This window comes from Colletotrichum godetiae, assembly GCF_030913485.1.
Source record: "Colletotrichum godetiae strain CBS 193.32 chromosome Unknown BDP55scaffold_16, whole genome shotgun sequence".
In the NCBI taxonomy this organism is placed as follows: domain Eukaryota; kingdom Fungi; phylum Ascomycota; class Sordariomycetes; order Glomerellales; family Glomerellaceae; genus Colletotrichum; species Colletotrichum godetiae.
Genome location: NW_026851264.1, coordinates 107814 through 162558, shown reverse-complemented (window position 1 = coordinate 162558; position 54745 = coordinate 107814). Strand labels below are relative to the sequence as shown.

General features: G+C 54.8%; 18 protein-coding genes across 18 annotated transcripts; 10 read left to right on the top strand and 8 right to left on the bottom strand.

Moving 5' to 3' along the window:
- Nucleotides 1–4036: 4036 nt before the first annotated feature.
- On the top strand, nt 4037–4546 carry BDP55DRAFT_660579 (uncharacterized protein). The gene has a single exon (XM_060574643.1). It carries the CDS (start codon nt 4148–4150, stop codon nt 4469–4471), a length of 324 nt encoding a protein of 107 aa, XP_060430732.1. The 5' UTR covers nt 4037–4147; the 3' UTR covers nt 4472–4546.
- Nucleotides 4547–6868: 2322 nt separating this feature from the next.
- Nucleotides 6869–8770, top strand: BDP55DRAFT_630823 (uncharacterized protein; the record flags this gene model as incomplete). Its single annotated transcript, XM_060572204.1, has 1 exon — nt 6869–8770. The coding sequence occupies one exon, from the start codon at nt 6869–6871 to the stop codon at nt 8768–8770; it is 1902 nt and encodes a 633-aa protein (XP_060430731.1).
- A 1183-nt stretch (nt 8771–9953) lies between these two features.
- Nucleotides 9954–12652, bottom strand: BDP55DRAFT_549903 (uncharacterized protein; the record flags this gene model as incomplete). Its single annotated transcript, XM_060568972.1, has 5 exons — nt 9954–10136; nt 10395–10674; nt 10804–11912; nt 11965–12292; nt 12354–12652. 5 exons carry the CDS (start codon nt 12650–12652, stop codon nt 9954–9956), a joined length of 2199 nt encoding a protein of 732 aa, XP_060430730.1.
- A 2757-nt stretch (nt 12653–15409) lies between these two features.
- BDP55DRAFT_98916 (uncharacterized protein) lies at nt 15410–17323 on the bottom strand. The gene is made up of 4 exons (XM_060581351.1): nt 17152–17323; nt 16553–17080; nt 15951–16494; nt 15410–15589 (listed from the first exon to the last, which is right to left on the bottom strand). The coding sequence occupies exons 1-4, from the start codon at nt 17229–17231 to the stop codon at nt 15557–15559; spliced, it is 1185 nt and encodes a 394-aa protein (XP_060430729.1). The 5' UTR covers nt 17232–17323; the 3' UTR covers nt 15410–15556.
- A 184-nt stretch (nt 17324–17507) lies between these two features.
- On the bottom strand, nt 17508–18936 carry BDP55DRAFT_98945 (uncharacterized protein). The gene has a single exon (XM_060581352.1). The coding sequence runs from the start codon at nt 18618–18620 to the stop codon at nt 17859–17861; it is 762 nt and encodes a 253-aa protein (XP_060430728.1). The 5' UTR covers nt 18621–18936; the 3' UTR covers nt 17508–17858.
- A 2987-nt stretch (nt 18937–21923) lies between these two features.
- On the top strand, nt 21924–22976 carry BDP55DRAFT_550174 (uncharacterized protein; the record flags this gene model as incomplete). The annotated part of the gene is made up of 1 exon (XM_060568994.1): nt 21924–22976. The coding sequence occupies one exon, from the start codon at nt 21924–21926 to the stop codon at nt 22974–22976; it is 1053 nt and encodes a 350-aa protein (XP_060430727.1).
- Nucleotides 22977–24180: 1204 nt separating this feature from the next.
- On the bottom strand, nt 24181–28045 carry BDP55DRAFT_630819 (filamentation protein; the record flags this gene model as incomplete). The annotated part of the gene is made up of 4 exons (XM_060572203.1): nt 24181–24819; nt 24874–27728; nt 27797–27917; nt 28040–28045. 4 exons carry the CDS (start codon nt 28043–28045, stop codon nt 24181–24183), a joined length of 3621 nt encoding a protein of 1206 aa, XP_060430726.1.
- A 748-nt stretch (nt 28046–28793) lies between these two features.
- BDP55DRAFT_549942 (rRNA processing/ribosome biogenesis-domain-containing protein) lies at nt 28794–31159 on the top strand (the record flags this gene model as incomplete). Its single annotated transcript, XM_060568974.1, has 2 exons — nt 28794–29126; nt 29180–31159. The coding sequence occupies 2 exons, from the start codon at nt 28794–28796 to the stop codon at nt 31157–31159; spliced, it is 2313 nt and encodes a 770-aa protein (XP_060430725.1).
- Nucleotides 31160–31557: 398 nt separating this feature from the next.
- BDP55DRAFT_660552 (uncharacterized protein) lies at nt 31558–32806 on the bottom strand. Its single transcript, XM_060574642.1, has one exon. The coding sequence runs from the start codon at nt 32547–32549 to the stop codon at nt 31644–31646; it is 906 nt and encodes a 301-aa protein (XP_060430724.1). The 5' UTR covers nt 32550–32806; the 3' UTR covers nt 31558–31643.
- A 1340-nt stretch (nt 32807–34146) lies between these two features.
- BDP55DRAFT_693040 (uncharacterized protein) lies at nt 34147–36629 on the top strand (the record flags this gene model as incomplete). Its single annotated transcript, XM_060577184.1, has 5 exons — nt 34147–34308; nt 34385–35170; nt 35232–35548; nt 35608–36009; nt 36068–36629. 5 exons carry the CDS (start codon nt 34147–34149, stop codon nt 36627–36629), a joined length of 2229 nt encoding a protein of 742 aa, XP_060430723.1.
- Nucleotides 36630–38340: 1711 nt separating this feature from the next.
- BDP55DRAFT_727534 (concanavalin A-like lectin/glucanase domain-containing protein) lies at nt 38341–39531 on the top strand (the record flags this gene model as incomplete). Its single annotated transcript, XM_060579320.1, has 1 exon — nt 38341–39531. The coding sequence occupies one exon, from the start codon at nt 38341–38343 to the stop codon at nt 39529–39531; it is 1191 nt and encodes a 396-aa protein (XP_060430722.1).
- A 406-nt stretch (nt 39532–39937) lies between these two features.
- BDP55DRAFT_98648 (tyrosine phosphatase-like protein) lies at nt 39938–41128 on the top strand. The gene is made up of 3 exons (XM_060581348.1): nt 39938–40289; nt 40424–40774; nt 40859–41128. Exons 1-3 carry the CDS (start codon nt 40058–40060, stop codon nt 40951–40953), a joined length of 678 nt encoding a protein of 225 aa, XP_060430721.1. The 5' UTR covers nt 39938–40057; the 3' UTR covers nt 40954–41128.
- Nucleotides 41129–41140: 12 nt separating this feature from the next.
- Nucleotides 41141–42752, bottom strand: BDP55DRAFT_608252 (uncharacterized protein; the record flags this gene model as incomplete). The annotated part of the gene is made up of 4 exons (XM_060571133.1): nt 42497–42752; nt 42286–42443; nt 41386–42224; nt 41141–41292 (listed from the first exon to the last, which is right to left on the bottom strand). Exons 1-4 carry the CDS (start codon nt 42536–42538, stop codon nt 41141–41143), a joined length of 1191 nt encoding a protein of 396 aa, XP_060430720.1. The 5' UTR covers nt 42539–42752.
- Nucleotides 42753–43188: 436 nt separating this feature from the next.
- BDP55DRAFT_509440 (heterokaryon incompatibility protein-domain-containing protein) lies at nt 43189–44106 on the top strand (the record flags this gene model as incomplete). Its single annotated transcript, XM_060567698.1, has 1 exon — nt 43189–44106. A coding segment is annotated over one exon (918 nt), but the record flags the coding sequence as incomplete, so codon positions are not given.
- Nucleotides 44107–45762: 1656 nt separating this feature from the next.
- On the bottom strand, nt 45763–47171 carry BDP55DRAFT_98658 (2OG-Fe(II) oxygenase). The gene is made up of 3 exons (XM_060581349.1): nt 46955–47171; nt 46043–46887; nt 45763–45984 (listed from the first exon to the last, which is right to left on the bottom strand). Exons 1-3 carry the CDS (start codon nt 46994–46996, stop codon nt 45852–45854), a joined length of 1020 nt encoding a protein of 339 aa, XP_060430718.1. The 5' UTR covers nt 46997–47171; the 3' UTR covers nt 45763–45851.
- Nucleotides 47172–47735: 564 nt separating this feature from the next.
- Nucleotides 47736–49389, top strand: BDP55DRAFT_660542 (amidohydrolase). The gene is made up of 2 exons (XM_060574641.1): nt 47736–47921; nt 47986–49389. The coding sequence occupies exon 2, from the start codon at nt 48082–48084 to the stop codon at nt 49216–49218; it is 1137 nt and encodes a 378-aa protein (XP_060430717.1). The 5' UTR covers nt 47736–47921; nt 47986–48081; the 3' UTR covers nt 49219–49389.
- Nucleotides 49390–49574: 185 nt separating this feature from the next.
- BDP55DRAFT_550195 (pseudouridine synthase) lies at nt 49575–52007 on the top strand (the record flags this gene model as incomplete). Its single annotated transcript, XM_060568997.1, has 2 exons — nt 49575–49684; nt 49736–52007. The coding sequence occupies 2 exons, from the start codon at nt 49575–49577 to the stop codon at nt 52005–52007; spliced, it is 2382 nt and encodes a 793-aa protein (XP_060430716.1).
- A 693-nt stretch (nt 52008–52700) lies between these two features.
- BDP55DRAFT_550116 (kinase-like domain-containing protein) lies at nt 52701–54445 on the bottom strand (the record flags this gene model as incomplete). The annotated part of the gene is made up of 4 exons (XM_060568989.1): nt 52701–52836; nt 52889–53550; nt 53603–54325; nt 54395–54445. 4 exons carry the CDS (start codon nt 54443–54445, stop codon nt 52701–52703), a joined length of 1572 nt encoding a protein of 523 aa, XP_060430715.1.
- Nucleotides 54446–54745: the final 300 nt, after the last annotated feature.

Sequence of the window (54745 nt, the reverse complement as noted above, 5' to 3'; positions counted from 1 at the left end):
CGGCAAGTTTTACGGTGTGAAGGGGGGCGAATTGGGACTGTGGACTTGTTGTCAAGATGATTTCAAAGCGGACGTGTTTGATAGAGCATCCAGCTACTCACTATTGCAGCCGACTCTGTTTTGCTTTTTTTTTCCTTGTTGCTCATGTGTGTTACTCATAGACGCCGGGCCCGGTGATAGGCGTCGTGTGTCTGAGCCCGGGCTTGTATATGATTATGAGATCTGTTTACGCCGGACTTTTTTTTGGTGTCTATAGATTTTCAAAACAATAGACGATCGAATCGTGTGTTTCATCTGCTTGGCAAGATTCAAAACAACCCCCACTATGAATCTGATAAACATATTCGGTTTTTAGTAAGAACCTGATGACGAGAAGAAAGTCACGGGCGTGGGGGATAGGGAAGGGGGGTGGGTGGGGGTGGAGGAAGTTGAAGTTCAACAAACACACAGCCCAAAAGTCCAAAGTCGGTCTTGACTGAACCAGACTTTGACCCAAAGAAAAAGCATTTGTTCTATTGTAATATTCTGCTCAAATACACCTATCACCAGAAAACCTCGTCGGCTAGCGCGATAAATCCCACGAGAAGGAGGGGGGGGGGGGGGGGGCTTCTGCGTTGGCGCGGACCGAGAAATGTCTACACTCTTTTCGCTGCTGCTCCGGGGGAAAAAGGGGGTTGCGTGACGTGGCGAGACGACTCTGCCAACGGAACTTGCTTCTTTCTGCTCTCGCTCTCTCTCAAGTTTCTTCCTCTACGTGTCTGTCTACCCTACTTGGGTATCTACATGTATCCACCAAGGTGCGCGCGTGAGACACTTTTCGTCCTGTCAACACGATTAGCACATAGGAAAAAGTGACGACGACGGCCGATGGCGTGGATTCGTGGCTATGGGCGCGGCGCCCTTACCCACACCTCCCAACGAACAAAATCGCGCGCGCCGTTCGTGTGGGACGGATGATTAGCATGAAAGGATGATGGGATCTGACCAAAACCGGGTCGATCATAAGCAAGGAGAGTGGCAGAGAAGTCCATGTACGAAATGGATTGGGATGACTCGCATTATTGGCATAAGGTAAGCTGACTTTCTTCTCTGCCCGGGCACCCGGGGCTGCCAACCATCCCCCTGTCCTCTTGATCGTCTTGTGGCTTTTTTTTCGCAAATCATCCAGTAAACTCTTGGGATCCTTTCTTCTTTCCCCTGACGGTCAAGCTATCTTGGTTGTGCTGGTTGGTAGCTAGCCAGCTACCAACCTACACGCACCTTTTCCCTTTCGCCTCACTTCAAGTTTCCCTCGGGACCACCCCCCACCCCCCACCCCCTCCTTCTTAGTCTTACTTTTTTCCCTCCTTTCAGAGATTTCGAATGGGAAGACAAACGATGTGTGCAACCTGTGGCTTTCAACATCGACGCTGGGGCCGTTTGGTGAACTTGAAAAAATGGACGCTACTGCAACAAACTCTGCAATCAATGGAAGCATTTGCGTTCTTCTCGTTGGTGCGCTTGAAGAAAGGAAAAGGAAAAAATAAGAGACGGCGTGGACGGTGGACGGGTAGACAAAAGGTAAAGAAGGTTGTTGCCCAATCAGGCAATGAGCTCACCGAGGCCAAGGTACGTACCGAACCAAGGTGAGCCGACTCTCGGGCTGGCGGCGGTGGTGGTGGTTGGTAGTAGCTCGGACACGGTTCAGGGTCTGAGGGGGAGGGAGGGGGGAAACAGGTGGTTGCGAAGACGGGAGACGGGAAACGGGAAACGGGAAATGGGGAACGGGTTACGGGTTACGGGGAAACGGCGGGCGGACGCGGACGCGGGCAGCGGCACAGCAAAAGGCAAGCACGACTTCTCCTTTAGGGGTCCCCTTTCCACTTTCCCATTGGCACTTTCCCAAGTTCCTTCCCAGCTTGGCCAGCTTGGGGGTTTTGGCCCCCACTTCCCGTGGGTCATGTCCCACGTCCCACGTCCCACGTCCCCGTTCTTTCCGTCCTTGGGCCTTCACGGCTTCCACGTTTGACAACGACACCTGCCTTGCGTCCCCGTCATGTACGTACGGTACTTTAGGTAATGCAGGCGGGCAGTACTTACTTACTTTTGTGTGTGTGTCGATGATGCTGATGTTTTGCTGATGCCGATGCTGACGCTGACTTGCATCTTTCACATACCCACATAGGGCATCACGACACCTCAACACCTACACCGGGCGGTTCCCCAGCCGCAGAAGCTGCGTATGTGGGTGATGATTGATGCGTGAGATGCATGCTTCTCTCGGGTTTTCTTGCACCTTGCAGCCCGCTAACCACAGCCCACGGCATCGGTTTCCCAAGATGGTTTGGTCTGCCGCATCGAGTCCCCCCTCGATGCACAAGTGTCTCGCTGAATCGGGAGGCCATATATCTCAGGGCTTCTCAGCTGCAGCTTGGTGCCTTTCCCTTTTTCTGGGCAAAAATGCCATGTACGGATACAGGCAAACATCAAAGTACTGGTGGCCCCCCCTCCTCCGAGCGCACAATGGAACCTAAATTGGCATCACAGCTTGAGCTGAGAAAGATAGAGCAGACGAGCAGACATCTTCTCCGACGACGGGCTTACAATGGTGTACACCCCCGAGCATCTCCCCTGCATCTTCTTGCGTCCCCGGCGACGTTGACATTTTCATCTATTTTTTTCTTAAACATGTTTCCCATGTCACGCATGTGTTCGTTTCCTGCCAACTCTGTTTTGTGCCCACGATCCCCTTCCCCCCTCTCTCCGTCCCTCTGTCTCTCTCAGGTCAAACTTTATGTGGCTGTCCTCCCTACCCATTCCCTCCCACACGGTACCGTCTTCCATCATCACTTGGACGGCAGTTCTGGAAGCTTTTTTCTGCCCATCATCGAGGCGGTCCTAGCTTTGCGGGCCTGACTTGCTTCCTTGGCTCGTCCAAGTGTTGCACCGTGCCGTGCTGCACACACGCCTCGTTCGTATCGTACCTTGCGCTCGCAAGCTCGAAGCCAGACGAACGGACGGACTTCAGGGAAAGCTGAGCCCGCCGTCAGCCGCCGACATCACAACTCTATTCAAAGACTGATTTGCAATTAATTGAGTTTTTTGTACCTCAGTATCTACCTCCTGCGGCCTGCGGCTTGCCTGCGCTTCTATTCCTGGGTATTTGCTTTTATTTGCTTTCCTTGGCCTTGTCGCCTTCTCTCTTCGTTGTCGGACGGACGAAATAGCATTAACCGGCAGTTCACTCCTTTAACCCATCCAGGAACCAGCTGGCCGCTCTGGCAAGATGCGATTGGGAGAGGCTGTTCACGATGGCGCCTGGGCAAGGTGAGGAATCTGCGAGACCGAGGTGGCCCTGCGAGAAATCAGTGACGAAAGCGATGAACGCGAGACTGAACCCGGGTTGGACCTAGAACACGATGTGTCCAACATAACCCCCTGTACAACGGCAGAACATCGCAGCTGCATAGACCGACCCGGCGCGATGCGGGATTCAACGTTGCAGCCCTCGTCGGGCCGTCAACGCAAAGTGATTGCGTCAAGTTTTAGCCTACCTCTGGGTGGGGAGGGCCGTGTTGGACCACCGGTAGACCATTGCCCTAGCCATGATGATGTTGCTCTCTGCAATCTCCTCTCAGGCCTGGGACGGTTGCGAGCCAGCTATCAAGGCTACCTTAGGTGCAGAGACAAGAGGGGAGTGAAGGAAGAGAGGGGAGGGTGTGATGAGGAATTTGCGCTGATGCTTTCCTTGCTATTTCTCGTCTTCTTTTTGCTTCTTCTCTCTCTCTTTCCCCCCATTCCTCCCACAATCCCCCCTTTGCTCGGACGAGAACCACGGACCCGGTCGTCTTAGTCGACTGACTTTTGGTTTTCTCCCAGCTTCTTCCTTTTCCCTCTAGAGGGGTCCGATGTAGAGGTACATCTTCCTGACTGAGGCACGTCCCTCGCCATGTACTGGTTCAAAATTGCCTGGTTCTGGCCCGTCCCTTGTTCCTTTACGCCAATTTTTGTACATGATTTTTTTTTTTTTGCTTTTTTTGGATAATGGAGGGGGAGTGTGAAGGTAAGGGGAGGGAAGGGGGAAGAAGGATGATAGGTGGGCACACCTTTGACACCCAACCCGCACCTCCAAAGCTCCCTACTACCAATACCTTGCCTTACTGTGTACATGCGGGCTTCGTTCTCCCTCTTCCTCCAACCCCCGATAAGCTACGGGGCTGCCTTAGCTTACGCCTGCATTTTCTCCGAAAATCGCAGCGTCTCGGCACCCGGGATCCACCAACTGGACGACCTGCAAGGCGACCCAATGCCGGCAAGGCCCGGGACTGCGGCGGGGGAACCGAGACAGCCTACAGGTATGGAAGAGAAGGGGAAAGAAAGAAACCCCACCCTTGAACCCTTCAACCAGGTACGATCGGGCAAGAACTGGAGTCTTCCTGGTAGCCCGATTTACCCCGCACCGCACCCGTGTCACGTCACCCAACATCAATAACCGGCGCTGTTATTACCGGCACGCAGGCTTGAAGGCTAGATGACCCTCACCACCAAACAGCCCGCCCACCCCCCCGTCCATCGTCTCCCAATTCTCCCCCTCTCGTTCTCGGGAAGGATGGCCCCTATGGTTTCCACTTTCTCTACGGTACCTGCCGAAGTCTCCACTGCTTCCCGGCTTGGTCCGCCGACCGAGACCCCCCGTTCCTTGGAATGCGTGTGGCCGGGGTGTCCCGGCTTGGGGTTCCCGGATGGAGGCTTTTACTTCGTTAGGTATTGCGACTGACTGTCCATGGCTCTGGAGCGAAATTTGGCCATAGGTCTATAATTGAGATCTTTTGAAGACTGTTGAGCTTGATGCGAATTGGATAAGATGGGCTATATGGAAGATGGATGAAATTCTTCCCCACGTTCCTGGCATTGTTGCTGCTGTCCGTTTAGCTTTTGTCGCTTTTGCAATATAGGTTGTGTAGCTCTCGCCGGAAGAAACTGTCCTCTTTGCCGTTTTTTTTTCTCTTTTAGTTTTCTTACCTTAAAGCCACTCTCATATCATACTTCCTTACCTTAGTACTAATCTTACTCTATTTTATAGTAAGTCCTTCCCATCTTACCTTCAGCCACATTCGTATCTAGAGGCGACTCTGTAAAGTTATCAATCTAATGACTTTGAATTGGTTCAACAACTTCTTCCTCTGTCCATCTGTTCAGCAGCGAGCTTTTTTCGACGGGTCACTCATTTCTCGTAATGCCGTATCTAACGCCGCTGGGTAAAACGGCATCAGATCCGCGTTGTGTCTTCTTACAAGTGACTTCTCATCTCTAGCGAGTTGGATAACTTTGGTGATCCGGCGCTGAATTTACGGCCTCCGAATAACGGGATACTGCGATGTTCCTTTCACAATACGTTACAGATTGAAGAAGATGCCTCAAGTAAGTTACGTAGAAGGCTCGGTTGCCTGTTTTCCTCTCTTTCTCTTGATATCGGTATTCAGATTTTAGTAATCTTGTGATCACAACTACAAAATGTGCCATCTGACCATACTATGGAATGAAACGAAAGGAGCAATACCTCGGGAGACTTCACCGGCATAGACACACACTCTAGCATTCGATTCATAGTATGGCAGATGGCAGATGAAGCAAGTTTGGGCCTTACAACCCCGCCGACTAAATTAGGCTTGACTATGACATGTCTGTGCAATCAGAATCGGGTAGCAAATATGGAGATCCAATTCATCAATGCTGTACTCTGAATGATGAAAAGTAAGCTCGGCCTCCGATCAGATGTTGCAACTCGCCGAAGCCTCAGCTTCATTGACACAGTGGTATCATCGCTCGGTAGGACACCAAGTATCGCTCTATTTGAGCGAGCCACACTGCCTCTGCGCGGCTAGGAGAGCTGCTCGTCTATCTAGAACCCACGTCTCACTTACTAATTACCTCGGACCATCTGGAGACCAAGAGAACGATCAGGAAAGGCGAGATGAACTATCTTGCTTAGAAAGTACATTCGATGCTCCAGAAATGACTACAGGAAAGAATAAAAAGGGGGGAACTCTCATCTTTGGGGTAATACCCAGTAAACTTAGGCATAAGCAACAGCAGACTTCATTTCAAGGCATATAATATCTACCGTATACATCTAGAAATATTTCAAGACCACAAAACACGGGGGGAAAAGGGGCAGATCAGAAAACAGGTCAAAGAAGGAGAAGGAAGATATTCGTCGGCCTTTTCTTCAAGCAACTTGTGAGGTGGAAGAAAGTCTCTAGAACCACCGCCTTTCACCTTGCCCCATCCTCACTTCACCTCACATCTCGCGCCTGCCTATTCATATCCATCAACAACCTCACTTCCCACCCCAGCACGTGACGTGGGCCCCTATCAACACTACTCGTGTGTATTCTGACTTCACTCCCCGCCCCGAAGATATCGGTCATTGTTGAATGCTTTCCTGGAAATCCAACCTCTCACCGCGTTTATTAGCCCTACTCTGCTCATCGCCCCTTCCCTTCGAAAGCTTGACGGATTCACGGCAGGTTCGGCTCCCCACCCACCTTATTGTCTTTTTGTCTCCCAAGCAACCTCTTTCTTCACCTCGACATCATTTTCTCAAAGCGGTCGACGAGCATTTCTTCACAATCACCCATCGTTCACCTCATTGCACAGCTAGCAATATCGTCAAAACAGGCCACTAGCTTTACTTCTTGGCTTCTCATTCAGGTATGTCTTCCCTCATGACCCAAAAAGTTCGGAAGACGCGCATCTTATTCACGTCAGGCTTACAAAAGCATCACCTAGCTCAGGCGGTCGTCCTTCACAACCTTGCTCATTTCAACAGAGCAGGCTCACCCGCTTCTTCACAAGTTCAATACCAGCAGCAGAAAAATCAGTCACAATGAATCGCTTTTCTGAAGAGAACAAGTACAGCGACATCGTCGCCTTCAAGAGGAAGATGATCAAACGTATCCCACTGACCGTCTCGGATACTTACCGCGCCACGCTCATCAAGACAATCAATCTCTTGATTGACACGCCCGACCCTGTCAACTGCACTCTCTATTGGAAGGTCAACGCCGAATATGTCTCCAATGTTGAGCCTCCCTCCCACTTCGTCATCGCACTCTGTCTCGCCACGGATTCGCTCGCCCTTGAGGGTCAAGCCCTTGAATTCCAGAAGGAGTTCTATGCCAAGAACGCCGATGTGGCTCACCACTTGAATGACTGGACTATACAGGGCCTCATCAATCATCACAACAAGAAAATCCTCTCGGGAGACCTCGCTGGCAATTATGTCCCCAACGTTGACGGCACTCCTTGGAACCCAGAGGCCATCGTTGTCAGTCACCCCGACCACAAGCGCTCCGCCTCTGCCATTAAGGATATGGAGGCTGGCCCATCGTCCAAGAGAGGTCACTTGGCCCAGGAGGCGTCCACGCCGATCCCCTTCTTCGAGAACAAGGACACTCCCCGTCTCAACTTCCTCGCCAAGGCAGAAGAGGTCCCCAAGGACTTGCGCCCCATCATCCCTCTCATGCCTGAAGCCCCTAGAAGCCCGTCCATTGAAGGACCTTTGTGCCTTCCCCTTCTTCGCGAACGCCAATCCTCGCCCGACATCTTCGCCAACATCATCCCGGGTATGAAAGTGGACGAGGAGCACCGCCTCGACAATGGCTCTCTCTTCAACAACCCAGCCAGAGGACCCGTGGCGCCCATGGCGGGTATGAAAGAGGGTGACGAGCATCTTGGCAACGGCTCTTTCTCCAATAACCTATTCCCTCTTGCGGACTATCACAACCCATTCAGCCCTGCTCGCGAGCCATCCACCTTCCTCGCCAATGACGACTACGGCAACGACAGCCTTGGCAACAACTATGGCATTGCCTCGGCTGGCTATAACCCTGGCGGCTCTTCTGGCTTCTCCGACAGTCTGGGGGACTCCCTGCCTGTCGACCCGTCTGGCGACTCCTCCTACAACGACAACAACCCCATCGCCTGGTCTGACGCCGCCCTTGAGGCTCCCATGACCGTCTACAGTATCCCCCCCGCTGCCATTGCCGGCTCCATTCCCGCGCCCCCGGTTGTCGCCCACGACTTCGATGTCAATGAGAGCGCTTCTCAGAACTCTGCTCTTGAAGCCTCTGTTGCTCAAGCCTCCGCTGATGCTCCTATCTCTCCCGCTGACATCCCCAGCAATGAGGTCGCTAACTCCTGGATCGCAGCCGAGCAAGCCTCCGCCACGAGAATCGCCCGCCTTGTCGCCCGCATCGCCCAAAAGCACACCGAGGCCAAAGACAAGATCAAGCGCGCCAACGCCCTCCGCAGCGAACACGCCGCGATGGTCAAGCCCTTGCCCCTCATAACCAACGGGCCCCGCGGCGCCTACGTCACCGCCACCGACGGCGACGCTCTTTGCGACTTCGTCATGAAGGCCCACGACTACGAGGCCCGCGCGCAGAGGCATAACGGCGAGGCGATGCAGGACATGTTCGAGGCTTCCCTTCTCGAGAAGGAGCGCTACGACGAGTGCGTTGATGCTGGTAACAAGCGCGTTGAGCGTATTCAGGCGCTGGTCTCCAAGATTGCCGGGGTTGCTAGGGACGCGCAGGGCGTTATGCTTGGTGCCCGCCCTGGCCAGGGACCTGAAATGCCGGGTGCGGTGAAGGATATTGGAGATGTCATGGACAGAGTGGCGCAGCTTCAGCAGGCTGCGGACTTTCAGGTCCAGCAGGTGCAGATGCTGAAGGGGGAGTTTCAGCAGTATCGGGAGTATCGGGAGTTTATGCGGCAGTTGGAGTAGTCGTACTACTTTCCAAAGGTACTGCATGAGCTACAGAGAGGAATCGGGTTGAGGGGTTTGCTATACCCTTGAACCGAGACGTTGGTTGCTACTTCTTTGCTGACCTACCGCATTTCTCATACTAATTGCATCCACGAGGAACTATAATGAGATACGGGGAAGGAAGAGCTTGATTTCAGGAGTTAGGTTTTGGGTTACGGAACCCTTCGATATACCCCCTTATGCTTTGGCTTCTTTTTGCTTTGGCACCTTTTGCCTTGGCTTGTTTGTAACCTAGATACCCATTAGGAAATGCCCAAGGATCTCGGAGGAAACGAGCAAGGATCAAGACTCAAGATGAGAGTATTGAGTTTGGGCTCAAGAGAACAAGGGCAACGAAGATACGCATTGAGAATAATGAAAAACCATGAATCAAACCTGAATAACCCCAAAGTGAAGTATAATATCGGAGACAAAGAGAATCAAACATCAAAACAAGTTAAACCAAGGGCTTGAGGACCAAGAGTAAAAAACTTCTTGTACCAAAGTAATCGGAAGCTCAAGTGATGGTCAACATGCCATTCTATTAGAATTGTTATAATAAGTGATGGTAGGTAGTAAGTACCTCAAGGTGAGTAGTATCGATCGCTCTATCAATAATCAATGGAGTTAAGTCCCCAGTAATCCTCAACGCCGCTTTGATGGAAAATATAATCCAAAATAAAATAAGAGACTTTGCTTCAAAAAAAGACAAAAGTCAAAAACCAAAAGAAAACAAGTAATGGCAACTTTTGTATCTCCCCCACCATCTTTTGAACAACCCGCTGTCTCCCCATTGTATTATGCTTTACAAAATGTCGTTTAAGAACAACTACTACTCCAACTCGTCTGGCAACCCAACGAGGTAGAACAAGCCGGGTTGTTGACGAGCAGAATCTTACTGCTGGCGCAGACGTTGAGCGCCGTACAGCAGAAGCCATTGCCGCACTTCGCGTTGGCGGACGAGCCGCAGGCCGCGCCAATAGTGCTGACCGTCTTGACGGTGGATGCCGCGGCTGACGTGGCTGCTGATGATGCGGCAGTGGTACCGGACCCGGAAGAAGTATCTGTAAATTAACCTAATTAGCCAACAAATTCGTATTAGCAAGGTCATATAAGTCATTACTGAGGCCAGTTGTATGACTGGAAAAAACCTCAATGTGATTTACTCACCACAGGTACCGAAGCCGGACTGGCAGCCCGTGCCGCAGAAAGCAGACGTGCTGCCGCAGTATCCGTACGCGGAACAGCAGTTTCCAAACGTCGAACCGGTGCACGTCGCCCCGCCATTCGTGGAGCCGCAGTTCCCGTTGAGCGAGACGGCGACGTTGACGCCCGTACCGGAACACTTGCCGAAGCCGGACTGGCAGCCCGTGTCGCAGTGGGCGGTGGTGTTGCCGCAGTAGTTGTAGGGGGAGCAGCAGTCGCCAAAGGTCGAGCCGAGGCAGTTGAAGCCGTTTGTGCCGGCGCACTCGCCGTTTGTCGAGATCTTTGTGTTTGTCGCGGCGGCGGCGTTGGCGGTCGTGCTGCCGCTTGCAATGGCGGAGGAGGCGCGGGTTGCTGCCGAGGAGGAACCTGCGGAGGCGGCGCCCGAGGAGGAGGCGACGGTCGTGCCGTTGCAGGAGCCGTAACCTGGTTGGCAGCCTGTGCCGCAGTGGCCGTCGGTGGTACCGCAGTAGTTGTAGACGGAGCAGCAGGTGCCGAAAGTGCTTCCTGTGCAGGACTTGCCGGCGGCGGCGCCGCAGGAGCCGTCGGTGGAGATGAGGGAGGTGCTGGGGAGGACGGCGGAGGCGGAGGACGTGGCGCTGCCGCTGGCGGAGGCTGAGCCGGAGCTGCTTGCGGCATCGGAGGCGGAAGAAGATGAGCCGCTTCCACTTGCGGAGGAGCTGCCGGAGGCGGACGACGTGCTGTTGCAGGTGCCGAAGGCGGACTGGCAGCCTGTTCCGCAGTGGGCGGCGGTGCTGCCGCAGTAGTTGTAGACGGAGCAGCAATTACCAAAGGTCGAGCCGAAGCACTGCTTCCCGCTGGAGGCACCGCAGTCACCGCCTGTGGAGACGGGGAGCGTCGAGGTGGATGAGGCGGCGGAGCTGGAGGCAGATGCCGTGCCGGTGCCTGAGGAGGAGCGAGTGTTAGACGATGAGGACGAGGAAGAGCCGGTGCGGGTTGTGGAGCCGGAGCTGGAGGTGCCGGAGCGGGTTGAGCTGCCGCTGCTACTGGTACCGGTGCGGGAGCTGGAGCTCGACGTGCCGGTGCGAGAAGAGCTGCTGCTGCTGGTGCCGCTGCGGGTGGACGAAGAGGAGGAAGAGGTCCTACCTGAGGAGGTGCCACTGCTGCTACCACTGCTGCTGGAAGTAGTGTTGGACGAGGAGCTTCCGCAAGTGCCGTACTTGGACTGGCAGCTCGTGCCGCAGTAGCTGGAGGTGGATCCACACCATCCGGCGCCGGAGCAGCAGTTTCCGTAAGACGAGCCCTGGCAGGTGAAGCCGACGGTGGAACCGCACTGGCCGTTGGTGGAGACGGCGGTGGAGGTGGAGGTCGCGGACGAGGTGCGGGTAGACGAGGACGTCTTTGTCGAGCTGGACGAGGAGCTGGAGGTGCTGGAGCAGACCTTTGAGCTGACGGGGGTGATCTTGAAGTTGTAGGCCGGGACGGCGCCGCGGTACCAGTTCTCTGGGGGGTCGCCGAGGCAGGTACCGACGGTAACGGCGTTCCAGCCGTTGGCAACGACGGAGTCGAGGATGTGGTTCGTCAGGGTCGTGGCGATGTACTGGTGGATGTCGTGCTCGATGTGCAGGTAGCTGCCGTTGCAAGGGGTGCGAGCCAGCATAGCTTGGTCCCAGAGGTTCACGCTGAAGCCGATCTGGTCGGCGGGGGTGTGCAGGTAGCCCTGGGTGTCGAGATCGAAGTAGGTGATGTGGTAGCCCAGGTCGGCCATCTGTCCCTGGCACTCGGCTCCGCAGATGGAGTAAGGCGGACGCATGTAGGTGGGGAAGAAACCGAGAATGTCCATGAAGGCGATCTCGTTATAGACCATCTGGTTCTTGCGCTGGGCGAGCGTCATCTGATCCAAGTTCTCGTGTGACCATGTGTGGCTGGCAACCTGGTGGCCATCGGCAATCATTCGCTGGGGAAGATCAGAATGGGCAGTCTCAAAAGTGTATGACCGGAAAGCTTACTGTGATGACATCGCGGTAATTGACGTTGATCATACCCTTGCCGATGTTGTTGCCAGTAATGAACCAAGTAGCGACGGCACCGTGAGACTTGAAGGCATCCAGCATGGCAGCGGTGTAGATGTAAGGACCGTCATCGTACGTGATGGCAACATCACCCTGGTTGACGCAGGCATAGATGCCAACGCCACCATAGGGAACGTCACCGTTCTTTGGTCTCGCGTAGTTTGAGGTATCCGGGCCATTGGGCTTCTCATTGCCGTCACAGGCAGGACCGTAATTGATCTGGCAATCAGGAGACGCGCAGTATTGCTCACTCTGACCACACCATCTGTTTACATTGTTAGTCGACAACTGTTGACAGGTCGAGCATCTTAGTACATCCAACATACCCTGAAGCTGAGCAGCAGTACCCATCGGCACATCTGCCGTATGTTCCACCACACTGCGAGTTATCTCCCAACGGGATTGATGACGTCTGGCGAGGGCTGAGTTTCACGCGGTCCGCGCGTGGCTTGTTGGCTACCGTCGGCGGATTCCAGGGCTCGAAGGCATTCCGTCTCTGCCTCAGCTCGTCTACATCGCGAAGACGAGGCAAGACCATATTCGGGTGAGGAACTTCATCCTCGTCGTGAGCATGAGCTGCTTGTAGCCCTGCAAGGGTGGCTAGTACAACAGGTGTCCAACGCATGATGAACTACTCTGTTGAGACTGAGGAAAATAGGAAACAATTACTAATAACCCGGTGATTAGGTTGATGTAAGTCGTAGAAAACTACTCAAAAAGATTGTCTACAAGGAAACAAAAACTCGAGAAGAAAACAACCTAAGAGATGAAAGAGTGCTCTTAGGCTTTCTTTGTTAGGATACTGAAGCACCTTGATAGAGGGATACCGAGAAGGAATAATATCTTGAAGAACCCGTGCGGTCCCCAGTGTTATATACAGGGAAGATCGAAGATCGGGGGGCGGAGGCGTTCATGTCGATGTCGCAGTAGAAAACGGCATACAGTGACATTCTCCATGAGAGACTTCTCCCATAGCCAGATTTGGCGATGGCCGCAAAAAGACACACGCACTTACACGCCCCCCCCCACACACCACCCCTCCCCCATCCGACTGGAAGGACCGAGCAATACCACAATGGAAATTGGAGGATCGCGAGGACTAGCTTGGGAGCAGGTCTGCCGGGTACGGGAAAGTTAGTGTGGCGTCGAAAGGGACCCCAAAGCTCGCGCCGTCCGGGACGGATAGAAAGAGCACCACATCATGGATTCAATGGAATGGGACAGAGAGAGAGAGAACGACAATGACGCGCTTGTTCCTCGATTCACTCCGCAAATCGTCCCACACATTTTTTTTTACCTCTGCCTATCCAGAAGGGGTCCATCTGGCGCCAAGATGGATTGTGTACCACCCCAGTTCGCGGCCGATAAAAAAGATTCGATGGGCAAGCTTATTAGGGTGAGACCATGCCGAAGACAGCGAAAAACCCGACAAGAGGGACGACGGATAGAGGTCATGATCGTAACCGACGTAGGTACGGATAGACGAGAAGAGAGGCGAGAGGAGCGGAAAGGCGAAGGCGAGACCTTCCACCACCACACCACACACCACGAGAGCAACGCGGTCATGGCGGGGCTAGTAGGCGGAACAAGCCACCGGTTGCGACTTTGACGGACCGTCGAGCAGATGTGGGACGCCGTAGCAACGCCAAGTGGCTTGACGGAGACGCACCGACGGGAATACCTACACCTGCTCATCCATGGGGGGGCTTTCGAGTGTGTATGTGATGGATCACGGAAAGAATGCCACGCTGCGGGCAAACATCGTTGGACCACGGGTCCGAGGGGGGGGGGGGGGGGAGGGGGAAAGAGACCAACGACCTAACCCAGATCTCGCCGGGCAAAAAGAAAGAAAGTCAGCCAGGACCGGTACGGATAGGAACAGAGACACAAGCCCTGCCGCTCCTGGGAAAGCCGGGGTGGCGCTTTTTTTTTTCTTCCTTTCGCGCCCAGAGAATCGATCCCATGTGTGCTTGTTGGTGCGTGATGTGGTGTTTGTATGTACGGATAAAGATTGTAAGACAGTATCCGTTCCAATGCCCCCATTCCATACCCATGAGTTCAGGGTCGAGAACGTCCATACCTACGCTGTGTGGGAGGGGCATGCTAGATTGGCTCTAGTCGAAGACGGGCTCGGTGCCTGGCAGTAGCGGCTTCGGACGAACTGGCCAAGAATTGGGTTTCGCTCGTACAAGATCGGAGAGAAAAATAGAAATTGGACGGATGCGGACGGGCAAGACAGGTTCCCGGCCGATCCCATCTTTCATTGCTCCATGCTGAGCCTCTCTCTCTCTCTCTCTCTCTGTCACTCACCCTCCCACTCTTCTTTCTCCTCCTAGCGTACGGAGTAGTTAATCTTCTTTCGGTCTCTGCGAATAGCTTAGGTAAAACCTACGCTCGTAAACTCCTTGGCTTTCTCCGAGGAGTAAGGTAGAGAGTGAGATGCACTGCAACGTTGGGAAACCTAGACCCTTGGCATTGCTGCACCACCGCAGGTGAGCCCGTCCGCCCTGACACACGGCCATCTTGGTAAACTTCTTGGCCAGGTTTTGGTGGAATTTTCTCCTGAAGTCTAGCCCATCTATTCAAATCCCATTGTGTGTGGTTACCCATCGCTCCTTTCACTGACAGTCTGACCTCGAGACCATGTGGTCTTGGCATTGACAGCTCCCCCCTAATACATTAGCAGCAAAAGGATGTGGCTGTTAGTCATACAGGGCACGGAAGCATGGAAGCGTGGAATACGTGAAGTGCTTAGCCACATAGTTCAGGTCAGAACAGACGCAGACGATCCGGCAGCTTGGTATCACAAGCAAGCATGCGAGCTTTGACATTCATGGACAATCGCAGTCTGTAGATGAGGAAACTTTGAACGTCAACTGAACTCTGCGCCGCACGCAAGCGAACAAAGCCTTTGCAGATGCAACATGCAGGAAGATCAAGTCAATCGTGCACATCCCAGCGCAGGACTTGTCGTCGCTTGGCTAGATCGATCTGAGCCCAAAAGTTTGCTTACAAGTTAATCCCCAGAATCGGGAACCAGCCGTGCCAGCCGTATTAGCCGAGCCTAGTTGACCCATGGGCGTGGGAATGGGTTAAGGTAGTAGTCATCGACACTGGTGCGTTGTGTAACATATCGCGGAGGCACTACTACTCGGATCGTGTGATGGTCCACTTGCAAGCAGATTTGTGTTGCGAAGAAAATATCATTCGATTGCTGTCTTTTGCCCAACATCATTCCACATCAGCTGCCTGATCTGCGCTGACTGACGTGCCGACATTCCGGCTGCGACTTTATTGGATAAGGTTGGGCTGTTCATAACTCCAGTACGCCCCGACGCCACATCCCTCCCTCTCCGGAACTGGTATATCAAATCCATTATCGGGCCATTCGTTGTTCTTACAAGTGACGTCGCTTAAAAGGCGAGTAGGTCCTCTCCGCATGGCTGTTTGCGGTATCCTCGGTCATCGCCAAACGCCACAACCCTACGATACGGGCTGCCATCCGTCAGTCTGGCCATGGTCCTTGCCTTCAACTCGCTCTTCGCCACAACAGCTTGAACGCCTTCTTCTCAGCGTTGTTTGTTATCGTACTGAACTAGATGCTCAACGTCCTCAAACTACGAGGCTCGGCACGCCGAGAACCGAGTGTTGATTGTCAGTTCGGGTTGCCGAGACCCGTTGTGGGACCCGGACACGCTTTGGGGGTGCACACCAGTCTTCTCATCGGTCGACCATCAGACTTAGGCGTTCTGAGCCTTCTCGGCAGCCTTTGCCTGCGCCGCAGCAGCCATGGCCTTCGCCTTTGCGTCGGCGTCATCGGCATCTGTTGAGCTGGACCCTGAAGCGCCACTGCCGCCAGCACCGTAGTCGAGCTTGAGCATGTCGTCCTCGCTGAGAAGCTCATCGATATCTGCCTTGGTGACTTCCGAACCCTGCTCGGCCTTTCTGCGCTCTTCTTCTGCTTGTTTTTGCTTCTCCTCTTCGCCTTCCTTTTTCCGGCGTTCTTCCTCTTCTTGCTGCTTCTTGGCAGCTTCTTCGGCTTGCTTCTTGGCCTCTTCAGCAGCCTTTTCTTTCTCATCGTCCGTTGGGCCAATGCTGCCTTCTTTGTTGTCGCCATCGCAACGCTCGCGCTCCAACTTCATATCCATGATCAAGCTGAGCTCTGGACAGTAGTCGAAAATCTTCTTCCGTTGTGTGGGATTCTTCCACACCTTGTCAGAAATGCCCTGGCCGCCATCCTTAACGTGGTAACCCATGGGCTTCTCCATGTAGACGTCTTCCACTGCCAAAACACCCTTTCTGCCGTGGGCTACTTTTTCGCCCTGCATGACCCAGAGTCGCTTCCCGTACCATTCGTCTTCGGCTTCAGTGTCGTTGTATCTTTCCTGGAATTGCAAAACTCTCTTGATGGACGAGACTCGGCGGAGAGAAAGGCCGCCATTGCCGGAGAAGCGATCATCAGGGGTCCTGTGGATGAGATTAGTAAGGGAGAGCTCAAAGGGATATCTCCGACAGAGAGACATACCTGGGCGCGCCAGCCCAGCTCCATTCGAGCCACTCGTTGAGGCTGGTCGGTGAGTTGGAACAGAGGATGCTGTCGGACTCGAACTTGAGGATCCATTCGACGCCAGGGAGGAACTCTTCGTAAAAGCGAATATCAGTCAACAGTCGAAAGACGTGCTCCTTAGTGTCGATTTGCCAGGGCTCAGGGAGGACCATCAAGTCGAGCTTTCCAATGACTTGCTGGTGCTTGATGCCGTAGCTCCGGGCGACGCTGACAACGCTCTTGTTGGAGCCGATGAATAGGAATCTCCAATCGGGAGGCACGACCGAGGTCATGTGCAATAGCTGGGGTACGAGATGCGGGATAGGGCGCGGCTCGATAATCAATGCTATCTTGGATGCATTGTAGTTGGATCTCGGGTCCTTGGTCAGGTCGGGTTTCCAGTCAACCTTGATCTTGGGCATCTTCTGACGAGCCTCGTCCAATCTTGACTTGAACTCGGCCTTGATCATAGGCTTGTAGCTCGGCAGGAGATGAGCAAACCACCATCTGCAAATGTAGTCAGCATGTCATTCGGTGGCGACGATGCTTTGAGCAAGTTTGCGACGGGAAATACGAACGTGATGGCCAGCGACGCAACTAGCAAAAGTCGGGTCTTGGTGATGGCGAAGACGCCGGAAGAGCCATTCGTGGCGCCCATGTCGCTGAAATATGAACGTCCAGGAACGGCGCAGCAAGAGCACGGCGCAAACGAGAGAATGGGACGGCGTCAGGGACTGTATCGCAGTGATGAAGTAGAATCGATTGTAAAAGGTCGAAGCAATCGGAGGCTGGAAAATCGGAAATTCTCTGGCTTGACTGAAAGTTGCTGGTTAGAGTCGCGTCATGTCGACCACGTGTTGAAACCGCCGAGACTGAATGCCAATATGGACTTGGTTTCGTGTTGTGGACGTGTTGTGGACAGACGGAACTCTTGGTAGTGATTCAGCTTTCCAAGGGCGTTGGCAAGGAATTCTCAGGGACTCGAGACTCGGCCGGTGCGGTCAGATTGGTCTTGGAGTTGAGGTGCAGTGCAGTAAGAAGCGGCAGCAGCAAGAGACAAGTGTCTTCGGTAGTCCCAAGGGAGAGAGATGCTCCGAGGGAAAGAAGAAAAACGAAAAACGAAATACAAGGGGTTCCGCGGGCCGCTCAATAGTCCAGAGATAGAGAGGACGGCGAAGTTTGTTAGATGACGAATCGCGTCTGCAGGCTGCGGAACGGCGCTTCACTGGTGGCAGTGGGTAAGTGCTGGTTCTGGACGAAAAGGTATGCACGGTAGGGTCGAATGTCACCGAGATCCCACTCGTTCTACTATGTGCAGGGTCCTGGAATGGAAGCCGGGAAAGAGGGGGAAAACCTGGCTTCGATCAACCGATCCCAATATCGATAGGCGGTCAACCGCCCGCTTGAAGGCTGGACTGGAAGCTTGCAGGCAAAAGTGAGAGCAGTGTAAGAGAGAGAGACGCTTGGCGGAAGATGTGGGAGGAAGTGGGGCCTGACTACTGCTGCGTATGGAATTGGAAGTCGAGGTCGAAGTTACCTTGCCGCCCTGCAGTCTGTACGGAGTATGTAGCCCCATCGTAGAGCTGGAACGGCACTCCCAAGTACTCTGTAGTGTGGAGGTCCCACCCTGTAACGCCCAGCACATGGGCGCAGGGAGACGATGGAAGGTGCGAGTGACGGGCAGGTACTCGGATGTACCTTTCTCTATCCGTACTTCGTACCTACTCCGTACGCAGCACACAGCAAGAGGTGTCCACTTTCCCATTTCCTTCCCTTCTTCTTTTGGTGCCGTCGGGGACGTGGTGGCATGCAGCCCGCAGGGAAGGGTTCCTCCCGCTAGCCCCACATTGCCCGGGTGCCTCCCTTCCATTTGCACTGGAAGCCACATCACCACCATCTGCCACACAATCTGGGAGACACACTGGACAGTTCCTTTCCTTTCCTTTCCTTTCCTCACTGCGGCGGCAGTCTGCCATTCGGTCTCGTCTTCCGGCCGAGATGCGATGCCGTCTCGAACAAAACAAGGTTCCAAGTGCATTACCGCCATCAACCCAACATCTTGTATCAAAAACTCGACTGCATCCCAGCAATGGCTTTCTTACCATCGAGGAGAGCTTCATCTCGTGTTGCACCCGTTCGCCAATCCTACCACCTATCGCCCAAACTCGTGCAGTGCTGGGAACCATCATTACTCGATCACATAACCTCCATCTTCAACGGAGTAGCGCACGGCTCTCGAACAACTCCAGACGATGTACAAACGCCTGCCCGTCAGTGACAAGATCATTTCCGAGCGCGCTGTCAGTCTTTGATTCCTTGCAAAGAACGGACGTGCCGTCGGCCAGCCCTGCAGTTGCCGACCAGATTGCGCACCATTATTTCCACGCTAATCCTAGGAAAAGGAACGCCATGGTCAGCACTGAGAAGTGAAGGCGACATTTCTCCTCCTCAAGAGAAGTGAATCTCTGCTTTTAATGAGTCGCCTCTACTCTGTACCAAGACTCATCTGCGCCCGCCCCGCCTGTCGCGCTCCTCGCGTGAGACAACGAGAATGCGACCGCACAAGACAACTGTGTCAGGTGGAATTTGAAAGCTGAACCTTGAAAAGACGAAGCCTATTTGATTCTCTTTGCTCCTTGCTTGGACGAGGCAAGCCGCAAAATCCAAGTAAGCCCTGAGTATGCTCAGCAGGGACCATGCACCGAGCCTTGCATTGGGCTGTGCCGCTACAGACTTGGGATGTTCGGGAAAGCCTCTTCCATGTTTGTGGGCAATACAATACTGCGTCCAGGCTGACGGGGCGTCCTTCTTCGTACATGCATGCGTGCGGCGAAGCAGCGGAAGGCAGCACAGTCGCTCGCTTATCCACGACCTCTCGTCCCTAGTCTCTCACAGACTGTCACTGGTCTCTGTCCGACTGTCGCGGATGTGAGCTCTGGTGAGGAACATGTTAATGGTGGCGCGTTAAGCTGACAGCCACCAGTATCATTGTGTCACGGCGCATCCGTACGAATACTGTACGCCGTTCCAACCTTCAACATGCTTTCGTCGCAGCAAAGTTTAAGTGGAAGTCAGTCGTCGTATCGATGCCTATCGAAAACTTGAGACATGGAGCTTGCGCGGTCTCCCTTGTGCGCCCTTGCATAATATCTCCGTGGCGAAGAAGACTTGAGATTAAATCGACGTGGCGCGGTTGAAGTCGAAAAAAGGCCATCACCACTTGCTGTGCGAGGCTCTTCCCTTGCGAGAGCTTACTTGGAAGAGGTGGTGAATTGGTAGTTATTGTTCAATGATCACCGATCCAAAGCCTGCCTGCGTGGTACGGTCTACGACGTGCCGACTACCGTCCCACTGGGCGCCTTGGGTCCAAACCCTGGTCTTTAATGCAGCCGGATTATGGGTGTCACGGCCGGCGATACCGAGAGACTGGCTCGGGGTGGTGATTGTTGGTTGCGCTGCACGAAATAGCTGGGCATGGTACCCCTCGGTTGGGGGTCGCTTTGTTTGGGGATGGGGAACTCTTGGCTGGGATGAGGCTGTAGATACCCTCGAGCTCGGTTCTTGAATCAGGGTATCCGTATCGTCATGGGACGAAAGTGCCCGGCTGTCTTGATTTCCTCTTGGATACGCAGTACAGTTTAGCCGCTCACTGTCGCTTCATTCTTGTGAGGGAAAGCTGACGCTGACCCACGACTCTCTGTGGCGCTTCGTATCCAAGTATCGTCCTCACTACACAGCATGCAGGTTAAAAGGGAGGGAGGCACGATGGTGGCGTGACGTTCCTCGTCCGTCCCTCCAGACTGCTTCTAAGTTCTTGGGATGGAGAAAAGAGGGATGTATCCGTACAGAGGGGGCCGTGGAAGACGGGGCGCCTGATGGTGTGGCCTGGAGACAGACAGACTGGACGATCAGGCTCGCTGATTACCTGCAAGGATTACCAGTCGCCATCGCCATCGCTATCGCACCCGACCATCGAATCGAACGTGCCCGTGGATGGTGGAGGTGAGAGAAGGAAAGGGTACTTGCAGGTACAGGTGCAGTACTTGACCCAAATTAGACACTGCAACAGTGGCTGGCTGCATTGCGCGGTTTGACAAGGGCTGGGCTACAGACGGCGACGTGGGCAGCAAGGGAAGACGGCAAGATTCATCGACGCGGCCACGGGGGGCATCATCCATGGGCCCATGGCTCCAATGTTGCTTTTGGAGACGCTTCGCCAATGGGAGCCCACTAGAACATCTCATTGGCTTCCCTTTGCTTGAAACTTCCACGACCAAGGGCCTGGCCTGTTGATTGGAATCCGCTGCCACATCTCTCTCGCTCGCGCTGGTCTCTTTTTTTCCCCGTCCGGCCCCGGGCTGGCGTGGACACCTGCCAAGGAAAGGGGGGAAAGGGTCCGGAGGAGTGGAGGGACGTGAATGAGCATGGAAGCAGCAGGCTAAGGAACTGCAAAGAGGAGCAGCCCTCGCCCTGGGAATTGAAGGCAAAGGCAAGGGACGTCCTGTCTTTTCATCAGATAATTCCATCTGTCTCTCATTGCGTCTTAGTCGCTGTCGAGGGAGGAGCTGCCAGTCTGCCACCACACCGTACCTTCCTCAGGATACCTAGTGGTGCATGTGCACATCGTACCTGCCCAAAGTTCCCCATCACTCCTTTCCTTCACCCTATCGTCTCTTCTTGTTTCCTCTCTCTCTCTCTCTCTTTCTCCACCAGTTCACTTTCTCAATTTCAACTCTTCTGTTGAACACATCCACCGAATTCATCATTCGGGCTACGACCAGTCGACCGATCGAGTAGCTCGTCTATTCGACAAGAGTCAGCTGTTGTCGTCGTCGTCACCAGCCGCAGGACCGGACATGCCTTAATTCCCCTGCAACGCTACCGACGCATCCACGCCATCAACACTTGCGTAATCTCTGTGGACCGGACGGATCTGCGACTCGCGAGTACGCCCGCTCTCGAAGCCGCTCCAGGCTCGAGTGGCCACTGCGACTGAAATCTCTCAGAGATCACCTTTCATTACTATTACTACGACTGTCTCCATCTTCACGCTCACCCAGGCCTTTTCTGCCATTTTTTGGCCTTCTCGTCCTAACAATGGCCTCGCTACCGCGGCCTGCTGTCAGCGGCGAGAAGACCATGTCAGACGTCTGGCAGCACACCAAGGCCCTGCTCCTCTCGGTTTGGGCCCTGACGAGCCGCCGCATGAGAGTCTTTGGGGCTTTCGTGCTCTTCCTGTTAGTCAATGACCCAGAAAATTCCAGCTTGATTTCCTCGTAATGTTGGCGAGTACTGACCGCATCGTGGCAGTGGTTTCTCGATATGGCTATCGTTGCCCACTCTCAAGACGATGACCGTACCGCAAATCTCCCTTGAATACGCACATTCACCCTACAACCATTCCAAAGTCGCCCTTCTCGTCGAGAACCGCGCCAACCCCATTCTTGCGCCATTGATGCTGCACTTCATCTCCGTCGTGCCTCCCGACTGGCGTTTCCGCTTCATGGGCTCTATTGAGTCCGTCAAGGCTATCAACTCGTCCGTTGCGATTCGTGAGCAAGTCGCTGCCGGCAAGCTCGACCTAACGTACATCCCTTCCAACATGAGCACGGCCGGTCAGGAGATGATCAGTCGATTCTTGACCAACCTTTGGCTGTACGAGACCGTCCTGCAGCCTGCTGAGTGGCTCCTCGTATTCCAGACCGACAGCATCCTCTGCGCCAACAGTAAGCAGAACATCAACGACTACCTCGAGTATGATTGGATTGGAGCCCCATGGAACCCTGGCGGCAGATGGGGCGGCAACGGTGGCCTCTCCATCCGTCGTGTCAGCGCCATGATCGATATCCTCCGAAATCAGAAGCGTGTTGACGGATCTGAACCTGAGGATGTCTGGCTTGCTGAGCGGCTCGCTCACCGACCCGGAAGTAAGGTCGCTAACGGCACTGTATCATTGACGTTCAGCGGCGAGATGCACGCCGGCGAAGGCACAAAGATCAACAAAGGAGGAGTCAACGCGACACTCGAGGCGGCTGAAAACGGTGAACTCGTCTCGGGCATTGATGATTACCGCGAGGGCTTTTATGAGCCCATGGGCTATCACACCGGTGGTAGCGGCATCTGGCTTCACAGCGCCATCTGGGGTACTCCAGCTCTACGAAGACACATTTGGGACTACTGTCCCGAGGTCAAGCTCACGCTAGCTATGGACGCAGCCAAGTACGTCCCCGGCAGTTGCAAGGCTAGCTGGAAGAGAGGTCTCGACGGTGTCGAGGAGTTTGAGACGGAAAGCAGCGGCGGAGAGAATGAAGAGGGTGCGACGGATTCACAATACCCATTTGGTAGCGAGACCATTGACGGAAAGGAGTACCCGAACCTGCCGCCTAGCCTGATGGCATGGTGATGGCTGACAAGCTGTCAAGAAGCCCTCTCGTCGCAGCATCAATGCAATGCGATGGATATGGGACGAAGTAACGGCGCCGCCGCAAAGTTTGTTACATTACAGGAACTTGGTAGGATAGGATTTGGCTTGGCGTTTGGAGGTCATCTTGGTCCTGCAGGGAAATGGAACCAGATACCTAGCTCAAGAAATGAGTCATGCAAGGCATAGGTCATCAACTTTGAACGACCGTTGAGACATTTGCATCCGTGCGGTGGACAGTTGAATTCTGATGTGTGCCACTGCTTCGATGCTCCTGACTGCAAAAGTCCTAGAGTCCCAGAAGAAATAGCCCGTAATTTACCACATCCCAAGAGTCAAGACGAGGCGTTCCCCGGCCTATACGGGAGCAAGTTAAGTCTGTCAAATGACCCCCACGTCTGAACCTTTGTGGGAGGGGCACTCTACTTGAATTATGAGAGGCGCAGTTTTTCAAACTTTCTTTTTGGAGGTACGATCCCTGCATGATGCAACTGCTCACCGTAATTAGACACACGACATTGTACACTACGGTAGGACTTCCGCCGGGAAAGAGATGGAGAAACGACAGATCATTGATTCATTACGGATATAATGGTACATCAAATGCGGTCTTGGGGAATACACGGATACTTCACCGAGTCCCGTCTTTTTTTTTTTTCACCTCGCCTCAAAAAGATATTTCACCCTACACATTATAAGCTTTGACTTTCCAGGGCTGCTGCTGAAGGAAGGACGCGGGGCCGTTATAAGGCGAGTTACATGAGAGAGAGTTCAGAGTGGCACGGCCCGCATGCTGCAGCCAGCGCCTCTGGAATGGACGATAATTAGGACACCGACATTTTGGGGCTTATGTGTTTCGTTGTGCTTTGTTTCTTATTTTATTGTTTGGGGGATTTTTGCTTGAACTGGCGGTGATTCATTGTTGGTTACCACAAAAACATATGTTTACCGCGCAGGAATGCGGTGGATGAACGGGGTCTGATTCACTAACATATCCAGAGAACCCACGGAAAACGGGGGCTGACAATCGAGACGAGGACGTTGGAAGCATGCGGAGAGAGATACCTTGGCGTTGTGCTACAGAACTCTTGGTTGGCGAATTCTTGCCAACACTGCAATAAACCAACGATAATGGAGCCATATTCAAAGGCCCAGGTCAGATAGAAAAGTATCATGTGATTATTACTTAGAGCACATAACCTCCGCTCCCAAGACACTGCCACTCGCGCACGCCAGTGCTCTCCTCCAGCTCGACGCACCACCACAGCACCTCCTTGGCCTTGTCCACCTGCCCGCTCTCCTCGTGCGCCCGGGCCAGCGCAAACCAGGCCTCTGCATTATTCCACGCGCTGCCGAGCTTCGTCAGGGAAGACAGGAGACCGTAAGCGCGGTCGCGGGCGGCGAGGCGGTCAATGGTCGGCACCGAGGTCGCCTTATACGGCGCAGGCAGCTTGTCGTCCGAGTCGGACCTCTCCACCGACTTGACTGACGAGGCCGTCGTTGCGGGCTGGTGACCGCTTGTCTTGCCGGCGGAGCCCGATCCCGACGCGCTGGAGCCTAGGCCCAGTGGTTCTGACGGGAGACCGTGTTGGGGGACGGCAATCTTGGGTAGGTTTGGCGGCGGAAGTGAGAGGCTGGAGATATTCTCTGGCACGCTGAGCGTGGGAATGGCCGGCGGCGGCAGTACTTTCTCACTGTAGATGTCAAGCAAAATGTCGGACAGGCCGACAATGGCTGCTGGATGGTCGGGGTAATGAGTGAGGGCCATCTCAAAGTCTGACCGGGCCAAGTATGGTGATCCCTTTGCCAAAGAAAGATAGCCGAGCTGTTAAAGTTATTAGTTGACTAGATTTCATATATAATGAGCACATGAACTTACCTCAGCCCACACGTCTCCTAGCAGCTCGTCGACGCCCTTCTTCTCGGCCCAGCTGTTACCCCTCATTGACAGAGAGCCGGTAGGATCCTTGGCTACTTCAGCCTCGAGTATTCCTACAAGCTTCTGTGCTTCCGAGATGGCTCCCTTGCTGTCCTCAAACATGTTGGCTCGACGGTAGAATCCAGCAATCATCAACCACACTTTGACTAGCAGCACAGCTCTTTGTCTTCGCTCCATATCCTGGGGGAAGTGAATCACCGGCAGAGGGTTTGATATGGTGTAGGTGCCACTAGCAGAGATTTCAGAGAAGTTTGTTGATCTTGATTTCTGGGAGGTATAAGACTCCAGGTGGTGGAGTGAGCGGCCCCGAGAAACAGAGGATGCTGTTGAAGCCTGACGGTTTCCCGTGAGAGGGAAGAACTCGGACTGTTGCAGCTCGTCGGCTGGGGTGAAGAACACCTCTCCGTCAACCACTGTCGGCCCGTGTGGATTGGTGCCTGCGCTACTGACACTCGCTGTCCTCTTGCGGGCGCCGCTGCTATCTCGCTTGCGCAAGCTGTGTCTTTTGCCCGATTCACTTCTCGATCGGCGCGTCAGACTGGAAAGACGCCGCGTTCGTGTCTCTGTTGGTGACCCATTCTCTTGCGTGACTTGTATTGTCGGGGCTGTAATGCTGGCTTGTGTCTGTGAGGTTTGTGGGCGGGAAGGCGTGACTGTTTTCTCCGTTTCGGCTATACTGGGCTGCCGCGTTCGTGTAGAGCCGAAGAAGCTGCCCTTTATACTCCTCAGTGTGCCAGCTGAGCTCTTTGGCACCTGCATTGTGTCAACAGCCTTGGGCGGCTGCAAAGTTGGCCTGGCTTCGAGGTTGCCGAATAGCCTTGTGAAGAGGGACAGCAGCTCTGGACAGGCGTTAACGGCGATGTCTGGTCCTTCAAGCAACTCTATGATGGCGATTTGTGTCATCTTGGCCTCGAGAACGCTCTCCTTTTCGGTGTCATCCATGTCGTCCACTACTCCCTTGCGTTCATTCGCAATCTTCTCGTCCTGAGCTTCGGCATCATTAAGGTGTTCACTCTTGAAGTGGATATCCTGTCTTCCGAACAGGACCGAGGGATCGCCAAACTGCTCGAAAGCTCCATCGCAAGCCTTGGCTGCCATGTTGTAATCCTGTCTCGCGCTTAACAAGAGTGCCAGGAGATGCCACAGTGGAATCAGAGAACGCTCCTGCCAGTACGCGCCGTGGTATAGATCTTGCTCTTCGTCGGCAGACTTGTTGGAAATGAGTGCTGTCTTGACAATATCAATCGCCGGAGTCAAATCTCGACGCTCAGCGAGTAATAGTCCAAGAGCAAAGAGACTGCGAACATCCCGGGTACGACCCAATTCCGGAGACAAGGATTTCCTTAGGCATCTGACCGCCTTTGTCTGAATCTCAGTTCGAGATGATGCATCGTACGTGGTTCTCGACCACTGGGCCTGGGAAAGACCGATTGCCTGCCAAGACAATGCAATCAGATGAGGCCGGATCTTTGGGTGAAGGGTAGTCGCCTCGTCCTCTTCCGGAACGGTGTTCTCGCTTTCGATGCCATTTCGTAGCTGCGGTAGCCTCGACAACCAATCCTCCAGCTCATTGCCAATAGCCCGAGCTTTATCAATGGCTTCTCTTCCACCATAGCGGCATAGCGCCAAGATGCATTGTGACATGGTTTCGAGGACAGTGCCATCATCGTCGAGGTTAGACTCCAAGTGGCCGGTTTTGTCCACCCTAGCCTTGCCGTGCCTAACAAGATCGAGGTACGAGTCAAACGCCTTGAAGGCCAGGTCAAACTCTGCCACTGCTAGGTGAACGGTGAAAAGACATCGGAGAATTGCGGTTGAGTGGTACGTCTTGGTCGCTGCGGCATACAGGGTGTCGAGAACACCTCTGCTGAGGCTTTCGCGACCACCCTGGCCCAGATCCTTCTCAGCCCAACCGCGGCCACAAAGAATAGACCAATTCCTTACGACAGCCTTGATAAAGGACTCGAATTCTTCTCTAGTCTCGTCGGCGCGGGGGAAGCTGGTTTCGCTGATGAGGAGCGCCTCATACGCGGCTTCGGTTTTCTTCAGCTCGACTCTCAGCTGGTTTCGCGTGGACGAAGCCTCGTTTATGACTTTACCAAGGAACCCAGTCGGGAATGGGATGTCAAGCTCGAGTATAGTCGACAAGGCCAAATAATACTCAAGCCAGACCTGTCGTCTCGGCACCGAGCCCCTATATCCATACCCCCCCGTGACCGGCCCTGTCATCGATTCCCAGTACCTAGCCCAAGATCGGAAACAGGCGACCGAGTTAGGATCTGCAAGTGACCTCTCGTTCGAACGGAGCGCATCGCTTTGAAGCACACAGTACTCGGTCAGAAACAGTTCAGACCAGACTTTGAATTGCTTGTGGGCGGTTCGGGGGCTCGAAGCCATGGATACGGATGGCAGTGCGGAATCGAAAACGGAGAGAGCCTCGTTCGTTCTTTGGGTACGAGAAAGGCAGTTCGCCTTGATGACGGCAGCCTTCAAAGCGCTGATGTTGGTCCATTCCGACTTGTCGGCGGTGCTCAACTCCTGCTCGATATTCTGAGGCAGCTTGAGGGCTGCCTCGTCGACCTCTCCAACCACCCAGTGCAGCAGTCCAGCGCAAACTTGAGCCTGGAATTTATCTTCCGGGTGGCTTGTTTCCCCATCTATCGCGGCCTGGAGCTTCGATTGAACGTTCGCGGCATCGAGATCCTTGGCAGACACAGAAGTCGAAGGCCGTCCAGCACCAGAGGGTTCGGTGGCTTTGGCAACGGCGCATTCGGTTTCGGCGGCCAATGTCAGACCTAGAGGGGACTCGGTGTCAGTAACGAGGGTACCGCGGCGTTTGCGTGTTTGTTTCGAGGCAACAGACAGGCTCGATCAGGCGCATGTTTCCTGATTTTGCGGACGAACTCGGGGACGGCGCTCCAATTGCCTTCGCAACGGGCATCGTCGAGGGCCTTGATGTAGTGGGCGGCCTTGTTCGGATCGGGCTGCAAAGAAGGAACAAGAGAAAACATTCGGTCAGCTCCAAGGTCTCGACGTCATTTGGGGTCAAAACCAGGGGATGTCTAGACAAAAACCCCTAGAGAATATGGGACAAGGAAGCACTCACAGCCATTTCGCGATACTGAAGCCTGTGCCAATGATGGAACGGAAGTGCAAACCAATCCTACTAGCAGCGCATTTGAATCCACAGCATTGTTTTGTTGAAGATATCCTAGGGGGGAAGGGGGGTTGGCGATGTTCGGTACCCAAGAATGGCTTAATTAGGAGAAGGCACGTTGCGTAAGTGATTGGAGCGACGCGATGGACACGCCCGCTTGTTTGGCAGTGCTACGGATGTTGCTGCCACCAAAGCCCCAGGAAATCAAGCTAGGTACTTCGTACGTCGACCGGCAGAAAAGTGCTGGCTACAGCATAAGCTTGTGAACAGGAGAGCAGCATAGCACCAGCGCCACTATTGAAGACCAGTGGAGAGTCCCTTAATTGACATTTGCTCTGGGAAGCACGGGCCAGTCGGCCACCGGGCGGTGACCAGTCTCCAGGTGAGGCCAGGCACCTTCGTGCCTGCCAGGATGTGGCATCTGAAGATTGGACTTGACCAAAGCAGTTCGTACCCTGCAGGGGATATGGTAGTGGATCCCTGATATCCAATCAGAATCAACATTGCTCGTCGCTGGGGAGGGTTCAATCGATACGTACCTTCACTTACAGGAAAAAGTTTCATTCAGCATCAACGGCAGGTGAATTCCTTGGCTGTGATCCGAGATATTGTCAGTTCCCTCTCACTACGGTGCCCAAATCACAAAGGAAGGTTCTCAATTGGTTTCTCATCTTGTATCTTTCCATCCGAGCTACACAGCAAAATGTCTCATTCTCTCCCCCCGGATCTGAAGGTCCTCTGCCGCAAGTTGACATCGACACCTCCGGCTCAACTTCCTCACTCAATCCCGGCCTTCATCAACCACATCCTTCGCTGCAAAGATGTCCTGTCTGCGCCACATGACCCCAAAACCTCACTTGAGGTCTCAAGTTTGGTTCATAAGCTGAGGACCATAATCACGACTCTGCTCAATGGCAAAAGTGCCATGGGCCGCTTCACCGGCGCGACTCTCGTCAAGGCTGTCGTTGATGTAGGCGGCTGGGAGTGCCTCAAGGAGTCCGGCAACTGGGTTAGAGGTCTTTTGGGGATGCTTCAGGTACGCAATCTTATGGTTCTCTGTTCAACTTGGGTACTGACACTGCATTGCAGAAGAACGACCCATTCCCGGTAAAGGAGATTGCCATTGTTACCCTTGTGCGCATCTACAGTCTCATCCAGAGCTACCAAACTCTCACAAGAGAAATCGCCACACCGACGATTCCCACTTTCTTCAACGCATGTCTGCAGATGATCAAGCTTCCAAGCGCAGGGCAGCACCTCAAGACGCCGCTCGCTGTCGTGGAGACTGTCCTGGACGCTTTCTCCGCCATGATTCCCCTTTACCCGACGACTTGCCGCCCCTTTAACGGCCAAATCAGGACTGCCATCAAGCCTTACTTGGCGCCTACCTCCTCCGATGGGTCTACGATTCCTCAGTCTCTCCGCCGGGCAAGCAGACATCTGGCCATCTCTCTGCCATTCACCACTGCAGGCAAGACGGGACCTAGTGACGACTGGGTCAAGCTGGTCGACGAGCTACGCAAGGACTTTCACTTTACCGCTGACCATGTTTTCCGTGCCGTACAGGAATCTTGGGAAGCTTCGGCGCCGTACACCCGCTCCAAGGCGGACTTTGATATCCCGCCGCAGGGTCTGAAGACGGGGGATCAGCTCCCTAGCTGGTCCGGAATCTCTGCTGGCCGCGACAGACTCGTCGGCCTGCTCCAATACATGACAGACGCCCTCCGCTACTTGACCAAGACTCCCGTAACAATCCCGGTTGCGGCTCTCATGGATGTAGTATCGCGCGTCTCGTTGATCAGCCGCCATTCCAGGTCGCAATCATGGGATCAGGCGCTCGAGACCCAGGCCGCCGTCGGTAGAGAGGAAAAGGAGGAGCTGTGGTCCGCAATGCCCGACATTCACGTCGCCGCCCTGGACTTGCTTTTGGTCCTGGTGCAGAGGTTGGAGCACAACGCTCTCTCGACAATCCCAGAGATCCACGACAGCATGCTCCTCGTCTTCCGCTCCGGCATTGACATCCCCGCCGTCCGCGCCGCAACATACAAGCTCCTCGACGAGACCCTCCCCATCGCCGGCCCCGGCCTGCAAAAGCTCACAGTCGAGACCCTCGGCATCGTCTCCCTCGCCTGCTGCAGAGACATCCAGCAAGAATCAGGCACCATTCAAAATGAAAAGCCGGCAGCCAACAAAAAGACCGCAGCCGAGAATAAGAAGAACAACATCGCCGCCAACGCAGACCTCTTCCTCCCCACGCAAACCAATACCGCAGACGCCACCACCTCGTCCTCGAGACAAACCCTCATCGCAAACGAGCACCTCGCCGCCGCTGACGCCCTCCTCGCCAGCCTGCTCTCCTACCTGCCCCAACAACACCTCAAGCCGGGCCTCCGCGGCCTCCTCGACCAGACGGCCATCCTGTCGCGCAACAAGGCCGCCATGCTCGCCAGCGTCTTGAACCCGTACACCAACCAGGGCGGTGCCATATTCCCCAGCATCCTGCCCTACCTTGCGCAGCAGTACCCCGGCGACCAGGGCGTCGAGATCCTCCGTTCCAACATCCGCACCTCCCCAACGCAACCCGCCCCGGACGCGCTCGAGGGCATCACCGCCACGCTTGAGGAGCTCGAGGCCGAAGAGGAGGCTAAGGACGCCGAGGACGAGGAGATCCTCGCCGAGATCCAGGTCGCGGGTGACGCGCAGGACGCGGAGATGAAGGATGCGGAAGCCGCCACCACCGGGGGCACCATTGTCGTCGCCGGTGACGAGGACGGTGATATCGTCACGTCCAACAAGACCGAGGTCGTCAACCCCTTTGCCGTCACCTCGGCGCAGAAGCGCAAGCTCCAGGACGAGAGCGCGGGCACGGCGAGCCCGCCTAAGAGACAGAGCGTGGAGAGGAAGGAGGTTGAAAAGACAATTGTGGCTGCTGCTGCTGCTGCGGCGGCGCCGGAACCAGTCGCCGCCAAGCCGGCCGAGGAAGCGGATGACGACAGCGACGATGAAAGCGTTCACCTCAACATGGACCTTGACGATGATGAAGAGGAAGAGGAGGAGGATGACGAGTGAGAGAAGACAAGAAGCAAGAAAAGGATTCATACTGTTGTCATTTAGGTGGACATAATACCCCCCCGCCCAACTGGAGTCGAGATTCCCCGGGCGAACGGAAAAAAAAAAAGTTTGAGTGATCTGGGTATTTGATTTATTTCGATTTGCTATAGAGCAAGTCGATGCCGTATTTGTACATGATACTGTGGTGAATAATCCAGTATCCAAGGCCGTTGCGGCCGACTTATTCTGTAAAGTCTTTGTATGAAGTGTATAGTTAACCACACCCCGTGACAGGCCGGGGATGTGATGATTTCCATCTTTCCCGCCAATGATGGATGGCCCCTTCTTTCAAAACGCCGCCGTATGAAGGATATCCATCCCTCCTCCCCTTTGCCGTCGCGAGCCGCGACGGCGACCCAATTTTGTGAACTGAAAAAAACTTCGGACCAAGAAGTCCAGAGAAGAAACGAATGCCGCATACTGTACCCCCATGGTCCATGCCTCAATCCCGCAACCAAGCCCTCCGCTTCTCCTCCTTCTTCGCCCTCCGCTTCTCCTTGAACTGCTTGAGCTCAGACTTGCTCGGCTTCTTGCCGCTGCGCTCCGCCTTGAGACTCCTTCCGTTGTGCGAGTTGGCCGCGGCGTCGACGTCGAAAAAGGCATTCATCTGTCGCCGGCTCTTGGCCTCGTCCGTGTGGCGGTCCGGGCCGTCGTCCAGCGCCTGGAACTGGCCGGTGAAGCGGTTGAACTGCGCCATGGCGCCGTACTCGCCGGCGTTGGCAGCTGCAGAGGACGCATTCTGAGTTGTGTCGTCTTCGTTGGCTGCGCTGCCCTTTGCGTACCACGCGTTTGGGTCGTAGTCGCCGTGGATGGCGGGGTTGTAGCCGCCGGCTGGGGGCGCGTCGTTCTTGGGGAGGGGAGGGGGGCCTGAGGGTATTGTGGTCGCGGAGGCGGTTGTGCCTGGTGCTGATGCTGCTGATGCTGCTGCTGGTACTGCTACGCGGGGGTTATCCCATTGCGACGCGCCGGTGAAGCGGTTGTAGAAGAAGTATGCCTGGGAAGTCGGATCCCACTGGAAATCCCATCCGTCGTCTTGTGTTGCTGGAGGAGCGCCTGCGGGCAGGGGCGGCGCTTCATTGGGGAGGGGTGGCGCATCGGTGGAAGAGGTATTATGGTTGTCGCGAGTATCGGAAGGTGCGGGAGAGCCAATCGAGCTGGCTTCGCCGGACTCTGGGGAGCTTGAGTCTCGTTTTGAGTTGTCATCGTTGTCGCCATTGGGTGACGTCGATTTCGATTCGTTCTCGGTAGGCTCTGGCTCTTGCTTGATGTCAGAAGCAGCATCGGCTGGGCTGCTTTGTCCCGGCTCAGCCTTGCATGGGGAGGCGGTTTGCGGAGAGTCTGACGCCATGGTTTCAAAGTCGGAATGCAGGGTTTAATGAAGTGGTGTGAGTTGAGTAGGTAGGTTTGTCTTGTCGCGCGTGTGTGTGCGCGTGGGTGATTTGAGAGTTGCCTTGTCACCGGGTAATGATAATGTGTCGGCCCAGCAGGAGCTTCATCTCTTGAACCGGGAAGAATGTGGAATTTTGAACCACGTTTTGGGTGGTGCTGGAGGAGCAAAGAAAGAGAAGTTAGAAAACGGACGGTTAGAGTCGCAGGTTTGACAGTGCTCAGAAGAGAACAGTGCAGTGCAGTGCAGTGTCCCCACTGAAATGTGGGTAGAGAGACAAGGAAGATGCAAAATGACGGCGATTGACAAGGCAGGTAGGTGAGTGGGTGGGAAAAGTGACCTGCGCCCGGGGTATCCGTGGTCACACTGTGATCGTCACTGGTCTAAGGCTGGCTGACCAAGTCAGAACACTGTGTGGGGGTTTGTTTGCTTCTTCAACCGGAAGCCCCCGCCCAGAATGGAAGCGTTCCTGCCATGGAAAGTCATGAAGTGTACGGAGTAGGTACCTAGGTAGTGAAAGGTACGTACTCCAATGACCACTACCTTCCGCCGCTGCACTGAAGAGGAGGAGGAGGAGTCTCTGAGCCTTTTGGTGACCCGACGGGAGAGGAGGCCCAAAAGATTGGGGACAACTACAAGTGCAGGGCAGGGCAGGGCAGGCGCAATTGGATCAAAAACGACGGGAAGTGGCTTCTGCGGTGCTGCAGCAGGCTCGCAGCACGTTGAGATATCCCCAGTTAAATAGGCCCTTCCAGACCTTCTCACTGGACGGCAGATTGAACAACGGAGGCAGATCCGGACCACGATTCGGTTTGATTACCCTAGCTTGTCGGAACGGAAGAGAAGGAGGAGGAGTACGCAGTACGCAGTACGCAGTAGAGAGCAGTTTGCAAAATACATGACTCTGCATTTCTCGTGGCCTCTTGTTTACTCTATTCTCTCTTTCTTTGCGCCGCCTTTTCTCTTCCCTCCTCTTTGGCCCTAGCCTCCCACCCTCATCGACCTATCCGAACCGTTGTTTCCTCTTCCCTTCTTCCCAAAAAGAGCGAGAGAGAGGTCTCTGCAGCTTGGCCAACCTGCCTCAGCTCCTTCGAATACCTGCATGCCATTCATCTCACCGCATTGGGAGCCAGCCTGCCTTTCGCACCCTCATCACTATTCCAGCCAACATCGACAACCCTCACTGGGCGCCGCATCGATCTGTCGTTGGAACCGAGAGCCAATGTCGACTCTCTCCGCAAGCCATCCCCTTCACGTGTTGCCTTGCTCTCCCCATTGGGACGATTATTTGCTCTCTGCTTGCCGTTCAACAGCTTCTCCATCGGTTATTATGCTGCCTCTGCCTCTCGTCTGTATGCCGAATACCCCTCACTTTTCTTTCGTCGCGAGCGGTCAGTCTCGTTATACGGCCTTGGACCATACGGCCTTCCCATGACCTCCCCGTCTCTCTACAACATACAATCTACGACAAAAGCTCTTCGCAAGGTCCCGACTTCGAGTCTAGGTAGCTTCTCATCACACCAGTCCGGCCGCACTAGCTGCGAGGCCGTTGGCGGTCATGTCTGACCAGGCCAAGCCCCAGCCGTTGCGGCCTCTGCTCCCGGCACCGAAAGCCTCACAACCGCCTCCACCACGTTTACTTCCAGCCCAGTCGTCGATCAAGAAACGTTTACCGAGTACCAAGGTTGCTTGTAACGCTTGTCGGTCCAAGAAGAAAGCAGTAAGCACATCTCTATTATCTTGGTGCCAGTGCTGGTCCTCATCACTCGTTGAACGTGCTGACATGCTTGCTCAAGTGTGACGGCAAACGCCCTTCATGTAAAGCGTGCACAGAGCTCAAGACACAATGTGTCTATATCAGCGCTAATGAGACAGAGACGGCCGCTATGGCTCTGAAAAGAGAGAACCAAATGCTTCGAGACATGTTGAGCCAACTCACGGCAATGCCGGATGATGTTGCCCATCAGACTTTGAAGAAGCTCAAGTTCGCCGTCGACCCTTACGCTGCTCTTCGCGCGATAAGGCCGTCGGGGCCAAAGGACGCCCGGGAGGTACTGCCTCATATCTCGTCCAATATCGAGTTTGAACTCACGAGACGCCATCCTATTTTGTACCCTCAGACTAGAAGATTTGGTCGTCTCGAAATGCCCGAGAGTGTCGACTCTAGGCCTTCCAAAGTAGCTCGGGTCGAGGACGCATCCGAGGAGGGCTCGATTCTCGAGGACCGCCAAGCACCAGAATACCCTACTGTCGCTGAAGTCCTGGAAGATAGTCCTTCTACAGCCTCTCCGAAGCCCTCTCGAGCATTTGACTCGGCCTTCTTTGTTCCACCAATGGGACCTATTCCTCCACCGACGCCGCGCATTCGTAACGAGCCTCGCTTGAGAGATCTGAACATTGCCTTTTGGACCGTAGTGCCCATCAGTAATCAGGATGCAGCAGAAGTCATCTCCCTGTATCTGGAAACAGACCATCCGATATTAGGCTTGTTCGATGTAGATTTATTCCTCAACGACTTGGTCTACGGGGAAGTTCGATACTGTTCCTCACTGCTCGTCAATGCTCTGCTTGCTTTCGCTTGTGTTAGTCCTTCCCGACCCCCCGACCCTTTTCAAGAATCATGTTATTGATTGTTTCGACTAGCAAGCGTATGCGGCAAAGCAACCTGAAGCGTCTCGATGGAGCCAGGAGCTGGAAGACGAGTCGAACAAGCTCTGGCATGCGCATAACGATGATACCCTACCTACCATTGCAGCTTTGGCTTTCTTGATTCAGTCTAGCGGCTGTAATGGTAATGGTGAACTCAATGTGAAGTTTATCAAAGATACAGCAGCTATGGCGAAGCGTCTCAAGCTCTTTGGCTGCCCCGACGCATATACCTTTGTAGACCTAAATCGCCTGTCAGAACCACAGGCTAGGGCAACTGCTCAAGTAGCATGGGGGGTATTCAATACTCTGAGGCAAGGCCATACCATGAGGTCATTCTTCTTTCAAGAAACACATCTGACGAGTAGTGTAGTATGACAGCTCAGTTTTGTCTACCAGCGACTACCGAGTATCCTCCAACTCTTCCCATGCCAGGTAAAGCCAGACTAGGGAACCCAGCACTCGGGTCCGAGCACAAGCGTAGCAGCAGCGCGAATAGCACAGCGCCCTCGTCTGACTCGGATGCTCGATCCCAGTCTCGAAATCGCACCAAGAGAGGGCGATCTCCTGCAACATCAGACACTTTCGCTGCCTTTTGCGAGTTATGGGTCATTTCCTCTCAAATCACTTGGGTTTATCAGCACGAGACCAGCCCGGGTCATTCATCCCAAGCCTTTGCGCTGGAGAAGTACAGCAAACTGCTGTCTTGGGCAGACAACTTGGCTGAGAGTATGGAACGAGACGAGCACAGCCCATCTCATGTGCTTGCCTGCCAGTAAGTTTACCTTGTTTGTTTTGTTAGTGTACGGTGTGCGAACTAATAACCCTCACAGCATGTGGTTCCACGGGACTGTGCTCTACCTCCTCAGGCCGTTCATCCCAAGCGACAAACAGCATGGCTTCAAGTTCTGGTCACCGTCAGCCGACCAGATACCCGCCTTTTTCGCGGCATCCGTCGAGCAGCTCAAAGACCTCGTCGAGGTGTACGCGCTGTACCCAGAATCGACGTACAGCATCTTCGGGCACACTGCCCTCATCCATGTAGCCAACGCCGTAGCTAGCGACATAACGAATCCAGAGTGGCGACCCTACTTTCTCAGCTGCATCCGCGCCTACCAGGCCCTGTACAGCTCCTTTACCGTTGCCGAAGTGATCGCCGGGGGCCTTCTTTCTATGGTTGTCAGGAAAGGGGGCATGGACATGACGGAAGCCCTGGGGCTGCTGCAAGACCTCAGAGCACGCAAGGGGCCCAAGGCAGGCGGCCGGGCGACTGGGATGTTTGTGACTGATCTTGATCTTGCCGTGACGGACCGCGAGGCGGCAAGGGTTGACCGCTTGATTGAGAACTTTGAAGAGATGACTATCTTGGATGAGTTTACTCAAGGTGTCATTTGAGGTGTAGGATGAGGGGTTTCCTTGCTACCATTTCTATCGCCAGGTGATGCGTATTCGGTGCAAAGTCCTAGGGAAAGGACCGGCTCCGTTTGATGATTTGTATTTCCACGACGCACATGCTACAATGAGCAGCCATCAAGATTCTATATTTCTTCCACGATTTAGGTGTAATATGCAATACACGGCGGCCATAACCCGCAGAAGCTCGTTCATCATCCAAGTCATTTTTGCTTGACATCGTCGCTCCTCATAAATACCCTGACGCATTTGGATCTTATTGGCGTAGGGAAGTCGAATGGACTAGGTACCTTGGTCTTATGATGAGCAACTAGATCTGAGAGGATTTAGAGTCACCGAATCTAGTTCTTAGCGTCCACATGCCTCAGATCGAGGGTGTAAGGAATAATTCAGCCCTGTACTCTGCAGAAGTCCATGGGTCATGTTGGTGTGACCGGGGTAACCAGAAACAAACACCTGATAGGACAATGTTGTGGGGGACGTCTTCACATGTTCCCGGTCATGTAATGCAAGTCTGCCTTACAGGATACAGATCCATACTCGAAGAAGTTGAGGCACTTTTTTTCTCTTTTCGCACTGACCTCACGGGGTAAAAGCAGAGCGCTAGTTCCTTTCATTTCATGTTTCCATCCTCCCCCGATACAACATCGGCCCTACGTTAGCTGCGAAGAAACATCGTATTCCACGAACCATCCGACCACCACTCGGCCCGCCAACGCAACGTCCCAATAGATCCAGGACAACCAGCAGGCCTCCTTGAGGTTTCTTTATGGCCACAAATAGCACACACAAGCTTGAAGCATGGCCACGGCCGCCGCCACGGTGCCATCGTTCGTCTTCCCGCTTGCCTAGAAGTCTAGAGCGGTCACGGCCATCTCCTCCAACCAACAACGCTAACGACACAGAAACCAAAGGCGACGGCCGCCGCATCCGGACAGGTTAAGGGTGTCATTACCCAACCCAAGACCCCGTTTTGGGTCAAGTCTCTCTTTTCAGATCATCACCGTCGCCTAGCCTTCCCGCTCAGTCCCTGACGAGGGATCGCTCTCTCCAGCTTTCCTGTCGTGGTCCACCGGGGGAGGCCGCCCCCGATCATACCTATGTTGCCTACGGATACTCTGTGCTACCCCAAACCTGCGCCGCCGTCGCAGTCCCTGCAGATGATGGACTGGAACTTTCCCAGGACGTTTTTTATCAAATCTTTGGCGGTCTTACCTTTCGGTGCCCAGTGGCGCCACTAGCATCGTCAGGAGAACCCGTCGCCGTTTCCGTGAAGGATCGGTCGCTTTGCTCTTGAACAATTTGAATTAGGTTCTGATCCACGTTCTCAGTCTCTCTCTCTCTCCACCTTCTGGAAACCTCGATCCGGGGGCTGCCATCCCTCGGGTGAGGCGAGGGTTTGGCCATCTAGTGGCTGGACTGGGCATCCGGAAGGGAAAGAAACACTCGCGCACGCACGATCCCGTCTCACATTCCGGTGCACCGTGGCAGGGGACAACCTCCAAAGCGACGTCGCCTTTGACTACGAGGTGTGGAAGACAAGCACTCGGACAATTTGTCGATCACTCTTTCGATAAAATCGTCCCATATCCCGCCCTCCCTGCGTTCTGCCTCCCCCAGATTATCGATTGCATTCCTTGACAGAGCCGCATCCACAACGCCAAGCCACACACGGACAAGCAGCAGTGGAATCATGTCTTTCAGACGGGCACCTCTCGTGAGCCTCGCTCTCACGCTGTTGCCGTTGGTAGTGGCTGACGACCACCCCTACGTCGCCGATTCAGTGTGCGACTGCTACTTGACCAACTCATCAGAGAGCTATTTCAGCAACCATTTGTTCTTTGACTTCCGCAACCTCGGCCAATACGCCGGGGTCCCAGATGCCCTCACCGACTGGGATGCGAGTGCCAACGCAAACACAACGTCCGACTATTTCAACTCGGACGCATGGGGCGCGATATGGGGTATCCAGAACTGGAACAACACGGACCGCAAGGGGAAAGACGGCAACGATGCCACAGTCAACATGGTCAACTCGCCCAACAACATTTACATTGAAAAGAACAACGACAAGGACGCGACCTCGGACACCTTTATGAGCATGCGTACCGTCCGCTTCGAAGACTTCCAGTCCTCGGCCGAGATGGAGTCCGTCTCCATGGGCTACCACTTCGTCTCGGTCCGCATGCTCGCCCGCACCCTCGGCGACCCGGGCGCCTGCACGGCGCTCTTCACCTACCGCGAGGCCGACAAGTACGCCGACGTGCAGGAGGCCGACATTGAGGTGCTGACCAAGGACCCGGACGACCGCATCCAGTACACCAACCAGCCGTCATTCGACTCGAGCGGCAACACGATTGACAAGTCGACGCAGAACGGCACAATGCCCCGGGGCACCTCGTGGCGCGACTGGGCCGTCCACCGCCTCGACTGGGACGCAAAGGACAGCACCTGGCTCGTCGACGGGTCCGAGACGTCGAGCATCGCCTTCCAGGTGCCTCGCGACCCCAGCCGTGTCATGCTCAACTCGTGGAGCGACGGCGGGTCGTGGTCTGGCGTCATGGAGGTCGGGCACTCGGCCGTCATGCAGATTCAGTGGATCGAAATGGTATTTAATTCCACGGAATCGTCTTCGAAGCGCGATGTTCTCGATAAGAGCTACCACCAGGCTGCTGGGCTCGGTCCCAGGGGTCACCTGGACCGCCGCCGCGGCGAGGGCAAGTGCCAGATTGTGTGCAGTATCGATTCGTCCGCCACCGTTGGCGAAGCTGTGATGCTGCACAATGGTACGGCGCCGGGCCAGCTTTTGGGACAGTCGAGCGCCATGGCTTTCTGGGTGCCTGTGGCGTTGATGTCGGCCATGTTTTACCAGTTGTGGGCGTGATGTTGATTCACAGACATGGGGCGTTTACATCTGATTTATGCCAGCATAGCAGCGGGGTTTAAACATGGGATTTATTACATAGTATACAATGATATACATTTTGAAGCTTATTCGGGTCAGCATATGCTCATCGCGAATCCCTTGACGTAGGTGCCATGTGTTTGGGAAAGTCAGTCGGGAGCTTTGGGGTGGTCGGATCAAGCAATCCAGAGCTTGACCCCTGTAAACCAGCACCAACGCGCGCCGCGACGTGCCTTGTACAGTGGGACGACCCCAGTACACCCATGCCACCCACCAGGGCAGGCAGGTGCAGGATGTGCCTCGGTCCCAATTGGATGTGGGATAATTCGATGGAACCCTTGGCTGCAGCTCAACCTCCCTCTCAACAATCTTTCCCAAAAGGCATCCATCTGCAAAATACCCTCTCGCCATCATCACCGGCACAAACGATTAAACCTCCCACAGCATCGCACACACACCCGAAAGCTCAAACAGCCAGTTCCAAATCGCACGCACACAAGCAACAATGGCCGACAGCGCAGGAGTCCCGAAGCCGCAACGGCGACCGTCCTCCCCGCTCAAGAACGGCTACCTCATCGCCTACAACTTCGTCTCCGCCGTCGCCTGGGCCACCGTCCTCGGCCGCACCGTCGCGCTCTTTGCCCTCCGCGGTCCGCATTTCGTTCATCTCGGCGTTGGCGACTGGACGCGGTGGACGCAGAGTATGGCTGCCATGGAGGTTCTGCACGCTTTGCTCGGTTCGTTTGGACTCCCTCCCTACACTCTTGACTTCTACTTTTGTCTTCTCCCCGTTCTACCTGAACCGGAGGGGACAGCAGAGGAGAGGAATCAACCCATGGAATACAAGGCTAACATATCATGTCTCTCACAGGCGTCGTCCGCGCCCCCGTCTTCACAACCGTAATGCAAGTCCTCTCCCGCTTCGTCCTCGTCTGGGGCGTCGTCTACCCGTTCCCCTACCTCGCCCGCAGCCCGTGGTACTCGTCCATGCTCCTCGCCTGGAGCGTCACCGAGGTGATTCGCTATTCGTACTTCGCCCTCACACTCAGCGGGTTCCAGCCCAAGTTCTTGACGTGGCTGCGGTATAACACGTTCTTCGTGCTGTACCCCATCGGCATCACGAGCGAGTGCGTCTTGATTTACTACGCTGCTGCGCCGGCTAGGCAGTTTGGGGAGTTGGCGCCGTGGGTTTCGTATGCTATTCTTGCTGTTTATGTTCCTGGTATGTTGCCTTTTCTGTTTCCATTTGCGCACGCCCTTGTTTTATGGGTGTGAACTTGAGGAGGGAGTGCTGACGATGGAATAGGATCGTATATTCTTTACACGTACATGATGAAGCAGAGAAGCAAAGTCATGCGCAACTTGAAGGCCGAGGAGGCGGGCCGCTCCAAGACGCAGTAATTCTTTCAACTCTAGAAATGAAGGGCGTGAAATCCAAAATTTAGGTGGGGTATAAGGACTATATAATGGTCGGGGGTATGGTATGGTTATAGACAAAAACAGAAGAGGACGGGCGTATACAAAAATTCGTCCACACTCTAGCAGCCGTAATAATAGAGAAAAAAGGGAAAGATCACGGTCTAAGGTCTTAAGCGGTAGCACTCTCGCCCGCCTCCTTGATGGCGAGCTTGTCTTCCTCGCTGGACTCGTACCACTCGTTTCGCGTCCACTGGGCGATGAGATTTGCCGCGTCCTCCTTGAGTTTATCGTACCCCGGGTTCATCTTGGGCTCGAACATGTCTAGACAAGTTCAGTCAGCAAACCCTGAACAGCTTCCAGCCAATTGCCCTAGAAACAGTGGATTCGTCAGTAAAAAAAGGGGTATTAACTCACTCATATGCGCCTGCGTCTCCTCCGTAGCTACATCATTCACAGCCTGCCTCCACATGCCCCCATTATCCCGCTTCGGCAGGTTACAAAACGTCCGGTCCCGACCCAACACCGTGCCGACGACGCTGACCTCCTTCGAGCCGGCCGCTTTCCCGAGGCGGGTGTACAAATTCGCGAAGCCGACATCGAGCTCCTTGTTGAGCTTGACCATGTACTGCACCCTCTTCTGCAGCTCCGCGCCCTTTGCGAGACACCCGACAAACTCGAGGTGCGACGTCGCCCAGCTCAAGCCCTGGGTGATGTGTTCGCGGTTGTAGTAGGCCGCGCCGGCGCTCGCTGCTACTGCGGCGGCGGAGCCTGCCACCATTGCAATTTTGCCCCATCCCCATCCTCCTTGCTGTGAGGAATTTGCTGCTGGCGGGGCGGGAAGAGCGGCGACGGGGGCCTTATTTCTAGATGGCGAGGTAGCTTGTTTCGCGCCCCAGAGCGCGGTGCCGAGCCCGCTGAGCTGCGTCATGGCAGCGTTGGCGGTGTTGTAGTGGCCCTCTGCGCCGTGGGCGACGACGCCGGGGGAGATGCCTAGGTATGGCGTGTCGAAGGCGATGACACCCTGGATGTAGGGGAACATGAGGCTGTTGAAGGTGGCGGAGGAGGAGTCGAGCTCGGGCTTCTCGACGCCGTCTTCTGAGTAGATTGGCTTTTCCGAGGTGAGGCCTATTACGGTCTCGGCGGCGACGATGCCGCCCATGGAGTGGCCTGCTAGGACGACGCGGACGGAGGGGTCTACCGTTGGTGAGGGGGTGTTGTTTGCGACTTCTAGATCGATGACTTTTTCCAGGAGCCTAGGTGGGGTGTGTCAGCTGGCTTGTCTGATGGCCGGCTGGGATGGCGATGGGAACTTACCAGTCTCGGAAGCGGCTCACGCATTCGCCTAGGTCGCCGCGCGTCTCATATTTGGGATATACGAGGACGTTTACGTTGATCTTTGGGAGGAGGGCGGCGAGGTCTGCTCGGAGTTGTGCTGTGAAGCCCTCTTTGTCGCCAAAGGTGTCGTCACCTCCCTGCGGATATGTTAGAAATCGGAAATCATTAAGAAGGGCATGGAGCTACGTACTTTGAAACCGTGGATGAACACTATGAGTAATGTCTTCTTCATATTGTGGTTTTGTTACTAAGTTAGATGAATGAGAAAGACGATTGTGAGCAGCTTTGCGATGTCGTTGATGAGCTGGAGCTTGGAGCTTGACGTTTGTGCACAGTGTTGAGACAGTGCGCGTGCTCATCATAGGTACCTTTAGTGCCCCGCCTCGCCACCCCACCACATGTGACAACATCCCTTGGGAGAAGCAACATCGACTGGTACACGGAACAACTGAACTTTCCATATGACCTCCGCAGTGCCACGGGGCGATTTCTCATTAGAACCTCTATCAAAGAACCTCTATCAAGTGATTTTTTGCCAAAAACTCAGCACGGCCAGCCTTTTTGTCTTCAATCTCCTAGCTTTAATTCGAAGCCTGTCGCGTTGGAAGTGCTCATTGGTTCGCAGATATGCAGGCAACCATGCTTGCGAGCTGCGAGCTGCGAGCTGCATGCTATCGCGCGGGGGTTTGGTCCAACACAGGATCATCGGCGGCTACGGAGTAGATGGATAGGCTCATGTTGTTATCAGTCTCTTTCGATGCATAGCACCCTATTGATATACTCTCTGCCTACTCGCAACTCTCTGTCAACACACAAATCTCTGCCGACGCGCAGTCTTCTGTCGACTCGTGAACTACCATCAATACGCTCATCTGTGAAAATATGCGACTTCTGAACGTCGAAACGAGAAAGCTACGAGAATTCGTTATTAGTGTACCGGAATATGCAATATTGTCCCATACCTGGGGCGACGACGAGGTCACCTTTCAAGACCTCGACTGTCCTGACCACACCAAGAAGCGAGGCTACACCAAGATCGACGGTTTCTGCTGCCTAGCAGCCAAAAACGGCTTCGAATGGGTCTGGGTTGACACCTGCTGCATCGACAAGACGAGCAGCGCTGAGCTCTCCGAGGCTATCAACTCCATGTATCGGTGGTACAAAGACTCTCAGATTTGCTATGCCTACCTCGAAGACATCCAGCCAGACGACGATCTGAACGGTTTCGACAGGCAATTTGGCAACAGTCGGTGGTTCACGAGAGGATGGACTCTGCAGGAGCTGCTTGCCCCCCCGGCTGTCTCTTTCTTCAATGCTGCCTGGAAGGAACTTGGTACACGTTCTTCATTGGCGCGCGAGATCGGATCCATCACCAGTATACCGACCGACTTTCTGAGAGACCGTCACGTTCACAGAGCCAAGGTCGCTGAGCGGATGTCGTGGGCCGCTCGGCGGCAAACTACGAGGGTGGAGGACAGAGCATACTCTCTCCTAGGTATATTCGATGTGAACATGCCACTGCTCTATGGCGAGGCGGAGAAGGCATTTGAGAGACTGCAGATCGAGGTTATGAGACAGTCATCTGACGATTCGATACTCGCGTGGTCATTGACGCACGAGCTTCAGTCGCTCAAGTCCCTTGATGATCCAAACATCTCTAACGCATCAACGATACCTGCGTTGGCCTCGAGCCCTGGAGACTTTGTTGGGTGGGTTGATACTCAGACCGAGGGTTTCTACGAACGAACAAGCTCAATCATGGAGATGACAAACCGCGGTCTGCGTGTCGCGCTTCCTGTCGTCACAGACGGGTTTTATTCATATGGTGTGCTCAACTGTATGATGGACAGTACATTCGACAGGATTCTTGCCGTGAGACTGGTTCATACCGGCGTTGCTGGTGAATATGCCAGTAAGGGTCTAGTCTCTTTGTCCTGGCAAATTGTAGAGAAATGTCGGAAATTGACTACCGTTCACATTGACAGGCGATGCCGTTCGCAGCTTCAGCAGCGTCGAATACTTTGGCACAAACAATTTGCAGGTGGAATGTTCCGTTTTGGAATGGTCCGTATTCAACACCCGGAAAGCTGCCCCGAACACTTGGTGGGCGTTTTCCCAAAGCGTGCCTACCAGAAGGAATGGAACTCCCTCATTTCATGGCAACCTGGTGGTAATTTTAGCAGCTGGGAACGCACTCTCCTTCATTTCAAGCAAGATCCGACGGATGAAAAGCCTGATGGTGGCAGTCATAAGGATGGCTTCGTCGTTGTCCTAGACCCAAGAAGTCCGCTCAGTACCTTCTTCTCTCTCGAGATGGAACCTCCTCCATTGGTCTGCTACACCCTACCAATGCCAGAAGGAGAGACACTGGAACGTCTCATGTCAGTCGAGAAATATACATCTTCTGAGCCTCTACTTCCCGACAAGCATCGAGACTTATCAAAGTTCCGAAATAGGTTCTCACTCAAAGCTGGCGTTCCCCGGGCCAAGATTGAACGAGTAAACTTTCTCGGTCAGGAACAGTTCCTCGTCAAAATTTTCTACACCAAGCCGTTGGCCGAATACGTCAGGTCCATCACGAATCTGCGCTCGCTCTTAGGATCACGATGGCGTGGTAGCTTCCGCCGCCGTCCCTTATTCTTCGGGATCGATCTCCTTCTCGGTCTGATCCCCATCGTCGCCTGGTGGCTAAACAGAAAGAGACGTCCCATCAGAAGTAGCTGGAATGAAACAGCCACGTGTGGTGGTCTAGCGTTTTCCCTTTGCCTTCTTCGCCACAAAGCCGAAGTTGCTCTTAGGACCTTGGGGACAGGTCATGCCTATCCCGCGGCGGTGCGAAAGAAGATGAGACAAGAAGACGCTGGCTTTTATTATATGGTGGTGTACTTGCCCTTTGCCATTTGGTTCCCCGTTTCAATGTACACCTTGTTCCCTCACTCTCGCAAGGAGGTCAAAGTCAACCCGCTGGTTTCGGTGTTTTGCTCGGTGGCGATTATTGCAACTGCGATGCGTGGACAAAAGTTTTTGTAGGATTAGACTCAGCAAGAGGCGACATAAGTATCTGAGCATTATAGGTGCAGTCATGCTGAGTTTGGACCACATCACTTGGTACACCATGTGGTGTCGTTTGGGGCGAGGTGAAGTAGTTTTGTTGCGGTATGCATGCAACTCAACAGCGCTGTAGCCACAATCATCTTCTACTTTTCTCAGTCTTGTCACAATGTTCCCGTTCACATTCGGCTAGAAAGGTGCGGTCTCTCTGCCAAACTTCAAGAGAATCACTCCATCAATTAGCCAGGACGGTTGAAAGCAGCCTATCCAGCTACTTCGAAGATGACTTTGGACATCTAGGTAAACGGCAGATCAAACTGGTCACCTATGGAGAGTGCGAGACTCCCTTGTCCTGATAGAAGATTAGTCGGAAGTTGTCGAGATCGAGACTGCGGGAAGCTCATGAAGGAACGTGATGCTAGAAATGTTGAGTAATTTAGTTCAGCTCGCTTCTAAATATTGACCACAGTTTAGGTATGCTGTCCTCTACCATACTAATACGTAGCCGTCAGCCTCTGCACGAGATACTGCCCGCTGTTGATACCATCGTATTTCTTCTCCGCCTCCGTTGCGTACGTCCCCGGGATAGCCTCGATATGACTCTTAAAGTTGGGGTTGCAAAAGTACCTATTCAGCATTGTCAGCACGTCAAAAGCCTCAAAAAATAGACAACACGGCCACTCACGCAATGCTGTACCGAGGAGGATATTCCGTCCCGTCCTCCGGCTTCCGCGGCGGCTCCACGACGCGGTGAATCGTGCTCTTGATAGTATCATTACTCCACCGCGCAAGTAAATCTCCAGCATTCACGACAACCGTCCCAGGAATCGGCGTGGCGTCCACGAACCGACCATTAGGGCTCCTCACCTGCAGGCCACCGCGATCGTCCTGGAACAACAGCGTAATAGACCCGTAATCACTGTGCTCTCCAGCACGCACCTGACCTGGGTTCACCTTGAAGACGTTGGGGTCGACGGAAGGGTAATGCAGTAGACGCAGCGTATTATCCCCAACGTCGGTATACCCATCAAAGAACCGCTCATCCTCCAACCCCATACCCACCGCAATGGCGCGCATCACCTCGACGTGCAGCGCCTTACACTGCCCAAAGAACTCGAGCATCTGCGTCTTGAACCCCGCAACGCGCTCGCCATCCCGCTCGACGGGCCACTGGTTCGGGTGGTCCGGCTCGCCGTCGCGGCCAATCTCAAAGCTCTCCTTGAGGTCCGGGTTCCCCGCGCGCACCTTTTCGATTTCCTCGTTGGTGGTGAGGTTGCTGACCTTTTCGCGGCCGGGGGCCGAGTAGCCGCGGTTGGCCTGCGGGGTTGTCCAGCCGAGGCCTTGCTTGACGGCTTCGTCCTGGGCGAAGAAGTCTGCTGATTTGGCAAAGGTGGCGGCGCGGAGGTCTTGGCTGATGGGGACGTTTTGGAGGTAGATGAAGCCTGCGTTTTGGAAGCCGTCGAGGACTTGTTTTGCTGTTTCCTTGCGCTTGGCGGCGTCGCCGTTGAGGAAGGCTGAGAAGTCGATGAGCTTGATCTTTGGTGTCAGTTGGTGATGCTTGAGGCGATTGGGATGTTGTGTCACTGATGTCACTCACGGGGATGAAGAGACCCTCCTTGTCTACTGCTGTAGCTGCCATGATGAGGTGCGGTTGCCTTTCACTAAGTTGAGAGATGATGGATGAGAGATTCAGAGGTGGACGTGTCAGTTGAAGCTTGGGAGCATCACATGTATCAGCGTGAGGTGTAATCTCGAGTAAGAAGTCACGATAAGGTTCGTTACTAAAATCCGTGCGGTACAGGTTCCGAGCGACTTATATCTATCCGTCGATTACGGTAGGTTGTCTAGGTACCTTGGCGGCGGCTCAGCCAACCAGAGGCCAAGCATTAACATCGTAAGTTAACAGCCAACCACCGGCGCCGTCTAATCAGTTCCGGACGGGGCCAGGCGTTCCCCCTTGTTGATCCCCGGCCAGAACGGGGCGTTACGGGAAGAAACATCAGAAGAAACCCTTTAACAAGACCGGCTGGGTCCGCGGGTGCACGAGTGGGAAGTTCATCGGAGAGCTCCTACACGTTATACTTATGTGTAAGCAGTACCTCATCATTGTCTCAGAGGGGGGGGGGGGGGGGAAAGTCTGACGATAAGAAGCCGGTGGTGCGTTACAGGCCGGCGCGCGGAAAGACGATTGGAGATAACGGCGGGGTAAAGTAGAAAGATAATCGACAAGGTCCTTGGAGACGCCCGCGTGTGGGGTTTTGTGAGGTATGCGGTGCATTGAGGCGCTTGCATATGAGGGGAACATGGATTGGAGGGGGAGCCAGGCGCTGCGGGTCGTGGCGACCTCATCACCTTCCTGGAAAGACGTAGTTTGTCGGGTAACTGGTACTTACTTTTTTAAAAGGAAGACGAGGGGCAACACCAGCTTTGCTTGCTCCTGGGAAAGTTTCCAACTTAGGGACTGACCACAACAACAAGATCATTTCCTTTTCCTGTTCCTGGCTTGCAGAAGACCTGAGCTGGAACCTCTCTCTATCTGAGCTGTTAGTGAGCCTCTTCATCTTGTAAGTCAACCTACCATCTTGAGTCTGGATCTCCAAAGCCGGACCACTGGCTAACATCAGGAAGACCAATCACCAAGATTGTACCTTGGGTCACCTCACCGCCAACTCCAAGTGAAGACGAAGGTAGTAAAGGGACACCATCTGCTCAGCCGATTTCACAATGGCCTCATCAACACCTATGACGGTGGTGGACATCCACACCCACATGTACCCCCCGTCCTACGTCAAGATCCTCGAATCTAGAACCACCATTCCCGTCGTGCGCAGCTTCCCGCAAACACCAGACCCGCGTCTCATCCTCCTGGCCTCGGAGGAACAAGCCCTGGATGAGGCCACCAAGGATCCTTCGGCGAAGCCTCCCGGCCGGCCGCTGACCTCCCACTACGCCTCGCTCGACCAAAAGGTCCATTTCATGGACACGCACAAGATCAACATCTCCGTCATCTCCTTGGCAAACCCGTGGCTCGACTTCATCGATGCCTCCGAATCCGGCGCCATGGCCAAGGGCGTCAACGAGGAATTCGACGGCATGTGCGCCGCGCACCCGGGCCGACTCTTCTTCTTCGCCGCTCTGCCCCTGACGGCACCCCTCGAGACCATCTTGGAGGCCATCAACCACGTCAAGTCCCTCAAGTACTGCCGCGGCATCATCCTCGGGACCTCGGGACTGGGCAAGGGCCTCGACGACCCGGAACTGCTGCCCATCTTCAAGGCTATCGCTGCTGCCCGCCTGACCATCTTCCTGCACCCGCACTACGGGCTGCCCAATGATGTCTGGGGCCCCAGGGCAAGCAACGAGTACGGCCACGTGCTGCCCCTGGCCCTGGGTTTCCCGATGGAGACCACCATCGCCGTGGCGCGCATGTACCTGGCCGGCGTGTTCGACGACGTGCGCGAGCTGCGTATGCTCTTGGCGCACAGCGGCGGCACGCTGCCCTTCTTGGCGGGACGAATTGAAAGCTGCATCATGCACGACGGGCAGCTGGTGCGCGAGGGCAAGGTCGGTAAGGGCCGGCGGACGATTTGGACTGTGCTCAAGGAACAGATCTACCTCGACGCCGTCATCTACTCAGAGGTTGGGTTGAAGGCGGCCATTGATGCCAGTGGGGCGGATAGGCTCATGTTCGGTACCGATCACCCCTTCTTCCCGCCGTTGACCTCTGATGAGCAGGGCGAGTGGGAGAGTGTGAGCATGAACGCTGATGCCGTTGCTGTGGCGGTGGGTGAGGGTAGTGACCAGGCCAAGGCCATTATGGGTGGCAATGCAATTGAGATTTTGAGACTGAAGGTGGATTGAGCAAGTAACTTTGGAATAAAAAGAAAAGAAACTTGAAAGTCATGAAAGCTGGTGACACATGGGAAAGCATTGAAAGTGAGCGAATCTCATATGAGAATTGGCCGAAGTGTATGAGTGAGGCTGACCGCCTTCCTGAAATGGCCATACATGGTGGGAGTTACGTACACCGCCTTCTATATTCTATCTCAACAACCACTTTCTGCCGGCGTTTACTGAAAATATGGCAATTGGCCCCGCGATGTAGCTTCATCCCGCATCTCATCCTTACATACGCAGGCTCATCAATTCATCCGAGTTTTGCCTCTCTTCCCTCGAGAATACAATCCAATATCAATTAGCTACCAATAAGGACCATAATGGTGGTTGAAGTCCGCCGCTCCAACGGCACGCGCCTCGATGCGTCCCTCGGCATCACTGAGCGCATCGCCCCGAGCATGGTCGCTTGGACTGGAGATATGCGCAAGAGGTAAGTTTTCTGGCCGCCTCATAATATTTCTTTATTAACACAACTTCTCAGATACACCGACTTCCAAGTCTACGAAATCAACAAAGATGGATCCGTCCTCCACCTCACAGAAACCCGCCTTCCCGCGCCGCCAAAGGAGAACACGCCGCCTCCACCAGCACCTACTCCTCCTGCTGCTCCCGTAGTGGAAGAGAAGAAGGAAGAGGAGCCGAAACCAGAAGAGCCATCGCAAGACGGAGAGGCCGTTGAGAAGCCTGCCGCTGTCATCCCTGAAGTCCCCGCCGAGGACATCGCTCTCATCGCCTCCCTCACAAATGCCGACTTCGCCAACCAGCTAGTGACCATCTACCAGACAATATCCGCCGACAAGACCGCCAAGACCGAGCCCGTCACATCCCCCGTGATGGACGACAAGGACAAGCGGTCCCAGCTCCACCAAAACGTCCGCCGCATCTTTAACTCCACCATCGACACCACCACCGATCCCACGGGCGCCATCGTCGCCAGAGTCCCTCCCCCTCGCGGAAAGGGCAAGGGTGTTCGCGGCGGCCGCGACAACAACCGTGAGAACAACAAGCAGAAGAAGAAGCAGCCCAAGGCTGTCGCACCCGGTGAGGGCGAGTACCTCCACTTCACCCTCTACAAGGAGAACCGCGATACCATGGACGCCCTACACCAAATTTCCAAAGCTCTCCGCATCAAACCCCAGGCCATCGGCACGGCAGGCACAAAAGACCGCCGCGCCGCCACCACGCAACGCTGCTCCGTCCGCGGCCAGCGCGCCGACGCCCTCCTCCGCGCCCGCCTGTTCGGCGTCACCGTCGGCGACTACCGCTACGCCCAGTCCCCCATCCACCTCGGCGCCCACAGGGGCAACGAGTTCGTCATCGCCCTCAAAGATTGCCTCGTCGCCGGTAACCCCGACCTCCCCCCGGCCGACCGCTCCTCCCAAATCCGCGCCTCCGTCGAGGCCGCCATGGCGAGCATGCACAACCCGGGCTGGATAAACTACTTCGGCCACCAGCGCTTCGGAACCCACGCCGTCGGCACCCACGAGGTAGGCCGCCTCCTCCTGCAAGGCGACTTTGAAGCCGCCGTCAACGCGATCCTCTACTACGACGAGGCCATTGCCCAACGCGCCCTCGCAGGCGAAGTCCCGGACCAAGGCCACGCCCGCGACGAGCTGAACCGCCACCGCGCCTGCAAGGTCTTCCGCGACGGCGGCTCCGCAGAGGAAGCCCTCTCCCACCTGCCCCGCCGCTTCTCCGCCGAGGCGTCCCTCATCCGCCACCTCGGCCGGTCCACCGCCCCGTCCCGACGAGACTTCATCGGTGCCCTCACGAGCATCACCCGCGGCCTGCGCAACATGTACCTCCACGCCTACCAATCCTACGTCTGGAACCACGCCGCAAGCCACCGCTGGCGCCTCCACGGCAAGACCGTAGTCGAAGGCGACCTCGTCCTCGACTCTCCCACCGCCGACGCAAATGCAGACGACGATCTCGACGACGCAGACTCCTCCTCCGCCCCAGCCCGCGCCCTCACCGCCGAAGAAGCCGCCTCGGGAACCTACACCATCCACGACATCGTCCTCCCTTCCCCAGGCCACGCCGTCGCCTACCCCACCAACGCCGTCGGCGACTTCTACAGCACCTTTATGCGCGACAACGGAAACCTCAACCCGCACGACATGCTCCGCCGCCACCGCGAATTCAGCCTGCCCGGCGCGTACCGCAAAGTCGTCGTGCGCTTCCTCTCGGAGCCTAGCTTCGAGGTCCGCGCGTACGAGGACGACGAGGAGCAGATGCACCCCACCGACATGGACCGTATCCGCGCCGCCGCCGGTGCTGGGCGTGGTGGGAAGAAGCGGGGCCGTCAGGAGGGAGAAGAGGCCGGCGAGGAGCAGGATGCGGCGAAGAAGGTCAAGACCGAGACCGTGTCGGATGCGGCAGTGGCAGTGGCCGTGGCGGGAACAGAGGGCGAGGCCAAGGCGGATGAGCTGATGCAAGATGCGCCAACGCAGACCGAGGAACCGAAGCAGCAGCCGGAAGCCACCAACGACTCAAACGGTACCCCCTCGTCCCCCGAAAAGACAAAGACGGCCGTCGTAGTCACCTTCCAGCTACCAAAGAGCGCCTATGCCACCGTCGCGCTGCGGGAGCTGATGGGCGTCGACGAGTCCGAGGTCGCTGCGGCTCCTTTGGCTGCCCCTGTCGCGGTGGCTGGTGATGCTACTACTACTGATGCTGCGGCCCCTACTCCTGTCATCACCGAGACTGCCGAGGTCACAGAGACTTCCGAGACTACGACTGCAGCATCATGAAATACCTCACAAAAGGAACGCATCCACAAGAACAGTACACAAAAACAAAGGCATCACCGGCTCAAAAGGCGATCTACTTGGCATGTAAATGGTTGTAGACTAGATACCCCCCTCGGAGAGAAGAGATTCGTTGAATCGAGCATATACATACAATGCCACCTGGAAGCCAGCCTTTCTCTCTCCCCAGCACACCTCAGTTTGATCCCTCGGCCATAAAGAAGAAAAAGTGTAAGCCCCCATCAGCATCGGCAGAATCTTTTTGTTTGTATTGCTCCAAACCGAACAGGCAATCGCTTGGACACACAATAATGCCTACAGTCTTCGCTGAATACCTGACCATGTCCAGGCACATGTCTGCCTCCGCTACATATATCCAGAAAGTAAATCTGACCCCCTGAAGGCGTAACATTGGCAATCCTGTGCCCGTATGCCCGTCGCTTATTAAATCATGAAAAATGGCCTCTCTCTTCCGCTTGCTTCATCGCTACAGAGTTGTCCCCCTTTGAACTTGGTTCTTTGTCCATGTCTCGCTTGTGGTGTGTGTTGACGCTTTCCTCGGTAGCTGTCATAATCCTCCCGCCAAGGAGCAACAATGTCCTTTAGCTGCTTTGCCATTCAAGTGTCGCCGTGTTTTCGCCGAATGGCACAATGTTACTGTGAGCGCATCGCCACGGCATTGTGACCATCAGCCAATCATTGCTTGGTATCCCAGCCCCAAACCTGAGCAAGGTACTTGGCCATGTTGACACGCTTCGCGCGCATTTCCACCATCCACGGATGCTCGAGCATCCGCCATGGGCTCGCTCTCCTGGTAGGTTCCTTCTCCAGGCTTTGGCCGGTCAGCAGATGATCGCACACTCGCTCAAACTCTTATCACTTACCAGCACTCGATGAAATACTTAAAGTTATCACTCCAGAAGATGTTGGCATCCGGCTCGTCCTTGAGCTTTGGTATCGGCTGCCGCACAATGTAGGTGAGTAGATCGATCAAGCCAGCTCGTGGCTGCATCTCTGTGCCGTCGGCCGGGAAGGGGAATCGATGTTGCGCCACTTCCAGCAGTGTCACGCCAGTCGACCACACGTCAGAGGTGATGGTGTAGGATTGACCGGTGATACGCTCCGGGGCCATGTAGTAGCTGGTTCCGATGAAGGTGTTGGCTTCTCCCTTGGTACCAAAGTCTCCTGAGACGCCAAAGTCGCATAGCTTCACGTCGCCATTCCTGCAAAGCAAAATATTGGATGGCTTGATGTCTCGGTGGATGATACGCATGCCGTGCAAGTACGTCAGTCCCCGCAGGACGCCCTCGGAAATCTTACCCAGGACTTTCTCACCCGTCCGGCCGCCGAGCTTCTTCACCTCCTTGTAAATACTGTCCAAGGAACCACCCTCGCAAAACTCCATGGCGATTGAGATCGTTCCCGTAGTCGAGTCCTCAAAGGCGCCATAGTAACGGCAAATATGCTCCGACGCGCACTCTTTGTTGAAGCCCAACTCACGCACAATCTGCTTCTTGACGTCGGGATCGGGATTTGTGGTAATGACCTGGGTATGTTAGTCTCCAATTTTTTCGGTATGGGGAATGAAGCGTTCGCACCTTGAGGGCGAATGTGGTCTTTCCACCTTTCAATTTGGCTTTTGTAACGGCTCCGCCAGCACCTTCGCCGAGACTGCCGAGCTCCTCAATCCGGTTTTCCATACTCGCAACCCTCCACGACTCGGAGTCGAGCTCCTCCACATCCAGCGTCCTGCCCCGCTCTAATGACAGCTTGTCAAAAGCTTCTAGACCCTGCAAACTGCCATCTCGCTCCATGCCGACACCGCCTTCGCTCCGCTCAGAGTAGATTGAGCCCACGGCGGACGATGGGTCGGGGGTTCCTTGAGGCCGTGCAAAGCCATATTGTGAGGCAAAGGACAGTGCCGAGTACTGAGAGCCAGCTGATGTAGGGTTGCTAGCTCGACCATCCAGAGGGCCGAAGCTTCCAGATCTCGAGTGTGCCGCACTGCTCTCGCTACCGCCGCTGGCAGATTGTCCTACGCCTCCCACGCGCGGTGGTTGCTCATACGGTGTTGACTGACTGCCCATGGGCGTAGCCAGGTGAAGGGTCGGGAGAGGTGGTCGTGAGTTTACGGGTTGTGGTGCTTGTCCGCCGACGGGTTTCGCATTTGGTGATGGGGGAATGGCGAGACCGAGTCTCGGTGTGCGGGCACCTCCGCCTCGGCCGCCGGGAATGGCAGGGCGAAGGAGGGGAACTGGCGAGTTCATCATGGGAACGGAACCAGGCGTGGACAGGGCGGGGGAGGGGACGCTGGGCGGCGCCTACGTGGAACAATTAGTACGGTTCGCGATAGAGGCCAGCTCGGGGACACATCATGCGAGCATGCTTACCTGGTGAGGAGGCTCCATGGTTTGAGGTTGTGAGGAATTCTGATCAGCCATGGTAGCGAGGGTAAGTAGGGCAGACCAGAACGATGTAGTTGGAGCTGGAGAGAGTTGTACCCCAGACTTAGGATGCCACAAAGTTGTCAAAAAGGGCCGAAGCCAAGCCAAACTACTTGACGAGTGTAGGTCGAGGTGTGACGACTGCAGCACTGGGCACGAGCAAAAACCAGAAACTAGCGTGGTCGAGTAGTTTCGTAGGAGGAGCTGACGTAGTATAGATGGGAGTTGGAGAGCGACGCTGTCGAGCGTTTGATCCTCTGGTTCGAGGCTGAGTAGATAATAATGCTATCGGGGCGT

Bases quoted from the DNA above. Each gene is read 5' to 3' on its own strand.
- BDP55DRAFT_660579 (XM_060574643.1), top strand. From the start codon at position 4,148: ATGCGGGCTTCGTTCTCCCTCTTCCTCCAACCCCCGATAAGCTACGGG.
- BDP55DRAFT_98916 (XM_060581351.1), bottom strand. From the start codon at position 17,231: ATGGGCGCCACGAATGGCTCTTCCGGCGTCTTCGCCATCACCAAGACC. The intron at 16,495-16,552 runs GTATGTCTCTCT...TCTCATCCACAG, and splicing joins AGCTGGGCTGGCGCGCCCAG to GACCCCTGATGATCGCTTCT. The intron at 15,590-15,950 runs GTCACCAAGGCA...GCTGAGAAGAAG, and splicing joins AGGCCGAGCAGGGTTCGGAA to GCGTTCAAGCTGTTGTGGCG.
- BDP55DRAFT_98945 (XM_060581352.1), bottom strand. From the start codon at position 18,620: ATGGCGGTAATGCACTTGGAACCTTGTTTTGTTCGAGACGGCATCGCA.
- BDP55DRAFT_660552 (XM_060574642.1), bottom strand. From the start codon at position 32,549: ATGGCGTCAGACTCTCCGCAAACCGCCTCCCCATGCAAGGCTGAGCCG.
- BDP55DRAFT_98648 (XM_060581348.1), top strand. From the start codon at position 40,058: ATGGCCGACAGCGCAGGAGTCCCGAAGCCGCAACGGCGACCGTCCTCC. The intron at 40,290-40,423 runs GTTCGTTTGGAC...TGTCTCTCACAG, and splicing joins GGTTCTGCACGCTTTGCTCG to GCGTCGTCCGCGCCCCCGTC. The intron at 40,775-40,858 runs GTATGTTGCCTT...ACGATGGAATAG, and splicing joins TCTTGCTGTTTATGTTCCTG to GATCGTATATTCTTTACACG.
- BDP55DRAFT_98658 (XM_060581349.1), bottom strand. From the start codon at position 46,996: ATGGCAGCTACAGCAGTAGACAAGGAGGGTCTCTTCATCCCC. The intron at 46,888-46,954 runs GTGAGTGACATC...CCAAAGATCAAG, and splicing joins AGGAGGGTCTCTTCATCCCC to CTCATCGACTTCTCAGCCTT. The intron at 45,985-46,042 runs GTGAGTGGCCGT...AATGCTGAATAG, and splicing joins CCTCCTCGGTACAGCATTGC to GTACTTTTGCAACCCCAACT.
- BDP55DRAFT_660542 (XM_060574641.1), top strand. From the start codon at position 48,082: ATGGCCTCATCAACACCTATGACGGTGGTGGACATCCACACCCACATG.